This window comes from Haemaphysalis longicornis, unplaced genomic scaffold (genome assembly GCF_048455015.1).
Source record: "Haemaphysalis longicornis isolate Haplotype H1 unplaced genomic scaffold, Haemaphysalis longicornis Haplotype H1 scaffold_43, whole genome shotgun sequence".
Classification (NCBI taxonomy): Eukaryota; Metazoa; Arthropoda; class Arachnida; order Ixodida; family Ixodidae; genus Haemaphysalis; species Haemaphysalis longicornis.
The window spans coordinates 1,876,288-1,947,902 of record NW_027526371.1 but is presented as its reverse complement, the minus strand read 5'-3'; the positions used below and the strand labels follow the sequence as shown (position 1 = coordinate 1,947,902).

Sequence of the window (71,615 nt, the reverse complement as noted above, 5' to 3'; positions counted from 1 at the left end):
TTTGAAGTTTGCTACAAAATTGGTGTCGTGTTGCCGAAAGACTTTTTAATGGACTAAACTTGCATTTCGTCTTCATGGGCTCTTAAACTTTGTGTTTGCAATGAGCACTGTATACTGCCAGACTATTTTCTACTAATATGACACAGTAGTCATACCTTAAGCTTCGCCTTCTAACGCCACTGCGCGATTCTGTGTTCTCTTCTCTCACCCGCAGGCAGGAAGCACCAGCGTGGAACTGAACTTCACCAATGGTGACAAGTCTGTTGGCTGCACTTCGTTCTCATTCGACTCCAACGGCGACTCCATGCCATGAAATGCATGCATTGTGTGCACAGCCCGGCCGGGGGTTATGACTAAAATGGCGTTCTCAGGCAACAAGTTATTCTACATATAAGCATACCTGCAACGGCATTCACAGGAATGGGCAAATAAATGCTGCGCTCATCGTCTTCTCTCAATGTATCACGTCGAGTCTGTCGCAAGTTGTGGGCCAAAGGCTTCTTTCAAGTAATCGGGTACCCATTTGTTGTTGGTTCTGGAAACGTCCACGTTAAAGTCTCCCTTCCAAGTTATCGCATTGCATTTTCGGCTGTGCTTTCACCCTGGCGTAACAGTCAGAAGGGCTATATTTAGGGCTATAGTTAGAGGTGTGTATACAGGAAAGGCTAATATTGAATTTGCGACATTAACTGCTGCGAACGGCAGCAAAAGGGGTTCTGATGGCTTAATACGCACGCGAAGGGGCATTATAAGCGGCTTTAAAAGTCTATAGTAAAATTAAAGACGTTCTACTCAACGTGAAAGCTGTAGGAAGTGCAGAGAAGTCATTCACCATAATGGGCTGTAGCACCGTTATCCGCCCACTGCTACCACCCAATGCAATTCGAATTTCCCGCCTTCCCAGTGCTTGCGCACCCCCTTCCTAAAACTGCGCCAGCGGGAGTTCTGTTCGTTTTGCGCTTGCTTTTCCTCCTGCACGTGCCGTCGTTGCACTGCCACTTTTTTCGCTTACTAATAGCAGAGTCTTTCAATGCTTTAACATTGAAAGACTCTGCTAATAGTAAAAACCAACCCAACGAGCGCTCCTAACTAAATGAACGCGGGCGCTGCCGGTTAATTATCTATATTTTGCCTCAAATGTACCTGCAGTTTTCTTTGCGCTAAACAACGGGGAGTTGTTTGACAAGCACCAGCGGTTCACGAGTTTCTAACGCTCGTGACTATATAAACCGCGTGGCGTTCGACGCCTCTGTGGAACGCCTCGACGAAACGCTGTGTGGCTTAGCTTGGGTGCAGCGAGCGAGCTACTACGACAAGGCGAGCCCCTAAAGGGCTCTGCACCTAAAAAGCTCAATAACCTTTATTAAATTCCTCCGTTAGACACCATGTACCCCTGTAGCGCGCTTTACTCCAAGCTGCTTTAAACTCGGCCGCACCACTATGCACAAATGCATTACTGGAAACTTATTAAGGCTAGTGACAATTCAGGCCCAAAACCGTTTATTGAATAACTTCATAAGACTACCACGTATTCATAGAAGCGACATAAGTTCAACCCTTTAAAGTCTGCTTCTCTACTGCAATAACACTGCTGGGAAGGAATTTCTTTCCGAGGATGACATAAGTGGTCTGAAACGAAAAAAAAAGCAGAAAATCCCAAGTAGGTATTGTTCTAATGCCACCTTGGTGATGCTATCCCCCCACCGATCCCCTTAAAATTCGGCTTCACACTGCACACAAGTGCATTGCAGGAAAATATTTTTTCGGATCTCACGTAAGGAATCTGGTGCTAAAGTTGGAAGGCGCAAAGGTATTTTAATGGTTTTATAAGATCCTTATGAAACGCTATAGGTGGTATTCATTGAAAAGTTTAACTGTCAATTTCTTCGCTGGGCAACACTGGAAACGGCCACGGACATGGCCGATGCGCCACAGACATGGCGCGGATTGTGCCCCTACGCCCGCACGCCGAAGAAGAAAAAAAAAACACAGGGTCGTCTGCTCCGTTTCAACCCGATCTTCAACGGTGATGTAAACAGAGATGTTATTAATCCTGCTCACATTGGACTCGAGGCATTACTTTGCGTTCGGTGGGGTAGAGTTTGGAACGTCCAACACAAACCATGTGCTTAGCACGGACAAGTACCGCCATCCCGCGGAGCCCGACGTAACCAGTGACGGCGCACTCACGTGGTTGCCTGCATGAGTGTCTCGCCAGTGAATACAAGCTATATATCGGGGCCCTGTTAAGTCGGCTTCCTGCTACGAACGAATGCTCTGCTGGGAAGTTTATTTCTTTAGCAAGTGCTTTATTTGGGAAATAGTATGGCTGAGGGGCCTCTTATACTTGCTTCCTATATATGTCCATGGGCAGGTTTACAGTGAGCCCCTTTAAAGTCGTCTTCACGACTGTACACAAATGTAATGTGGGGTGTAAATGTTTCCAGGGACAATGTAAGTAGTCTGATGCCAAATTCCGAAGGCGGCACCAGGGACTCGTATTAAATAGCTCATATAAAGCCCGTTGGATTGCTACCGACCGCTTAAGTGAGCTTGCAAAACAAGAAAGATCCGACCAGTCCAAACAAATTATTCGCCCCACTTCGACAACGTTTTTCACGCGTTTATTTTTATTTGGCATCGCTGAAACCAAGCCTACGGCTTTTCTAAATAAAAGAACAATGCTAATGTTATGTACACTCTTTTGCCTCAAATAAGCTAGTATTCTCTTTTTGTTAAAAATTATGAACGTGTACAAAATATATGTTGCCATCTTTTGCAGCTGGAGTGGTTTTGCCAGTAAATACTTCTCGTTCAAGTATTACATCAACATTTGACCGAGCGGCTCAATGCGTGACAGCAGGTTGTTCGAAGTCGCACACGCGTTTAAATGATGTGTTGGTGAACTTTCTGGTGTGTGCTGGTGCTTTTTGTCTTGTGGAGAAATCGTGATGCTGCATGTCCTCCAGCCCGGCCGCAGCGGGAGATGTTCCCACTGTTTTGGCGTATCCGGTCGATTCTTATCACTTCATTGGAGCACGAGTTGGCAGCTCTAAAAGAAGAAGCCTTCCTTTTGCGCTGGTATACGCGCTTTACAGAGGTCAGGAGCAACATCCTGAGCCTTTCTCCAGTGCCGTAATTAGTTCAGTAAGAGTTTATGAACTCTTTCTGTAACGCTGGTGACCTCTCGGTGAACTGATTGTGCAGTAGCTTGTTGCCCATCCCATACAATTATTGTGCAGTGTGTAGAATGACCATGTTGCATTAAAACTGATTGGATAATTCTGTTTTTAGGGCAGCGCTGTTACCACTAGTCGCTGCGCCCTGATATGTGGGTTATAATAAATTCTCTTTTATTTCACAGACAAATCAAATTTTTCACGTTTAGGCAACGTTTTTAGATTAGGTCAGTTTGCAAACTGCGCCTCAAGAGGCGGCACCATTTTGTCGCCATTCCGAGAGGTGGCGCTGGCGTTGCATTGGGATCTATAGTTCATCTCACAAGCTAGCTGCAGCACTGTGGAGGCTAAATTGTTGTCCCCCTCAGGGCTCCTAACTCACCGCGAAGGAAGCGACAAAAGGCGCCGGGGCCGTGCGGTGCCACTTGCCGAGAGGGGAGAAGGGAGTGTCCTTTCAGGACCCCCTTCACGACGGATTAGGCACCCTCAGTGGGCGCACTATTGATAACAATGTAGCCTCCACAGTGCTGCAGCTAGCTTGTGAGATGAACTATAGTTTGGGGGTTTGGGGAGCGAGGCTCGCCCCGGCCATGTGTTTTCGCTGTGCTGTTGGTGCTCGCCTGTTCGTCACGTCTGTATTAACGTATTAGCCCTGTGCTGTCATCGTGCATACATATTTTAGTGGATATCTGAAGTGTCGGTACGGTTTGTTGACGTGCTGCGCGCCGGGCTGCCGTTCGGGGTATGCTTCGGAAGCGGCAAAGCCCGTGCAGCGGCATTTCTTCAAAGCGCCGAAGCGTCATGACGGATTGAAGCCGTGGGAAAGCGCGATTCCGCGGAAAAACTTCAAGGTTACGCCATAAACATACGTTTGTGACAGTCATTGTGGGCCTTCAGACGTCGTCAACTGTTACGCGTAACAGTTGACGACGTGTTCGCGAACACGTTGTGAACGGTAAACTGTAAGGGTACCGTAAGGCAGGTGGACTCTGAGGGACGGCGCGGCGCCCCGTATTTTCCCTGACATACCTGAGCATATGTCGCCACCAAAGACGTCAAAGGCATGCCGAAAACCACCCAAATGGAGGACAGTGGTTCCCACTAGGTCCTATGTTGCGTCCTGCCAAAATGATGGGCCTTTGCGCGATGAAACTGGCGTAAGTGGCGGTGGTGTAGAAAGCGCCGAAGTCAGCACGTACGTTGGGAACTGAGCTGTGGTTCGCGGTTATGCAGGAATTCAGCAAATGTCCTACAATTCAATCGTAGAATGTGAAGGCTTCGCCTACCCAGGTTATCTTCTACAAGCTCGAAGATTCTGGGTGCAATTATGCTGATTGAGAAGGATGCAGTGGTCGGGCAAAACTTGTCGGTTGAAGTTAATTCAAGAGGTTTGCTTGTCCCGCCGTGTAGCTACAGCGATAAAAATGGGAATATTCACCCTCAACCGACAAGGCAGAAGAATGTAGCAACATTTATTCGCTACATTATTGCCTTAAAGATCAACCCTTGGAACAAATGTTACCTGTTTCCAGACGTTTAATACGCAACAACTGCCGTGAAAAGGCATGCAGTGTGTGTGGCACAACATATTCACGGTGCTGTCAGATCAGACCCCTATACCCGGCGCCGTGGCAAAGGCGCCGTGCTGCTGGGCGCAAGGACTCGGGTTCGATTCCCGGCCACGGCGGCTGCTATTCTGATAGAGGCGGAAAGCGAAAACACCCGTGTGTTCGAGATTTCAGCGCATGTTAAAGATCCCCTACGTGGTCAAAATTAATCCGGAGCCCTCCACTACGGCGCGCCTCATCACCTGTGAAGCGTCGGCGCGAATTAAACCTCTTATAAATCATTGCAATCTGACTAGTCAAAACTGAGAAGTGTTGCCTATCTGTAGATTGCAAAAAGAAATGAGCAGGAAAAATCAACGCAGAAGACAGCATAAGCGATGGCTCAACGGAAATACTACCAGGCTAAACGCTTTAAAAATCGGCATATCAGGACTACAAGAAGATAAATGAAGGCTAAACGCTTTAAAAACATCGGCATATCAGGACTACAAGAAGATAAATGAAAGTTTCTGTGACCCTAACAGATCATCAGATTTACAAACTAACAAAAAAGAATAGCAATACAACAAACATTTTCATCCGCGAAAAAACGTTTATTTCTTTTAAGAAACCACATTTATACCTGTCAAATAAATAAAAAAAAACATTGGTTCATTAATTGGTTCAATTCTTTGTTAACAGCGAAGCTGTTTAAGCTGCGAAGCTGTCCGCAGTTAATATTCCAAGAATTTGCTGAGCGCGGGAACGTGAGCGCGCGCACGTGAGCGCGCACGTCAGCACTTGGTTTCCAATCGGCTCACTTGATCAGTTTTGTTGGGGTTGTAAATATGTTCTTCTGAAAACGTACCTACCGCATGCTTCCACAGCATAAATAAAAATGTCGAGGCGTCTTTTCTTGATTCCAAGTAGATGGCTGACTATCAGGGCCGTACCCAGAAATTTTTTTCGGGGGGGGGGTTATGAATTTTGGGAAGGGGGTAGTTCTGCTGAAAACAACAGTAAGTATTGTTTACGTGTTGCCTGGAAAAGATTTCGGGAGGGGTTTGAACCCCCAAACCCCCCCTCTGGGTACGGCCCTGCTGACTATTGTAGGCTATCCCGCAGTTTCAGTAGCGTAAGCCGTGTTCGGGTATGCTTTAAACCTTATTGAGCTATAAGGGATCCCGTACTGGGTAAAATCAATGGAAAAATAAATAAATGGAACGGGAAGCAGCCGAAGACAAGCGGACCTTGCCTTGCCTTTTTTGTTCCCCCTTAAATACAGCTTGTTTCTTGTTATAATGTCGATAAAAATGTAAAGCTCTTGTCACTAAAGCGTAAGAGTAGAGCGAAGTCGGGTTTCGCATGTCAAAGAAGAACATTAACGGTGCGCGGTGGTCGTTCGCCGGCGCCTTTCCAAGCAAGGAGTAGCAGACGACGCGCCGAGACCGATCTCAACACCGCAGCGCCACCGTCTGGTCGGCGACAGCACCGGCCCGCGCCGCGGTGCTTGGAAGGCCGCGCTCCGCGCTCTTTGCCAACTGACCTAATCTAAAAACGTTGCGTTTAGGATTCCCAACTACCCACCTTAACAGCCCGGTGATCACCTGTGGTAACGGCCGGCTGCGCCAGCTGGTCGACTTTTCCAAATTTATCGCTTCTAGAAACGGAAAAACGTTGTCAGCTGATCGCGGACGCCACGACTGCGCGTAAGTTCAAGAATTGTTTCCCCAGATGGCGCGAACATCGGCCAAGCGGATGCGACCCTCGAAGATTCAAAGGAAGCCACACCTTACAGTACCTTAGAAGACCCCGCGCAAGGGAGCAGCGACAGGGACAAGGTGGAGGAGCAGCACCAGACTGCGTCGTCGGGCAATAAGCTGGTGAGGACTGCCACAGAAGGAAGCAGCAACCACCCAGATGCACAGTCCACGACGGGAGGGGGCGACACAACGCTGCAAGTTATCACCAGCGAACCGCCCGCTGATGCCCAGAAAAGGGAGCAGGGGGCAGGTGACGATGGGGTGCTTCAGAATACCCCAAGCAACAGCACAGGTGTACAGCCGAAACGGCACAAAATGCCCTGGCTTCGCCCACCGCCCGGAGTCACCAAGGAAGTAGTGGTAGTAGGAGACAGCAATGTGGGACTGCTCGCGAAAGGCCTGGTGGCTGAGGTGGGGGCTCCGCAGTGCATGGAAGCGGTCTACTGCAAGGGTGCAACAGTGGCCCAGTCGCTCAAGCTCGTTGAGGAGTATGAGCGAGCAGCCAGACCAGTCCAGCGAATGTGGGTGCTACATGTCGGACTGCCCGACTTGCTGGCGGCGAAAGGCGAAGAAGTGGTGAGTCGCGTCGAGGAGTGGTGTGAGGGGAGGGGCCGCAGTGTGCTGATCTGTTCGATCCCGGAGGTGACACAACGGGGAGGCGAGACCAGAGCTAGAATAGTGATGGCGAATGCTCAGCTGAAAAAGCTCTGTAAACGTCGACGCATTCGTTTCCTGGATTTGCCAGCGAATGGCTTGGACGATCACTTCTCTTCTGACGGAGTTAGTTATGGGAGCGGAGGAATCCGAAGGGTGGTCGAACAGATGGCGGCGCCCATTGCGCGTTTTTTAGGAGTGGAGGCCCGAAGGTCAAAGGGGCGACCAGACACTCTGAGCACAGCGGACAACCTGGAAACCTCTCAGGATGGCCCGCATGCTATGGGGAACAGACGCCCCGAGTGCAACCACTGTGCGGCGCGTCAAGCGGGCAAAGCGCAGCGCAAACACCCGAATCGGAAAACCCCAATGCGGAACCCGGAGCTACGCAGACCAATCAACCGGAAAACCAAAACACAAGACCCGGGACAAAATGTGGCGCCAACAAACAACGTCTCTATGGAAGCACGGATCAAGGAGATCGTACAAGAGCAATTAAACAGGAGATGGCCAACGCTGGGCCCTGCGTGGGGACAGATGCCGACGTGGTCGATGTCGTAGTTTTAGACCCGTTCGTCGAACCCCTGATCGACAAATGGGCTACCAAATCGACCGGTACCCCCCAACAACAGCGGCGCAGCAGGGACGAACCGCCACAAGCTGCAGTGTCTGGTGAGAGTGCTGGGCGGCCACGTCCACGGGTGCGTCGCCGGCACAAAAGAAAGGAGGCCAGCCGATTCTCAGTGGGCTTCCTCAATATGAACGGAGCTAGGGGTGCACTGAAATGGGAAGAGCTGCACAGATTGATGGGTGAAGAGGAGTTCTCCCTGTACGCAGTTGCAGAAACCCACTTCCGGGATCTGGAAGAGCCGCCTGTGGAAACTGGCTGGTGTTGGGCTGGTAGCAACAGATCAGGGGGCGGACGCAAGGGCGGAGGTGTCGGGCTGCTGTGGCGCCGAGAACTACCGTGGAGGTGCAGCGAACAGAGCGAGTGCGTGGATCATCTGTGGGCTACAGGCGACTTGCTTGGAATACCTGCTGCTGTCTGTGTAGTATACCTGTCCGTGCAAAACGCCCGACTAGAGAAGAACGTGGAGCTCATTGCCTGTATGCTCAAGGACGCCCGGCGGTATGCTACAGACAAGGAGCTAGTGATAGTTGGTGACTTTAACGGCCACATAGCAGAATTGGATGGGTACACGGACAGGAATGGGCACCTCGTCCTTCGACTCGCGGACCAGCTAAACCTAGAAATTGCCAATTTGAGTGCACACTGTGAGGGCCAGTACACGTGGTGCGCGCGAGGTAGTGCAACGTCGATCGACTACGCGCTAGTGTCGCCTCGCCTTGCGGGCTTGCTGCGACGCATCACCATAGACGAGGAGGGCGTGTACAGCCTGAGCAGTGACCACAACCGCCTCCGGCTAGACTTCTCCCGCTCACACCAGGCGACCAAGAGAATCAAGGGCAAATGCTCCCCCTACCTACCTTGGAAAGCGCTGGAGGCTGTGGCGCAAGAGTTCGAGGAAAGTCAGGAGCGCCGAGAAGCTACTTCTTATGAGCAATATGTCGAAGCTCTACGGCAGGTGATGCTCAAGCACATGATTGGTCGGACATCCAAGACGAAGACACGCAAACAATGGTGGGACAAGGAGGTAGCGGAGGCGTGGCAGGCACGTCGACAGGCTAATCGGGCCCACCGTCGCATGGTGAAAACGGGGGATTCCAAGACGACTGCAGCGGCTTGGGCACTGTATCTTCAGCAGAAGCACAAGGTACAGGCTCTCGTACAAGCAAAACTGGCGGACGCCAACCTGCGTCAAATGCAGAGCATTAAGGAGGATGGAAAGTCGGCGTCCCAGAAGTTTTGGCGTTATGTCCGTTCGCTGGACAGGAATGCTGAGCCACCTTTTGCCCTTGAAGATCCCGATACAGGAGAGCCCGTCATGGACTTGAGAAAACACATCACTGACTTCCTGTCATCTCTGTACGGGTCTGCAGGAGAAACCGTCAAGCATATGCGGACGTCACAGGGACAGGCTATTCGCGACTCATGCGAACCAAAGTGGGAGTGCACTAGCCGCAGCGTTGATCGGGCATTGTCCCACCTTCGTGCACACACGGCGACGGGGCCTGATGACATCCCAGCTCGACTGCTGAAGCTACTCGGCCCAGACTCACGTGAGCAGCTTGCTGCCCTGTTCACAGGCATTATCAACGGGGCTGAGGTACCGCGGGCATGGCAACACGGCCGCGTGGCACTGATTCCAAAGCGTGGAGGCAAAGCGGAACACATCAGTGATTACCGCTCGCTCACGGTCACAAGTGTCATGTACAGGGCCTTTACGCACATATTAAAGGATTGGATCAGTGCGTGGGCGGAGGCCAAACATTGTCTCACAGAGATGCAAAGTGGTTTTCGCCGTGGTCGCCGCCTGGAGGATAACGTGTTTTCGCTGACACAGTGTGTCGAGATAGCAAGAAAAGAGGGACGGAAGCTAATTTGCTGCTTCTTGGATGTCGAGAAAGCCTACGACAATGTACCCCACATAAAGCTCTTCGACCGCCTCTCTGGCCTGGGCTTGCCAGAGACCCTGCTGTCCACGGTGAGCCGGCTATATTTGGACAATACGGTGACAGCTCAGTTTGGAGGGGTACGAACAGGACAAATTGGCGTCCACAAAGGCCTGCGACAAGGCTGCCCACTATCCCCGATACTGTACCTGCTGTTCGTGTCCGAGTTAGAAAGGAAGCTGCTGCAGTCGGACACAGGCTTTCGGCTAAATTGCAGCGTGACGGGCGTAGACAGCCGACGGCTGCCGGGGCTCGCGTTTGCGGATGACCTGGTGCTGATGGCCGAGAGCCAAGGGGACTTGCAGCGATTGCTCTCCATATGCGCTGCCGAAATCGAGGATCTGGGCCTGCGCTTCAGTGCAAGGAAAACCATCGTCGTGCAGTTTGCAGGAGCAACGGAGAATTTGACTCTGACACTGGATGGCCAAACCCTCAGCGTTGGGGCGTCGTACCGTTACCTCGGTGTGTTGTTGTGTAATGAACTGGACATTTTTCAGCAGCATGAGGCCGCCATCCGTCAGTCAGCGCTCCGAGCCCAGGCCATTCTACGCCGCCGCTGTTTGTGGGGCTGCAGCAGGTATGTGATGGTGCGCGACCTGTGGAAGCTGGTCCACGTGCCGGCCCTCACCTTTGGAAATGCAGTGGTTTGCCTCTCAGCGTGCACCCGAGAGTGGTTGGAGTGTCGCCAAAGGGAGGTCGGGCGCACGGCCGTGGGGTGCCATGGGGCGGTGGCCAAGGAAGCTATCCAGGGAGACCTTGGCTGGTCAAGCTTCGAGGCACGCGAGGCGTCAAGCAAACTGGCATACCGGGGTAGGTTGCAATTCATGAGCCGTGAGAGATGGGCCAGGCGTGTATTCGACCACCTGTCGGCCAGTTGCCTCCGCACCAAGTGGACCAAGCGCCTATACAACCTCGAAAAGAAGTATGGGTTCTTTCGCACTCCTCTACGCGTGGAGTCTGAGACAGCGTGGAAACGGCAGGCAGGCCTACAGATCAAAGAGGAAGAGGAGGCAGAATGGCGTAGAAGCAGTGCGGACAAATCGACGCTTGCCACGTACTGTGAACACAAGTCTTCCATAGGAGTGGAGCGGATCTACGACAACAGTCCTGGGAGCGCGCTGCTGTTTGAGGCCCGAGCAGGAGCACTGCGCACGCTCGTTTACAGACGTCGCTTTGACGGTGACGACCAAGTGCGGGCAGCGCTGTGCAGAGCCTGCGGTGCCACCGAGGAGACGATGGAGCACATTGTGATGCTGTGTCCGGGTGTCTCTCCACCCCCAGTAGAGGGTGCCACCCTACCACAGGCACTTGGGTTTCAACCACCACAGCCCACAGACGACGCCACCGACAGTGCCATGTGTACAAGTGCGGACGCTGTAGTAACCACGACGAAGCGCCGCCTAACGCACTGGTGGACAATGGTACGCAGCTGTCCCAGAATATAGGACTCTGTCGTGTGATCGGACTTTTGCTTGTTCGTTTTTTTTTTGTTCGCCTTTTTGTTCTTCACTTAGTGTTGTATCTGCTCCCTCTTTTCCTTTTTTTTCTTTGCTGTTTGCGTCCTGTCACTTCATTCATAGTTCTTTGTTCTGCAGTGATGTTTTTGATTTATTGTTTTCTCTTTTTACTTAGCCCATTGTTCCTTGTTCTTTAGTGCTTTTTTGTCTTCATGTTTGGTCTGGGTGACCCTATTCTGAGGCGCCCGCCCGCTTCAAAGGGAACGACCGTCAAGTATCTATCTATCTATCTATCTATTTCCCCCTTCCGCTTTCGCTTTTGGATTCGCCGAGGTCGCCCACTCGCGGCAGCCATAGGCAATTTTGCATCCATCCATTGCTACCCGAGAGGCAAACAGCTGGTGCAATCGTTCTAGGGCTGCTCACAGCAGCAGCAGCCAAGCAGCCCGTCATGGCGCTGCGAAGTGCTGCTCGTCGAAAATCTCCGGGCGCCGCGTCGTTAGCCGGGGCCCGCTGTCACCACGACGACGATCTCGTCGCGGCACACTGACCTCACCGCAAGCGCCGTCAGCTGAGCCCCGAGCGCACTGGGGCGTGAACGGGAACGGCGATGCCATCCACACCCGCTGCTCTTGCCGCCGTGGGCGAAAGCGAAGATGTTGTGGTGACCGGTGCGTCGTCGTCGCCGCTTCTCGCGGTCGCCCTAGGTTGCCGTAGGCGGCTATGAAAAGCGCCGCAGGCCCGGGGCGACCACGCTGTACATAGGACTCCTTGAAAGACCGAAAAATTGCTGCTGCTGAGCGCTAACTTATTTGCTCCTCCACGATGGTGTCCATCATCAAGAACCAGATCCTCAAGCATCTCTCCAAGTGAGTATACAGTGCTTTCTGATCGCTGGCCGACTGACAAGACGCCGCGAATGCGCCGCGTTTTATGTGCGCGTGTCATTTCCGACAGCGGAGATCAGCGACCGCTAGCTGTGTGTAGTGTCGCCCTCACCGCGGTGCGCGCAGTCACTGAGAACCGGATCCTTCGTAATCACACCCTTGAAAGGAACGTCTTCACCTTCGCTCCGCTATCTGAGTTTTTGCTTCCCTTACAGATGGGTTTACAGCGCTTATGGGTGATAGGTCGACAAACGAACAAGCGTAGCACAAATCTTGCATTTAGTTTCCTGTTTCTGTCTCTCTCTCTATGCCGTCAGCACTGAAATGACAGGAGACTGCATTATAGTACTTAAACGAAACTTGCTGGCCATACAGAATAGGGCGTACGGAAGCGGCTACCTTTTCCTCCGCCTGAGCAACAGGTCGAGGAGTTTCTTTATGGGTCGAAAGAGGCCGAGTGTATTGTTCCCACAAAAGATGAATAGTCCCTTTTGTCTCGCTTTGTAATCGATTTCGAGGCGCGCGCTTGTAGCGAGCTGCGCACATGGTGTTTCTGAATAGCCACATGTGTTGTCTGGCGATTCGCTGTAAGCCCGCCTGAGCGCAGTTTGGGCGGTTGTGCCCTGTTGCTCTAATTCTGGCGTTCTGTGAAAAAAAAAAGGGGGGGGGGGGGTGTAACCGTTGAAATTTTCAAGTTGGAAGCTCGTAACCACTCTGTGAAAACAGTATACCAATTTTGTTACCCGTGGTGACTATCGAGGAGCAATATTCAAGGAGTATGCGGTGTAGCCATGAAATACTTGAAATGTGTGTAGCAGCCGCAGGAATAGAAGGTGACTTTCAGTTCAAAGACTTTCCAGAACAGAGAAGTTCTGGAAGATTATTCTGAAGCCTGTTTTGCCCTTGCCAGGAAGGGTCAATGTTTGACGACTGGTTGTCCGTGCGATTTAAGCTAGAGAGAGAGAGAGAGATGAACGTTTATTGCACAGAAGAAAAAAAAAAATGGAGCGATGGATGATGTTTGATGCTCTGATGTTGTTGACACTTTTTGGTAGCTGCCTCTTTTTCCTGAGTAGTAAGGGATACCATAAGCTCCCTATGCGTGTACTCGCTGAATTTTTTAACCTATATTCCCCGTGGTACAGCACGGATTAAAGGTGGCATTAAAACCATGCAGCAGTCTGGTCAATTGGGCTTGTTGATATATAATTTCATCTTGGTGGAAAAAGCGCTGAAGCGAGAAGGTAAAAAGAAGCAAACAACTCTGCCTCAAGGCTTTCTGAAAAAAAAAAAATACAAATATACGGTCTCCAGAATGAATGTGATGCTTTCTTCTGCCCAATATAAAACCATAGAAGATGTTTCGAAGTAACAGAGGCACCTGCACCAAACAAATGGACAAGAAACACGAAGCACAGACATTACTTGCACAACTTGTGACTCAGATGGGAGTGCCCTTTCTCTGTTGTGATAATGGAGGGGGCACTAACTCGTGGATTGGCACCCCGCTTAATGTAAAAGGCTTTTGTCGGTTCTCGTGTTGTTTTATCCCAATGCCTTGATAAAATGGACACATCAATGGAAATGAGCTAATAGCCATGTGCGGAACAATGGTGTGATAAGTGTGAGCCTTCCTTTGACCCTATAGATCTCCGATGCTCTTGCAGTCATATATTGACATTACTCCACGTTTGGAGAGTGGTAACAGGTACACAACACGTCGTGCATCGAGCCGTACTGGTGACGAATTCACAACTTTTTTCTCCCAGAGCATTTTGTGCTAGCTGATAGTGTTCGTTCTATTTCGCCAGATACATTGCTCAATTTTTTTCGGGGCTGAGAGAACAACACTGAACAACAATACCAATTGGCAGCATTCTTTAAAACGCGATGGATGGTAGGTTTTGTTTTGCACCTTCTGTCCTTTTTCCTGTACACCCCACATTTAACTTCATCCACTTTTTTCCGGCTTCTTAACTACCTTGCGTATGACCAACCGCTGAAATTCTGTCAAAGCATCAGTGGCTTTGAGGTCAGAAGTATCAGGCTCAACAGACACCAGGAGATCATCTGTGTACCTTAAAATTTTTGTGGTTGCTCCACCTAAATTCTGTTCAGTCTGTCTACCAACCGATCTGTTTACCAAAAATAGTCTAGACAAAACAACAGTGAGCCATTACAGTCATATTACTGTCTTTATTAGGATTGTTGTGAGAGGGTTGCACTGGGCAATTTGTGGGCTGTGCGTTTAGGAGGGCCATGCAGACAAAACACAAGTTTGGTTCATTCGAAAGATTGCCTCGTTAGAATCATACTGACACCACTTTCACCGTAAACTTCACTCGAAAAAGCTATATAATTAGGAAAAAAGGCAATGGCCATGCAACCCAGTAGCTCATTTCCCGCAACAGAACTTATGATGTCGTATGTGCCGAGCTGTGCGATTGGCTCAAGCCGGCAAACACATATTAAACAGGGCTTATAAGCTTGCAAAATGAGCTATTAGCGCTTAAATGTAATGCGTATTCATTTTATAGCAGTGAGAATGGCGGGGTAAACATGAAAGTTACAAAAGTACACACTAATATACAAGTACCAGAGCGTACTGCTGTTGGTACTGCGCGCACTAGTCTTGTTATAGCTGCACAGCAGTAGGGCACTTTGGGGTTTTCTGACACGACAAAGGTGAATTGGCGTAAGCGACATTGTCTTACGTGACCCTGTTGGTCAAGCATACCCCATGTTACATAAAACTTACCATAACAAAAACAAACGAGGTTGAATATCGTCAAAACAAAAGCCACAGCAGTGTGGAGAAGTATGGTGGCGTCATCTGGGAGGACTGACAGTAAACTAGGCTCCGCAGTAAATGCGCACGCCGCCGCTCTAACACGGTCGTGCCACAGTACACAGGAGAGCCTAACGGCACATTAACGTTCTTTTGAAGACGTGCTCTTGTTACGTTATTGCAGACGACGTCACGAAGCACACGGTTTGGCGTGAGAACCAAAATTTTAACCTAAATTGATTGATTTCTCAGTAAATAAAGCATCACTTGCTGTCGGACAAGTGCTGCGGGCACTATAAACCACCAAATCTTTCGACTAAAACAAACTTGTATTTTGTCTGCATGGCCCCTTTAAGTGAGAAGTCACGGAGAGGAAAAAATTTACTCTTTTTTTTTTTAACTTTGATCGCACCTCAGTTATGAATAAGTTGTGTGTGTGCGCAAAAGTGTAGCGCTTGCTACTGTTTCATTATTTTTTGGTGTTGCTTTACGGGACTTTCAGGTTTATTAGTAGACAATTCTAGAGATGTCATGTGATTCTGTCACATGGATTCTAAAAGTGTCACGGGAGTTCTATGTGTTATCTCAATGAGCTCCGTGCTCCCCACATATGTTAGTTTACATCTACAAGGGCCACTTCTCTCACTACTTATGCAGCTTTAAAGGAGCCATGAAGACAAAATACAATTTGGGTTTATTAGAAAGACTGCTTAGTCCCGATAACAATGATACCAATGTCATCGCAATCTTGGAACCAGTCTTGGGCAGTAACTAGTTACTAGTAACGCGTTACCGGTAACTAGTTACTTTTTTCAGTAACTTGTAACTGTAACTAGTTACTTTTAAGTTAGAGGAACTTGTAACTGTAACACTGTTACTTTTTTGTGGAGTAACTGTAACGAGAAATATCGTTACAGTTACTTTATTTCTATTAAAAAGTTATCCAACAGCAACACTCATTAACGGCCGATATTCAGTTTGCGCGTTTCACTTTTTCGGCCTTTCTTCCGCAGAACCTTCGTCTAGTTCATCTATGCCAGCTCACTCCCTTCGAATGGGTAAAATACATCTGGACTAGAAATGTTTAGGCGTGCACGTGTGCGTGGTGTCTTACGCGGTCTACTAAGGGCTCGAAGTTTCTAAGTCTAAGATGTAGTATTTTCCTCAGCAGCAGGCGAACAGGAAAACAAACACCCACGAACGCCGCACAACGCACTGAAACCTTTGCACTTTCGCGGAAGCCTGGAAAACTCCGGTCAGGACGTCGCTTTCTCATTAGCGACGTGCAGCCCCGTTTGCAGGGTCATAAAACGCTGCGGGGAGTCTCTCGGCGGCCTCGCGCTCGTCCAGCCCTGTGCGCACTGTAGAGCGTTCGATTCACAAGTAGCCGTTGCTTGCGACCACTGTGCGCTTTAGAGACCTTTGGCGTATTTGGGACCGCGTGTTTAGGACCCCTGGTCTACAGGCTTTATCGAGCTGTACGAAGTACTCGAACGAGGTCGAGGAAGTAATAAATTTCTTACCCCTCCACACATACGACGACCCCAACGATGGTGGCCCCCGAGTGCCCTCACACCAGCCAGCATCTTGGCCGGCAGACATCTGACACACTGCTCTTGGACAATAAATGCTCTTGGCACATCTGACAATAAATGCTCTTGGAAAGCCTCGCGACTTCGTTTCGAAGGCTGTGGCCGAAACGAAAACACTAGCTACATCTGCTTCTGAATGTTGGGTGCAAGGAATACTTGGGCGAGCTTCGTTCGGCCTACGCCTCAAAGCAAACGAAGGGAGGGGTTCCTGTGAACGGTGACGTGATTGCTGTGGAAGGCTGGGATTGTGAGAGCAGTTTTTTCCGGTCGAGACGGCAAAATCCGCCTTTGTGAGGACAGGGGGAAGGAGGAGAGAAGGGATACAGTAAAGCGTTCATTTCAGTTTCTATTCCCTTTGGAAATACCTTGTCTCATTCCGGGGATGCGGGTAGCTGGGGGTTGGGGCGGGAGAACGACTCCGAGGGCACACGGACAAACGTCGCTTCGGCAATGGCTCAAATTGGTCTCCGTCTCCGACCACAAGTACGAAATAAAAAGTTAACGAAGCGCATTTTTTGAGTATCTTTTTTAAAAGCACCTCGACCACAGATGTACTCCCACGTCCGTTTCCCCTTTTCTACAAGGGCCTTCCGTCGATACGCCACTTTGAAAAACAACTAATTCTATGCTACAATGATGTTTGCAAATCAATTTCTTACAGCGAGAGCGGCAGCAACAAAAAAATAAAGTTTGTTATGATGGGTACCAAAACTTCCGAAATAAAAAAATGAGCGTACACAACGATTCTTGGTTTGGGCATGAGAGTGCATCATTTTAGGTTCCCCTCGTGTAGGCTTTACTACGTGTAATTTTTACTACCTGCATGCCTTCGTACGTTTCTTTTAAATAAGCCAAATCTTTTCAGTAACGGAAAAGTAACGATGTTACTTTTTTGCAGTAACTGTAACTGTAACTAGTTACTTTTGAAAAATTCGTAACTGTAACTGTAACAGAGTTACTTTTTTGGGTTAGGTAACTGTAACACTGTTACTTTTTTTCATTAACGTGCCCATGACTGCTTCGAACAAATAACGGAGACATTGAAGAAAACGTGTGAAGCAGTCGCGACCCCCTAGCCAATTTCCCGCAACTTTTCTATGACGTCACGGAACCTTGTTTGTGCGATTGGTGGTCGCCTAATTGACCTGTCGCGACGACGCATGACTGCACATCTGTAATGGGGCCTCTAGTTCCATTTGACCGCACCACTTGAATGCTAACGTGCAGTTAACGCACTGAAAATTATGTTTTATTGTTGGCCCGTATGACGTCATTCTTGCTCATAACACGTCACTGTGGCGCAAAATTTGAAAGTTTTTAAATACTTCTTGCTTTTTTTCGTTAAAAAACATATTTTGTGGCTGTAATAAAGCTGAGTGAGATACTGAATCCTAGTTCTTTCAAATTAAACGAAGTTGTATTTTCTCTTCAGAGCACCAAATTTAAAGAGTGTTACTTGATAGCACAGAACTGGGATAATTGGAGATCTATGGGAGAGGCCTTTGCCCTGCAGTGGGTGTAGATAGGCTGATGACGATGATGACTTGATAGCAGTCTTTGAGCCCTCATAGCTGCTTAGTGTACTGGAAGATTGGGCTGATTCTCCAGCTAGCTGCTATTGTCACAGTGATGGGAAGGCTAACGGACACATTTGTGTTTTTGTAGACCTACAAGCAGCTGTGTTAGTGGACACAAAGCCATCCATTCTATTCTTCAAACCACACATTCCCTACAGTGAAGGACAATGCAGAAAAAAAAATAAAGTTGTGTATGTTAGACAACCTGTCGGGCTTGCGTCGAAAATGGGGAACTTTTGCTGCAGTCCATGTATGTATTTTTTTATTGGCTCCAAAATAAAGTCCTTTTCGTAGAGCATGTGTTGCCTTGACATATGCATCCCCAAGTAAATAATAAAGCAAGGTTCTCTTTTCTATTTTTGAGGGGGGGGGTTTACGCGCGAGAGATGAACTCGGGGTCATTCTTGAGAGCCTGCCAAGATTTCTACGCACAGCAGCTAGTATTTGGTTGTCTGCAGGGGAACGCACTTTTTGTGTGAGCTGTTTGGCCCATGTCTTCAAAATTTGCAACGAAAGGCTTCCACAACATCTCGCTTGTAGCTATTTTTTTATCCTGGAAGGGTTCGCTCTTGTACAACCTTATAAAAGGGACTGCGTGTTTTCTTGAATGTATGAGTGTTTTTCTGGTGTATAGCTCCACCTTGGGCTATCCTGGGGCCACACTGCCACCCTCTTTTCTACTTTTCTATCCTGGAAGTGTTTGCTTTTGTACAGTCTTATAAAAGGTACTGCGTGTTTTCTTAAACCTATAATAGTGCTTTTCTGGTGTATGGCTCCATCCTGGTGGTGCTTTGGTGCTGCCCTAGTGCCACCCTGGTGCCACAGTGCCACCCTCTTTTCTTCTTTTTTACCCTGGAAGAGTTTGCTCTTGTACAGCCTGATAAAAGAGACGTGACGGCGTGTTTTCCTGAACGTATGAGTGTTTTACTGGCTTTGACCTGGTGCCACCCTGGTGCTACACTGCCACCCTCTCTGCCCAGGTTCACCAAGAACCTGTCGCTGGACAAGATCCAGCTGAGCACGCTCCGGGGCCACTGCGAGCTGCGTCATTTGGAGCTGGACGAGCAGGTGCTCACCGAGCTGCTCGAGCTGCCCACCTGGCTCTGCCTCACGCGCGCCGTCTGCAACTACCTCACCCTCAAGGTAAGCAGCGGCTGAGGGGGACCTAACAAAGTGGGCAGCAGCAAAGGACGATGTTGCCTGAAGTTGGGAGATGGTTTCTAGGGTTGGGAGTCTTCTGAACACCTACCCCATATTCTCGGATGTCACTTCCACTGTTCGTGATTTGTTGAAAGGTGGGGAATCTGGTAGAGATGTAGCAAATGAGCCGGTCTCGTTGTCATACAGCTGCGATGCCACTCTGTATTTGCAATGCAGTGCAAGCCAATCATTGGAGTGAGGCACAATGTAACTACCAAACCTAGAGAAGGCGTTGGCACATGATTAAAATAGGCAGGCAGCAATCGTGGTAGTCCGTGGCTAAGTTTCAAGGATGGTTTGGTCAACAAAGGTTGCGTTGTAGTTTACTGGATACAGTTTTAATAGTCATAAGCGCATCCATGATGTCTGATATGATGCACTTCACAGGCATACATGGGCCATAAGACCATAGGGACTCCAAGGAAAACATACATAGATGTGTATGCCCCTGGAATTCTAAAATATCTTAGAATTCCCATTCGGAAGTTTGTACAACTTCATCGCAAATGCGTAAATAGGGTATAAAGATTGTGTTATTCGTTATTTGATGTCAACATTACGCGAGTGCATATAAATACATATTTGCCTCAGTCATTTGTTGAATCCCCATTTTCACCAGGAGGGTACTGTTTACCCATAATTGAGAGCACACCCTTTGTCTGGGCAGCCAGATTCCCGGCTGCGGCAGCCGCTTTTCTGATGGAAGCCAAAAGCAAAAACGCACGTGTGTTGACAATTTTGGTGCATGTCAAAGATCCGCAGGTTCTCAAAATTAATCCAGAGCCCTCCGCTACGGCGCACCCTGAATTTTCGCGCGTATAACCCGCACCAAAAATGTGCAAATTTCAGTGGAAAAGTAGGGGTGCGGATAATACGCAGGGTCTTTCCTTTAGTGCAGCTTCATAGTAATGCACGGCGTGCCGTAAAGCTCCTACACTGTAACACTGACTGAGCCTTCCATGGCAGCAATTGTGCAAAACATACAGGGACAAGGAAGAAAAAAACAAAAACGGGCGCACTCTGACATTAGTGCAGTGCACAGGTCCGGGCCGGCCCAAAAGCCCGAGCCCGGTCCGGCCTGCGGGTTGGGCTCGGGCTGGGTAGCACGCATTTTCTCGGGCCCGGGCGAGGCTTGAACCAAAATTTTGTCGGGCCATGCCGGTCCGATCCGGCCTGGAAAGTTCCTGAGGCCCGGCTATCCTGGGCTGCGAATTCTAAATTGTTGGCAAGAGAAAGTTTTCTTGTTGATATTTCAGGTAAAGTGAAAACAAAAAAAGGAAGTACTAATTCACTACCGTGCCGTTAAAAGATGTGATAAAACAACGACTGCACTTAGAAAGCCTTCACATCAATAAAAGAAACGTCTGGGTCCCATCAGCTTACTGGGAGAGAGCGGGCCAGAAAACGAGGGCACTCCAGCCACAGACTACAACATAATTGTATTTTCTCTCCCCTTTTCAAACTAAAACAAACAGAACAAACTAGACCTGGATTACGCAGTGTGTGCAGAGTTTGACAAACCAATTTTCTAAGCAGAGCTCAGAACAAACGTGACCTGGATTTCGCAGCGTGTGCAGAGTTTGAAGAACCGATTTTCTAAGCAGAGCCCATGATTTTTTCGATCAAGAGTCATGACTAAAGCAAGAAAGAACAGAAGCGCAGATAAAATCATGCTGCCAATGTAACTAGAGGGAAAGGCAAAAATCAAATGGTGAAACCGGACGAATTGTCTGATTAAAAATTTCAGTAAGGAATGGAAGAACGAAAGGTGCAATATCTGTTGAATAATTGCAATAATAAAAAAATCCACTTCCTCGCGATCATTTAAGGGGCCCTATTCTCGACTGCACAAATTCCCGGGAAATCTGGGAATTTGCCGGGAGTCTTTTCTGATTGGCTTTCCATTTTGGTCACGTGCTTCCGGTTGACGAAGCGGTTGTGTGTGCCTTTGTCATTTTGGACGTTTTATGGGGTTTACGGGCATCTGTTCTAAAGTTTGCCTTTTTTCTCTTTACTGAAAGCGCATAATTCTAGGCCGGCAATGAAAAACTAGACTAAATGCGCAGGACATGACAATGCAGGCCTGTCTTTGCTATTCAACAACAATACTGCTTGTAATACACGCCCCCTCTGTGATTGGCTGAAAAGGTGTGACGTAATTTAAACAGTTGGCGGGAACGATCACGTCACACACTGGCAACTTCAGCCTGCGTAAAAGTGATGTAATGTTACGTAACAGCTTGAAAATGGCGGCTGCTTTTGCCGCAAAATGGGGAAAAAATTTCCCCCACCTTCGGCGCTGCGAAACGTCCGCGAATTTGCAGCAGGCGCAGTTTCGCGTGAAGCGCGGTTTAAAGCATGTTTTCTACGAAAGAACTAATAGTTTCGACTGCTTCCCAGTCAGCGATCATGGAGCATACAAATAACATGCAGTATTTTGCTTTTATGTTTGGCAATAAAATAAAAATTATTTGTTTGGCGTAACCGCAACATTAGAGGGCAGTAACAGTCTCTCCATGACAAGAACCCAATGCATGGTATTTGTCCACGCACCTCCTAGTAAGCTTCTGAGTCACATGATCGAACTCAAGGGAAAAATAACCAAGAAAAGTGACTATTTTGTTCATTACAGCGCTGATCAAGTCGAACTTGACGAATGAGTGAATCGGTGACATCGGTGCGCTCCAAGGTTATCAGGCGTAGCGCTTCACTGCTCTTATGTGTCATACAAGCGATGGTCGTGGCCGTCTTTTTTTTGTGATCACGCCATAAACTTGTAACTAGCAGCAGACGATAGCGTGGCGGTGGTGGCGGCCGGGAAGGTGATAACGCAACAAAGCTTGCATTGAAGGAGAGAGCTCAACTATGTTACTAAAAGCGATTGAAAGAAATAAACAGATAGGATAAAAAAGATTGTGTGATATTCTTTAGCTCAACATCCCCTTTTCGCTCGCTTTTGGATCAACGTTACTCGATCGCCTTGTGGTGTTGACGCCAATATTGACCTGCAGAAATGTGTTTCCCTTGCCAACCTCAGCCACCTTATAAATTTTTATGATACATGTCAAGGGTTTTTTTGTCTTTTATGAGCCTTTTATCTTTTATTACCTTAGTTATGATCTTTATGAGTGGAGCATCAAATTACACTGCATGTCGTCAGAGATATATGTGCATCACGTCACTGATTGCTTATGTTGTGCCTACGGGAAAAAACATGTCGAATTTCCCAGGAATTCGTGCAGTCGAGAATAGGGCCCAAGGGATCCTCGGGTGTGCCTTGATTTCGAAGACTGGCAAATGAAGTTACACGACTACCGAAAATACAGCTTCTAAGTGAGGATAAGTTCTACAAAGTTCGGTCCAAGTTTAAAGGTAATTTAAATCTAAAGTAGTCGTATTCGCTGTGTGCTTACGCTTTTTTTAGGTTAACAGCAACTTCTTCAAGTTCATGTTAATAACCTGTCGGACTAGAGATGATATTTAACAACACCCTGGCGGGCTCGGGCCGGTCTCGGGCTCATATTTTAGAAGTTTGTCGGGCTCGGGCTCAGATTTTAAAAATTCGTTGGCCGGGCTCGGGCTGAAGTTTTATAAATTTCTCGGGCCCGGTCCGGGCCTGGGCTGTGTCTCTATCGGGCCGGGCCTAGAAATTGCGGCCCGTGCACTGCTCTAAACTGAATTTTATGAGGGAATTGTGACTTTCGCCTTGCAGTCAGTGTATTCTACTTGCTAAATATACACTTTTTCTGTCTGAATAGGATGTTGTGTTGCTGGAGCAGTAGCTTTGGTGCAGCCTTTCCTGTATCAAATGTGTGGGCAATACGCAAGGATTTTTTTCTTTCTGGCGGGCTGAAAGTGGGGGCGCAGATTATATGCAGGAATGGGTTATACGCGTGAAAGCACGGTAACCTGTGCAGTTTATGCAGACTATGCACGGTAACCTGTGCATAATCATAATCAACCTGGACAGCCAGTATCTTCCTCCTGTGTTGACATTGCTTCAGTTGCCTCTTCCTATGCATTCATTGCAGATACACTGGACAAAGCTCAAGTATGTCCCGATCCACCTGGTGAGCATTCCTTTTTTTTTTCTTCTTTGTTACATTTACAAAAACTTGGTCATTTATGAGGCGGTAATTTGAGCCATGATAGGAGTAACACCTGGGGATGGGAAACAAGCATCCCATTTTAGGGAACAAATTCAAGGGGAAGACGTCATAGCTCAAACGGAGGGAATAAGTGGACTTGGGCTGGACACGTAATGTGGATGACTGACAACTGGTGGCCATCAGGCTAACATAGTGGCTATGCCTGGAGATGGGGCTTAGAAATAGAGGAATACCCTTAATTTAATTCGATGGAGGGATGAGATCGGGAAATTTGGAGGCAGAGAATAGACTATAGGGCATCACAAGACAGGAATGGCCGGAGGAATACGGGGGAGGCCTTCATCCTGCAGTGGGTGCAAGCACGTGACGATGACGACGATGATGATGGTGATGAATTTGAGCCAATCCTGCAGTTTGTGAATCTTAGTTGCATGGCTGATCATCTCTTTTAGAGGGGGAGCAAATTCTGTCGAAAGGACCTTTGACCCTAGAGGTACAAAGATTTGGCCGCTGAAAATTGTCTGCTACAATTTTAACAGCCTGGTTGAAATGCCATCCACAATGAGTGAAATACGAGTTGCAGAACCCGTACTCACTCGCTGCGACACATTCTTGTAACAGTTTTGACGCTACTCGGTTTCACTTGTAGAAAGTGTTGTGATCACAGCATCATTGGATTCTAGTTCAAACATTATTACAAACTCGCGCAGCGGTATATGTGGTGCTTTTTTACTCTCCACGTGTCCAGGGGAACTCGTACACCATTTGTCACCATGAGCACGACAGTCAGTGAAATAGGTTTAGCGAGGTGACCATAGAAAAAGGTGTGCGTGCTGGCTTCGGGCCCCTTTTTGCTTATTCCAGTGAGTTTGGTGACTCTGACACTAGCAGAGTGTCTGAATTGCAAGTCCTTTTTACCCGATATACAGCATAGTTTATAACTAGCCATCGCAGTCTATGATGAATTTTCTTATTAGAAATCCATAGTAGGGGTTCAAAAGCATGAAAAAAAAAAAAAAAGCATGTTCAAAAGCATGAAGTACGTTTGTTTGGGGGGGGCTTTTGGTTTGGTAGTTGCCTACATGATATGTTAAATGCTGCGTGCAGTGCCTGGACGAAGTGCTGGTGGAAGTGGAGACCTGCGAACAGCTCAGGCCCCCATCCAACAGCAAGCCCAGCTACAGGTGGGTAAGAAGCGGACAAGAGGGTTTTACAGCTCATTAAACTTAGGTGGAACCAGTGGCAAGGAACCATTTTGAGTGCCCGTTTCAAACACTGAAGTTTAATGAGCTGTAAAATTAGTTCCAAGCGATGCATCAAAAAACTGCTTCGATTATTGCATTCACCAGGGTTTATAGTGTCGGAAAATGTAAAGATTACAGTTTTATCCCAGCCCCTGTTTTTTGTCTATTGTTTAACCAAAAATGGCTAATTATTTCTAATTATCGTGGGAACTAATTGACCAATTGAAAAAATAATGGCATATTTGAAATAAGGGGGAACAAAGCAGCAAGACTGGCAAGTTTCACAGTTTACTTAAAAATTAAAAGAAGTTGTTTTAAGACGAGTGTCCCTCCTTAACAGATTATTCTAAATCATGCGAATGAATACCACATAAAAACACGCTTTTGTCACCAGCATTGAAAGCAATAAGCGGGATACCAAAGAAAACCATATTTATCTAAGCACTTAAAGATGCAAAAGTTGCAGTGACCTGATTTTGCACTGTCAACTTTTCTAGCTACTTTTTTTGTCCGTGTGAAACATTAAAGTTTAGAATACCCGGTGTATCATTGTTAGGAAAACTTGTGACTGCAGGGCTTGACTCCAGTATTTTATATTGCGGGGAGAATAAAATAAAATATTGAAGGCCTTTTTTTCCCTACTTTTCACGTACAATCTGGGTTGCTTGACTATGTTTCGATGGAGAGTAGTGACCCAAGTAGTGACCCCGGATCCCAACCATGAGGCAGAGATAAGTAGAAGGATAAGAATGGGGTGGAGTGCATATGGCACGCATTCTCAGATAATGAATGGCAGCCTACCATTGTCACTGAAGAAGAAAGTGTATGACAGCTGCATCTTACCGGTACTCACCTACGGGGCAGAAACTTGGATGCTCGTTAAGAGGGTTCAACTTAAATTGAGAACGACTCAGCGGGCTATGGAGCGGAAAATGATAGGTGTAACATTAAGGGACAAGAAGAGAGCAGAGTGGGTCAGGGAACAAACGCGTGTTAAGAACATATTAGTAGAAATTAAGAAGAAGAAATGGACGTGGGCAGGGCATGTAATGCGAAGGCAAGATTACCTTTGGTCATTAAGGGTAACAGAGTACATCCCTAGAGAAGGCAAGCGTTGCAGGGGGCGGCAGAGAGTTGGATGGGCGGATGAGATCAAGAAGTTTGCGGGAATAAATTGGTCGAATTTAGCACAAGACCGGGATAATTGGAGATTTTTGGGAGAGGCCTTTGCCCTGCAGCGGGCGTGGGTAGGCTGATGATGATGATGACTTCGATTGAGAGAGAGAGAGCTGTGCATCTACGGCGTTCCAATCCCAGTGCTTGAGCCTGTCATGTAAATTCATTTGCTGTTCTGTTATCGCTGTTACTGCGTGTAATGTTTTCTTGCACTGTTTCTGTTAGAATTGCACGTTACGAGTGCTTTTCACTTGTGCACTGACGCTGCAATGGACTGTCGTGCGTGCAGCTCTGGAGGCCGCTACGGCTTCTCCGACCGGGTTGTGGACGGCATGAAAGTGGTCGTCAACTCGGTGGTGGTCAACTTCCAGTCGGCATCGTTTGTTGCATCGTTCCAGGTGGGTGTTTTCCCCAAGTGGTTAGTTCGTACTTCTTGCTATACCCTTCTTATGCATTGCTCGCTCTCAGTTCAGACTAGATCAATCTGTTTCGCTGGTCTTTTTTAGGGCGAAGCCCCTTAGGGGCTGGGGCTGTTGACGTCTCCTATAGTCATTGTCGTAATAATCGTCTCGTGTAGTTGCGGTACTAAAACTCTGGGAAACTCGGTTACGCCTCGCGCTAGGACGTAATGCGTTCTAAAAGAGCACATTGGGACACTCGTTTACACCTTGCGCTAGAGAGCTTTGTGCTTCAAAGACAAGAGACTTCTACAGCAAAGCTGTATACCTGTACCCCCCAACGGTTTCATCTCCGTTGGCAAAAACGCCAAGGCGCCCAGAATACACTTATACACTGCATGCTCCGCCCCTCCCTGGTTTTCCGTTAGTGGAGATGGTCTGGGATTTTTTTTTAAGCATGTGCCTAACAAAAAGTCGTAAACCTGTGTTGTACTAATGAGTGCTGTACTGTTGTACCCCCAGTGTTTGTAAATATTCTTTGTACCAAATGTTGCTTTGAAAAGTCAGTCTGTCATCATATCTGAAGGAACTATGGAAGGGCAGCTTTGAATGAAGCTTGCGTGCATTGTGTGCAAAAGTAAAAGTACTACGTTTTGTAGTTTACAAGTCGTGGCTTTTTTTCTGGAGTTAACATTGGTGGGACCTTATTGCAGACTTCTTCAGTTTCTCAGAGTTCCTCAGTTAACAGCGTTGTAGAGAGCTGAAAATGGGGTCACAGTTCTACCTTATGTGGTGATTAAAATGGGGTAAAAACCAACGTTTATAGATACTTTTTCAGTTTCGGAACTGCGCCTTCCAAAGCGGGCGCGAGTTTACCCTAGGCGCTGAGAGGGCGCTCCGGTCGCGAGTTGCGCTGTGTCGGTGGCTGCGGCGGCGGCACCGGCGGCAGCGTCGACGGCGTGCGCGGCCGGTCCGCTGGGCTCAAAGTTGCGGTCGCGGTGTAGTTGCGTGTCTGCTCTACGAGTTTCTTCTTTTCGCTTGCGTTTGTCTTCGCCCTTGCGGGTGAAGCATGGAGGAAAGAATACTTTCCTCCATGGGGTGAAGACATGTGCTGGGCTTGGCTTTGGCCTTGACATGTGCTGGCCTTTCATGTGCTGGGCTTGGTGCAATGCCGACTTGCTTAATTCGCAGTCGGCTGTACGAGATTTTACAGCCCACTTTAGCAGTGATGCTTGTGAGGAGGTTCGGAACATGCCTCGTGCATGGGGCACGTGCCCTTTAACAAAATGTACAACTGTGAGGAGGAGGGCGGAATGTATATAGATCCGCATGCTAAAGAACTATTATTAAAACAAAACAGACTAGTGAACAAAAACAAAAATTCTTAATTCTAACAATATAACCGGAAAACATGCAATTCAAATATCAATACAAAACATCCTAATTTATCCAGGATTTTGGGTTAGCTTTAACCGGCGAAACAATTTGATTTCTTCGGAACAACAAAGGATACACGGATGTCTTTCATAAAGAAAGCATGCAGTTGCTGCGCATGCCTATCAGGATCGAAATATCATTCGTGCTGCAACGCATTTGCGCAATTGGCATGGCAAGCGAAATCGTGTGACCGCTTGACAGCTACGTGAAAATTCATTTAAAATGCTGTCGTTCTTATTGGTATTTTATCCCTCTCTAAAAATCACTGGGCGTACGTACACCTCCTTGCATAATAGGCCCGTTTCAAATAAATCACGAACTGGAATAGCGCGGCAACAACGTTGAGCAACTTCCGAGAACAGTTATTTCTTTTCGAGTACCCAGCCAGAGCTAGCTGGTCGCAACACGAGATGCCGGGGCGAAACGTACATTATGGGAGGGCCGGTTTTTGCATCAGGGCGAAGGAGTCCAACAGCGAAAAAAATCACCTGACCACCAACCCTACGTAACGTGTTACGCCACGTAGACTTTTTTTTTTTTTTCTGCTTTTTTCTTGGGGGTTCTTGTATTTCTCTGGCCATTCTTTTCTCTCTCTCGCGCGCGCACTGCGATTGCACAGCGTTGACGCGCGTTCCGGCAAGTCGACGTTCTCATGTGGTGCTGATTATTCTTCTCCGTGCCTGTTCTAGGTTCATGCGCACCGCGCTTTTCTTGCGCGCTGACATCCCGGCGCCCACATGCGGTTGCAGTTATGTTTTCCTTCCGAGCGGAGCAGGACGGCGAAAACCCCTTTTCCTAGTTAAGCGATCCGCATGTTTGCTGTGCGTGCACACATCTGGAAATTGTGTACATTCTTGGAAGCCAACTGCTACAATAAACAGAAGGCAATAAATACTTTTTGCTTCTTGTAGTGGTTCCTTCCAAGTCCACTCCTCCATAAGAGCATGTACGCGTGCTCCACTCGGCTGAGCTCAAAGTTTCGGCGTAGTTGCGCGTCTCTACAAGTTTCTTCCTTTCGTTTGCGTTTGTTTTTTACCCCTGTGCGCGAACCTTTCCCTTTCAGTGCGTTCAGTTTGCGACGCTATTGAACAGTGCCGATTTCATCGAGGATTTCGTTGGCTCCGTCAATACATTATGTGTTTTTTTATAAGCCTGGCTCACCGGAATGCCAACGTGCTCCGCACCTGGCTGTACGAGCAGACACAGAAGCAACACTCAGAAGCGTCACTTTTTAGCGCTGCCATCAGATCCATATTTCCCCGCGCGGTCAAAGAGCTAAGGAGAACGCGCAAGGCATGTGGACTTCATTTTCTCGAAAAGCACGTTGCGAAGAAGTATAGGTATCATTAACGTAAAGTCACCGAGATCGACCGGGCTTACACTGAAGGAAGGTGCAGTCTCCGTTAACTTTCCCAACTTTCCCAGCAACTTAATTTGTTGCGGAAGCAGATTCCGCGGCGATCTCCGAAAAAGACAAAGGCAGCGTGTGCGCACAAGCTAAGTGATTACAAAAGGAGAGCCCTTCCCCATGGAGCGACAAGAGGAGTTGTCCAACTGTGAGGCGCCTGTTCCCCTGCGCAGTGCACCGATTTTGCTCAGATAGTCGAGAATAGTGCGATAATACGGCTCCCAGCCAACTTTATAACGGCCGCACTCGAAAAAGAACCGAGCCAGCGTCTGCAAATTGTTTTTTACGCGGCCGGATTGAAAGCGGAGGCGTTGTTGGAGGCACGATACCATCTATGTTGTCCACAAAACGGAAAGCTGCTCCAACAGTCGTGTGAGGAAATATCATTCATGATGCAATAAATTTGCGCAATTGGCATGGCAAGATAATTTGTGTGCACGCTTGACAGCCACTGCTACGCGAACGTTCATTTAAAACACTGTCGTTCTTGATATTTAAGCCACCGCTTCAAATCCCCGGCCGTACGTACACGAATCCTTGCATAATACCGCCCCTTTCAAATTGATCTCGAACTGCAACGGCCGCAACAAAACGATGAAACATATGCGAACAGTTATTTCTGTTGCAGTACGCAGCCACAAGTGAGGACCGGTGATGCCGAGCGGAACGCTCCCCGCTAGCAGAGGACGCTCGCTTTCGTAGCGCAACTCGCAACCGCAGCGCCGCGGTGGCGTGAGTCGCGGCCGGCCGCCTTCTCTCCATGGCCGCGGCGGGGAGATACGGAACTGAAAAAGTATCCATGAACGTTGGTAAAAATGATGCAAATTTAAAAGGTGACAGCTTTGACGGTTTCAGTGTCGCTGGCAGAGTTAACGTTATTGAATTTGTGAAAGCAGTTCAACTCGACATACCGTACTTACCAAATTCTAACGCGCACTTTTTTTCCTGAAATATAGGTCGAAAAATCGCATGCGCGTTAGAATCGGATACGAAACCGAAACTGCCGAAACAGCGGAAATTTCGTCCCACCCATTGCCATCTCAAGATGGCGCCAAAGCTTTTAACAACAATTTTTTGGACGTCAAATCGTTTCACTTGCGCACTTGATAACAGCAATGGCAGCAGCGGCTTTCTCGCGTTCAAAATGAGCAGTCGTCTGAAGCGTGCGCCTCTGGAGAAGCTCGCGGGATGGATGTGCGAGGCATGGGCCACGATCCCATCGACCATGGTTGAACGTTCGTTCAGAAGTCTGGCATCGCGAATGCGCTTGACGGCACCGAGGACGAGATGTTGTGGTCAGCGGAGAGCGACGAGGGGTGAGATGAGTGAGATTACTTCAGGAAATAAATCGCCCGTTTCTCTCGCATTCGTTTTTCTTGCTCACAAAGTTCTCTTTTAGAGAGCAATGGGAGATATTGATGTCCAGCTCCTCCCTGGCGACCCAGCTAGCGGTGGTCGACCGGGCGCAGGCAGCCATGACATCATATGGGCTCCAGTGAATAAGGAACCACTCCCAATTTAGGCACTCAATAAATGTATTCTCTCTCTCTCTCACAAAGTTCTGTGCGCATTACTATCGGAGGTGGAAGTTTTTTCATTTTTTTGCCAGGAAAATCGGGTGCGCGTTAGAATCGGGGGCGCATTAGAATTGGGTTTACGGTACTCATTTTCTGTGACACACACACACACGCACGCACACACACACACACACACACACACACACACACACACACACACACACACACACACACACACACACTTTTTACACTTTTAGACCTATTAGCCAGCTAGGGAGTTTTTCAGGAGAAACGCAGTTTACAGGGTATATGACCCATACAGTGGTGCAACTTATAGACAGGGAAATGCAGTACCATTGGGCAGGTTAGGCTGACCATTCCCGAGGCAGAATTCCGACCACTGTAATTACAGTTGAGGTTGGCTCATATCCCAAGGAAGGATGGGACGAGCACTGCATGGGAGATCCAAGAATTGTCCCACGAGGAATGGAACATCATCATAATCATCATCACCATTTATTCAACCCTTAATGACCCATGTGGGGTATTACAAAGCGGGGGGGCGGTAGGGAAGGGGCTAGAGTTGCCGTAGTACATAGTGGCACAAGAAGAAATACGGTTCGATGCATATACAGTTCATTAGAAAATTCATACAACTACAACATCAATAAGAAAATATGAAAGGTGGCAGTTGCAAGTCGTGGGGATGATATGAAATTAAAGGCTAAGGTGAGACAACAATAATTCTTTGAATTTGGCCGGATTGTGTTTACGGACAACAGAGTCTGGCAGCTTGTTCCATCCTTCAATGGTACGTGGTAGGAATGACATACTATTGAATGCGTTAGGTGAACCATGAATCCTCCTTGTAGTAAGGGCAAACACTCATTGGATAGGGGTGAGGAGGACTTTCCTGCAGTGGATGAACGATTCTCCTCTTGTCCCTATCATCACCACCACCACCACCATCATCATCATCATCATCACCACCAGCCTCTCTACGCCCACTGCAGGGCAAAGGCCTCTCCCATTAATCTCCAATCACCCCGGTCCTGTGCTAACTGCAACCAATTTATCCCCGCAAACTTCTTGATCTCATTTGCCCATCTAACTTTCTGCCGCCCCCTGCAATGCTTGCCTTCTCTAGGGATCCACTCTGTTGCCCTTAGTGACCAACGGTTATCTTGCCTTCGCATTACATGCCCTGCCCACGTGCATATCGTCTTCTTAATTTCACCATAACCTGTCGTAATTCTGTAATGCAGCTGTCGCGGGTGGTGCTGGACAGCCGCACGCCTCGTTGGGACCCCGGCGACTTGCGTCTGTGCCGCATCAAGGGCCCCGACCAGCTGCTGCTCTTCCGGCAGCTGCAGTGGCAGATGATGCGGCTGGAGGCGCACGCCCGCGGGGCGCACGCGGGGGCCCCCCTGCGCCTCATCACCAACGGCGCCCGGTGCCGCATCGTGCTCAAGAAGCGCCTCGCCGGTACTCCACTCTTCCTCCTCTTTGTCTTTCCCTTGATATCTTTAGCCACACTTGGGAGTATTTCCGGGGTCATTTGTTGTGGAAGAATCGACATTTGGGCAAGTTGTTGTTGGTCAAGGGGGGACACACCTCTTAAAACAGCTTCCTTTAATTGTTAAGTAAACGCTGTGAAATTTGTCAGCCTTGCTGCTTTTTTCCCACTGATTTCAAATATGGCATTGTTTTTTGAGTAAGTCAGTTAGTTACCAAGATAACTAGAAATAATTAGTCATTTTTGGAGGAACAATAGACAAAACAGTGTTAGCCCTAAAACTGTAATCAGTCAACATTTTGTTGGTAGTCATCATAGTGGTTCCTTGAGATGTGTCAGCGAACACTTTGTAAACCTGTCATTCTGTCTCTCCTGCTTGCCGTTTACACTTATTGTTCAAAAGGGGGCAATTGTCCTGACCTGAGGGGGAGGAGGGAGAGAGAGAGATTTCGCGGGAGGTTTCAGGTCATCGGTACTTCGGGTCCGATGGCCTATGGCACCATAACGGAAGAGTTAAACAGCTCTGCCGTTAAAAAATAGTGGAGACACGCCGAGTTCAAAACATGGCGTCTTCTGCTTGTGTCGGCTCGGATCCGAACGTGACACAGAGCAGGAAACTCCGACAACGTTTTCGCTCCCTAATCCCCTTCCTTCTCTCTTCTTGGCAGATTGCAGCCTGGTGGCCAGTCGCCTGGTGCTAGTCTTGGATGAGCTGCTCTGGGCCCTCACTGACGCCCAGCTGGTGGCCGCACTACACCTGGGCCACTCCCTGGCTGCACTGGTGCGCAAGGCGGCCGCCCAGGGGCGCCGACACCGGGCAGCCAGTGCAACCCTGCCCACGCCGGACTACTTCTCCTCCCCGAGTGGACCCCCTCCCTCCTCGCAGCGAGGAGGCGGTGGAGGGGGAGGGGGCAGTGGGGCACCCAAGAGCCCCCTGGTGGAGTTCTTCCGGCAGCACGACGTGCTGGAGACCTCGTACCACCTGTTCTGCACCCGCATCGACCTGCACCTCTGCGACGACATGGACCCCAAGGGTGAGTTGGTGCGGGAGGAGGGTGGGAGAATGGGGAGGGGAGGGAAGCAGACAGGGTTGTTCTTGCTTATTTCTGCTTTAAAGCGAAGCTTTATTTGCGTCTCTCGCGGTTTTTTGAGCGGATGCTGGTGCTGTTGTCCTCCTGGCTGACTGTGCCTCCTCGCCCGCTGCTCCACTGGCAAGAAGGGGCACTCTAGGTTTCTCACAAATTCACCAGATGGCTCACACTCCCACCGTCGATGCATTTTAAGAACATGTGAACGCATACCAGCGAAATAGTTCAAAATTGTTCGTGCAGCGTCCAGGGCATCCAGGCCAGAAGGAAGCGTCACACAAAACAGGAACATCTTCACTAACACTGAAACGTGGTTCACACTGCAGATGTATGGTGGGTGTGCTAGCTTGAAGGCATGAGTCAAGGCAACAGTGCGTGGTGGCAATGAAAGGCGACGGGCATCATAAGAATTACACTTTGAAGCGACGAGGGGAACAAAAATGCCACACGCCTTTTTGTCTCAGCCCAGTTTTGCCACGACACCCATGCAGTCATTTCAAATGGCGCTCACTTGAACTTCATTGCGCAGGTCAGAACATTGACATTAACGACGGTGTAAACTTATTGAAAGCTTCGCTTTACATCAGTTACCACACTTGCGTCGTCATAGGCCAATACTTTTTATATAATTTCATCGATAGTGCCAACTGGCATGTCATTAAGTATCTGTTTGCATTTTCACACCTCAAAATGCTTCAAAAGTTGTCTAAGCTTTTGAGTGCGAGTACTGCTACTCAGTTCAAACCCGTATGAAATATCGTATTATTCACACTGATATTTGAAAATTTTGAATGTTTGGACACCCCTGCTTTAGAATGGCCTTCCGTAGTGCCTTGGACTCACTTACCTACCTCTTTTCTAACTTTTTGATGACAGAGTGGTACTGCGGTACTGCTTCGCCGGTTCTGGTGAATGGCTCGAATAAGAGAGTGGGTACTTATGGAGGTGATGAGATGTAATAACAGACAGAAAGCCCAATGAAGAAATGGGCCAGGAAAACCTGAAGGAAAAAAAAATGGGTTCAGATGATGCAGCAGTTCAGAATACAAGGGTGAGGCCTTTGTCCTGTTGTGGACGTCAGTGGGCTAGTGGGGATAACAATGACTATGCCGACAATGACAGCACTTGTTGCACCGTCTGTAATACTCTTACTGTCCTTTTCTTTTCTTGAACTTCATGAGTCATTGTGCCGTCCATTGAACTGCTGTTTGAAATGAAGTGACGTCATTTTACAAGTTTAAGGGGGGACGCGGCTTTCAACTTCGGAAAAATGACCAAAACATCGTTTTTTTGAAACCCACATATTCGGCTTCTATGTTTCCTATTCTGTGCGTCTGCTGAAAAGCGTCGCAAAGTGGCATAAAAAAAATACTTTTGTCAGGCGCGGTGACAAACTATCAGCGCAAAAGGGCGAAAAAACGGCAATTTTCGGAGCGCTCTATCTCCGCAACGGTGCCACCGGGCGCGGCCATTTTGATATGGTTAGGTCGGCCGAGCGATCGTCTTTCCGGGTCCGCTCGTCTCTTGTATCTTCGTTCATTCACAAACGCACAAACGGCAGAAAAGAAACGACGCACAAACGAAGCTAGAAATAGATGCTGAAGCGCTATTGGTCTTCCGGTCGGGGCGCAGAACAACGACCCTCCTGATTGGATGTCGCGGGCGCAACGCAAGATGGCGGCCGCCTGAGCTGCGTAGCGAGCGGATTGAGTTCATTTTCGCCGCTTCGCTCGGCCGAGTTTCTGTTCAATCTGTGGTATTCAACACGCACGTTATCGCGATGGGAATGCCAGAGATAACGAGCCAGATTACGGGAAGTTGTGTGGCTCGAAAGGCGGAGGTCATCGAACGCTTCGTGGTGCGCGTGACTCTACCGTCGCCAGACCTTGGAGGGTGACGCGGTGTGCGCGCTTGTGATAGCGGTTCGTGAAGTGAACTTTTAGTCGGATTTGCGATGTTTACACGCTTAGTTATTGCTGTGTCTTGACTGTGGGTTCGCTAGCCTTGAGAAAGAAACGGTCGACGCGTCAAACGCTGCGGCGCGCACGGCATAGCCGACGAGCATTGGAGCATCACATGACTGGGCAACCGGTTACGATTGAACGCCAGTAGTTGTAATTAATGCCTGCGACGTTAGATTTAATCTTAAAAGCGACCTGACCAGCCATATCAGGTATAATCAAAGTTCGATATGTCGCGGTAAGCGTGCGCTGCGATGCGCGCGAGCCATATCGCCTTTCTTGCGCAACGTTTCCCGTGCACTTGTAATTTTCATGCAAACAGGTTTGAGTTAGTAATATAGGAATAAAAATATGCTCTCTGCGTTAAAAATGTACGTTACTGTGGCAGCATTTAGCAGTGATTTTTTTAGGGAAATTATTGATACCATTGCTTAGGGCATACTGGCTGTGCTGCGAGAAATATTGGATGCCTTGAATGTCAAAAGTAGTAAAAAAATATGCTCTTGCATTGAAGTTGGGAGTTATGCAGAATACTCTACCAAGCTTCAAAGTAGCTCATTTTCATCCTTGTGGTATGCGAACTTTTGGCAATGAACACCTGCACGTATGAGTACTAAGTTGCTGTGCCAGGCAAGATAAAACATAAAAAAAGCCAAAAATGTTCAAATTTAAGTAAAAAAAATGCTTAACTTGTTGCCATGGTGACAACACTGCAAAAGGAGGTTGTCCAGTGCGATACAGCCAACCAGCTTACCTACTTTGCATTGAAAGCCCATTGAAACCCATCTTCCCCTCCGTTTGGTTTGCAAAGGGGGTATGTACTCTTCACGGAGGAGCTGAAAATGATGTTTTCTGGAAAGAGAAAGGCTGTAAAAGGCACTCCAATTTCAAGGCAAGGCCTTCCAGAAGCCCCATGTTCAAAAGGACATGAAAGGCTGCAACCGTGGCGACTTTTGATAAGTGAAACCTATGTTGCAACTTCGGAAGCCGTTTTCTCAAAACAGTTTTTTTTGCCACCTATGTCGCTTGTACCAGGGATTTCTTCATGACCACTGGGTCTATTTCCATTCCATTTCTTGCATTACATTCCTTGATGAACAGTTCAGGTCGTGACACTTTTGGTTTTCCAGATTTGTTTTTTGTGACTTTTTTTATTCAAATAGTCGTTCACAGTCGACATGCCTGTTGCACATTAACCTCTAAAAAAATGAAAACTAAAAAATATTGTTTTGTAAAAAAAAAATTCTAAAACTGTCACGACCTCGCCCATTCATTTGGGAATGCAAAGCACTTCGAACAAGTTTTCTATCGTGTTTTATAAGTCGCTCAAGCTCGGTACAAGCGGAACAGAAAGAAAATTTAATAAATAAAAAAGTTATCAAAATATTATCTTGAAATTTTTATGGTGTTATTACAGAAGCATTTCCAGTTGCTATGCCAATTTTCATCAAAATCCACTCAGAAATAAAAAAGTTGATTTTGAAAGCCACGTCCCCCCTTAAAAGGTAATTTATCAACTGTGTTTCATACCGTACTGATGGTCCTCTGGGAGTTAGGCCTAATTATCTGGTGCAACTGAGTTCCGTATCGTACTAAGAGTGTTCTGTAGGGGTTAGGCCTAGCTATCTGGTGCAGCTGTGTTCCATACCGTATTGAGGGTGTTCTCTAGGAGTTAGGCCTATCTATCTGCTGCACCTGTGTTCCATACCGTACTGAGGGTTCTCTAGGAGTTCGGCCTAACTATCTGGTGCACCTGAGTTCCATATCATACTAAGGGTGTTCTCTAGGAGTTAGGCCTAGCTATCTGGCGCAGCTGTGTTCCATACCGTACTGAGGGTGTTCTCTAGGAGCTAGGCCTAACTATCTGGTGCACCTGTGTCTGTGCAGAGACTCGGTCAAGCTGGGGCCCACTGCAAGGGGGTGCTGCCCTGCAGGTTCTACTAGAAAAACTGCTCATTGACTACTATCCCTTCCATGGTGCTGGTGAGTGCATCATTGTTCATTCTTGCCTGGTATTTTAATGCGTCGTGCTGCAATGAAAAAAAAAAAGTGATATGTTAAGTGTAGAGGACTTGATAAACCATTTCTGGGCCGTTGATATTTCGTGATCAATTGTGGCTGATAAATGTTTGGGAGGGCAGCCTTACTTGATTGAGTGTGAAATGCTTGTAACGAATATCGCAAGGGCTGTGAAAATCCGTACTACAGTCGAACACGGATATATCGAACTCCAAGGGGATCGCGAAATAGTTCGATATATGAAAAATTCGATATAAAATATATGGGCTCTGAGACCTCATTTGTGGCGGACGACCATTTACCGATCTGCGCATTCAAGAATGACAACTAAGTCCGCACTAACGATGCAACAGGATGCTTTACTTGCATGAAAAGAAATCGCTCATCTTGGCCTGCTTCTTCTTCCTGTATATGGAATTAAATGCGCTGGTCTCGATCTGCTCAAGGATATCCAGGTGCGACAGCCCAGTTCCTCTATGTCGCCGCAACTACGTCGAATGAAGCTGAACGCAGCCGCCAGTACACCGGTGGAGTACGATCGTGTATCCGCATCCTCGTCCGGACGATCTTCGCCACTCGAGCTATCAGCCTGGGTTCCTGCAACCGCAGCTACGATATCCTCGTCACCGGCGCTCGGAACAGCCAAAACATTCCTGTCAGCGTTCACGAAGTTGCCGGCAGACACTCCGGCTGGAACAGCAGCTGGGAAAAGGGATCACAGCTCGCGAAACGTGTCGTCCATGCCCTCTTCGTCGTCGCCGCCGTCTTCGCAAGCTTCCGAAAATTCAGACGTCACGAAGCCTGCCTTCCGGAAGCAGTTGGCCACGCTCTGCTTTACGCTGTTCCAGGCACCAGTCATCATGTGTTTGGCCCCCAGCTGGTCAACTTTAAGCTCGGTGCCCATGCGGAGGTTCATCAAAAGCCTATCGAGGAGTCGCCTCCTGTACCCAACTTTGAACGACTTTGTCGAGTGGTCGAGCGGCTGCAGCCTGGCTGTTGTGTTCGGAGGCAGAAACTTGAGCTCGATGTTGTCGAGCCCGCAGGTGGTTTGGTTGGCCGAGCAGTTATCCATGAGGAAGCAAGCGTGACGCTCCGAGGCCCCGTCTTCTGTCCCTGTCGGGTTTTGGCGAAGGCACTAAGCGACCGCGGAAATCGGGGGTGCAGCGACCGCCGAAGAGCACCTTCCAGCTCGCGCGGCGTTCGATATACCCAATGTCGGAAAAAATACCGTTCGATATAAACGTACGAATTCCTATACTTTTACACAGAATTTTCAAGGGGATAATTCATGAGTTCGATATAGACAATAATTCGATATACCCGTGTTCGATATATCCATGTTCGACTGTAGAACCAAAACGTGCAAAAACCAATAATGCCATGTGCTAGACCTACCTTAGAAGCACTTATTACTTACCACTGCTGAAACGTGCATCACTTACAAACATCGTTCGAGCCGTAAGTGGCTGGGGAAATTCGGTTGCAACATGATTTGCCTGTTGGATGCAAGCACTCTCTGTGTCCCCTTGCTAGTGTTGCATTTCTTGTACTGTTTTTGTTTTGTGTTGGAAGTGTCGAGTGGAGTCATTGACGTCAGTGTTGTAGTCAGTGTCTCTATTGAAATCAATTACGTAGCCCAGGTGAACGGGCATGCAGTAAGCACTCTGGCAACAGATACTAAGTGCCCTGTGAAGAGAGGCTCCACTGATCGGATGACTGCTGGTGCTCCCATCTAATACTATCTTCCTGGGCACTTCTCGCTTGGTGCCCTTGTGCTGGTTTAGAATCGTGCACATGATTTGCAGTGAAAGAAGAATACTTTGTCACATGCCTCTGAGAAATAAAGAAAAAATGGGAAGAGGCCCAAGTTTAGACTGTACAATCTAAGAAAAGGTTGTGACTTTTCCTTTATGGTTACCTAACACACATGTTAACAGTTGCTTCCACCTGCCTGGCACATCATTGTTTAGCTAACCATAACCACTGTTTACTTAAATTCAGTAAAGTGTTTATGTAATTTGTTTTTGTTGTGAGGATTCAGGTTAAGCCTAGGGGCATGTGGTTTTGAAATACAGCAGATGTTTCAGTCCCAGTAGTGACCCTCTGAACCCTCCTTCTCTGCGACCCCCCTCTGTAGCGAGCTCGCGCAGCCAGTGGCTCAAGTACAGCGAGCCCTCGTGCGGCCGCCAGGCGTGGGTGCAGCAGATGCTGTCCCACTGGTCGGAGAGGAAGCCCTCGTCGGGCTCCACCCCGGGCAGCAGCAGCTCGCCCACCTCCACGGCGCCTCCGAGGGACTGGCGCACCCTCATGTCCAGCTGCCTGCTCGTGCGCCTCGAGGAGTTCTCCATGCAGCAGGTGAGGAGGAGGAGGAGGAGGAGAGGGAGGGAGAGGGAAGGGAAGGGGATTGAAACAAAAACTGCTACATCAGGCCAGGGTACATCTTGCACGCTATCGGGAAGGTTTAATGTGGAGCTTCGAAAAAGTGATGTGCACACAGGGCTGCCTGTATGGACTTGGGCCTGATTTGAGAGTACCGTAAAGTTCCGAGCGAACGCCCACCCCCGAAACATTGTCCACCCCCCTTTAGGAGTGAAATTTTCAATTTACTAAAACACCCCAAAGATCGCCCACACCTAAAGTCAATAGCTTTAGCACCAATGAGGGAACAAAATAAATGCGAATCATCTATTCATGTGTTGATGCGGTCACTTATTTGTCCTTTCCGCACTTGAGCCAAAAGTTTGCCCGTCTGGTATTTTTTTATTCGATATCCCCGCAGCTTTGGTTCGGGGTGCGACCACTTTTTTCTAGTTTTTCACACCTGATCCAAAAGATCGCTCATCCCGTATCTTTCACTTAATATCTCTGTACTTTGGGTGGGCGTTCTTTTGGAACTTACGGTAAGCAACTCTGGTCGTTGTGCACCCAGGGTTCCTCTTAGTGTTAGTTGATGAGGAAGGAAGTAACGCTAGGCACTTTGGTCTCGTGTGTAAAGCTTGCAAAAGTACGAACTCCCGCCACAACCCCAGAAGTTTTTGAACTCTTTTCTCAGCGTCTGCTTCAGTGTGACTCCTCCTTGGCAGTGTAGTGCTCTAGATGGGAATTAAATGATATGGAACTTGTGGGTTGAGGACTTATTGCTAATGTTTGTAGTAAGTGCATTAACAGTTCTGCAGTGTGTGATTAACTACTGTGAGGATGATTACTACCTGCCACACGTTTTCTCGACTGGGGCATCCTTTTTGGACTACCAAATTTCTGTACTGTTCAGAGACGTGAAGATTGTAAAAAGAAAATGGCGAGATTTTGCATCGTTCCATGTACTTTTTGAACGTTAGGGAATGTTCGTACCATGGTAAAATGTTTCGCATATTTCCTTTTTTCTTTCCCAGTCAAACGTTTGATTTCACACTGTAAAACTGGAAGTAAAAATGTATGTGTTTAAAAATGCATCTGTTTAGCTTGTCTTTTTTGTATTGTGTAATGTTATTAGCCTTGGAGTTCTTGCAGGAAAAGTAAATCAGCTAATAGCTGTGGGAAATGAGCTTTTTGTCTTATCTTAGAGGAATTTTTAAGGGGTTAGTGGAAGAATGTTCTTCTTTGGGGATGCCCTACCTTGACAGACATTCTTTAAGAGAAACTGTCGGACATACTGCTGTGCCACTTTCGTACACTTGCGAGAGCCTTATTCACACCCTGTTTCTCTCTCTTTCACCATCTCTGGAAAAAAACGCAGGTGTGCATGACAGGCCGCAGCGAGCGCCGTCCCTTCCTGGCGTCGGAGGGGGCCACGGTGCTCCTTCCGGGGGAGGCCCTGCACCTGGAGCTGACCCACTACTACGCGCGTGCCTCGCCCGCCACCTCACCGGTCACCAGCAACGGCCATGCCCCGGTGGGCAGCCCCGGCTCGGGCAAGAGCAGCCTGGCCTCCTCCTCCTGGGTGGGGGGCTCGTCGGTGCCGGAGTCCCACCTGTTCGCGTACCTGGGGCCCACCGCCCTGCGGCTGGACCTGCCCACCGTGCTCTGGGCGCACGCCTTCCTGCACAGCGTCCACAAGTGCACGGTAGGGAAGCCTTGTCCTGCTCCTCGTTATCAGCGTGACCATCTTCCGTTTCTTCCCTTTCCTCCTCATCATCTTCCACAACATCCTCATTTCACCATCTTTTTCCTCCTAATCCTCATTATTGCCATCCTCTTCTTCCTTCTCATCATCGCCATCCTCATCTTTCTCCTGTTCCCCGTTCTCCCTATCATTTCCTTCTTCCTCTTTCTCGTCATCATCACCATCCTCTTCCACCTCATTATGTTCCTCTTCCTCCTCCACATCATTGTCAACATACTCCTCTTCCTCCCCTTCATCGTCACTTTCCTCCTCGTTATCTTCCTCTTCCTCCTGCTCCTCATCATCGTCTTCATTGTCTTCCTTCTCTTCACCATCCTTCTGTCATCGTGTTCCTCTTCTTTCTTCTCCTTTGGCTCACCATCCTGGTCCTCCTCTTCCTTCTCCTCCTCACGGTCTTTTTCCATATGACTTGAATAAATCTTACGCGCGATGGAGTTTTAATATTTGAGTGTAATTAATGTCAATAGCTAGTAATGATGACCACATTTTCCGTTATTGTTGTAATTTGCTTACTATATCGATAATAATTTTGAGTTTCTGACTTAGCTTCATAGGGTTACTGGTGCTTTGGGTGAATATCATTAAGTATTAGTACCTATTGAGTATGATGAACTCTCATTGGCTACTTGTCACATGTATTAATGTTTTGTTCATAATTTCTGACTGTGTGGGACAATCGAAGTAAGATAGAGAAGACTGCCCTGGAAAAATACGCTGCGGGAGAGCTACTATAAAGTATCAAATGTGTGAGAGAGCTATTTGTTTAAAAAGTAAAATCAACAGACTTGTAAATAAAACAAAAGGAAGAAGAGTTTTGCAAAATGGTGAGTGGTATCCTCCACGTGTCCAGCAGTGCCTTGTGACCACATGCGTAACCATTCCCAGTGTTTGCTTGTCTTTAGTTTTACATTCCATTTTAGCATAATGCTAAAATTAATAACAGAGCAAAGCACAAAGCTGTAATAAGCCATTGCCATGAACACCCCAGTTGGTGTGTATTGAAGAATGAGGGTGAGGGAGAAATTGACCAATGTAGAATGTTTCTGGGTTGCATGGCAAAATGAGAGAATGTGCGTGTTCAGCATGGAATGGAAAAATGCGCTTGAAGGGCATGGAATATATAAATCAAGTGGGAAGAAATAGGACAGTAAAAAAAGAAAAGTTGCTGTGAAGTTCAAGAGCCATGTTTTTACGAGACACAATTTCCCACCAGGCCCACCTGTCGTGCGCCAACGAAGTGTCGCCTCTGGCTGTGCGGGTGGAAATGATCCTGCCTAAGGTAAGACATTCACCACATTGCTACTGGATGCTTGGAGGCAGAATTTGGCCAGTTCCAAAACACTATTGTGCAAGTGTAGCTTAAAAGTGTAGTTCTTCAACCAAGCTTAAAGATGACTTGACATAGGCCTCAGAAATAGGCTTAAAAGCACACTTTCTATCTTCAGGAATGTGTCTATTGGTATTGGCGCTGCATTTCGTGTGCCATATCAGCCTGGAAAAAGCTAGCTTGAAAAATGTTAAGATGCGCTCTTTGTGCCTGCTCCCCAAGCTTAACATGGCCAACCGGATTGGAACGGGGCTCTCGCCTCTTGCAGTCACTCAAGTCCACATAGTCCTCATTACTTCTTACGGTGGAGAAAGAGCAACCAGCTTTCGTCCTAGCGCCTGTCTGTCACTGTGGCAAGAGTTTGTCAATATACACCAATCGTGAAACTCTGGTTCAGAATGCGGGTTGTGTGAGCAACTTTGCTTCAATGTAGCTGAGGGGCAAGTAAGGTCCCTGAAATTACTAAGGTAGCGCCAACTGCTCTCTCCTTCTCCGCTGCCCTCCTCTTTTTTCTCTCCCCTCACCCGCGGCGCCGCGGTCCCTTTAACACTGCGGCGGGGCCGCCATGTTTGTTGGCTTCCTCAGAGCAGACGCCCTCGCAACGCTTCGGGCCGCTCGCTGCAGTTTTTCGTGCAGTTTGCTCTTGCTTTCGCGCCGCAATCGCTCTTTGGTTGCATTAATAGTATTTCTAGAGCCCCGTATTACCAACACGCCCTAAGTGAGGCTGTTTTGTTGTATATTTTTGTGTAGAAGGGGATATTTTTTTTGACGATGTAAATAAAACTCACTTTGACTATTTGCGGGATGGATGCCGCTGGCGCATACGGACAGCGCGGTGTTTTGTTTACGTGTGTGGCAGACTCAGGATAGTTCGTGAACGCGAAAGGATCGAACGTGGGCGTTTCAAATTGCTTTGTTACAGTAATTCCATTCTTGCATTTGCGTGATTAAGTTGTGGTCGTGCAAGCGCTGCACAGAGGGCTTGCGCATGGTTCGCGGTGACCTTGGTTCGCGGCAGTTCGAGCGCTGCGCTGGCTTTTTTGCGTTCGCGTTTTTTGCGTTAGTTTAGGCAGTGCTCAGTATGCGTCCCGCATTAGCTACTGACATTCATGCCACTTTTATTCCGTGCACTTTCCGGTGCTTTGACGTTGTTGCAAAATATATGTCACCTTCGTGTCGTTATAGGCTGCTGTCAAGGTCAAAGTTCTCGCGTCTCCTCGTTGGCCTCGCCCAAGACGGCTGTACTTTTGGCAGTGCGTCCGTGGCATAGCAATGTTCGTGCGATTGGCGTTCACAATTACTTCGAGTAAGGCCCTGTCGGGCATATCTGGAACAGGCTCGCACAAAGAACGCGCAGTTAAAGAATGCGCTCAGCTTACAATTAGCTGTAGTGCCCAGTTCTATAATAACTACCGTATTCCAAGGCCAGAAGCGCGCTAACAAGCGCAATTGTGAATCCTTTTTATGCTGTACAGCTAACATTGATTCATGTGTGGTCTTTGATAAGTTACAGCTTGCTACAGCCGAGCTGGCCGCGACTGCACTGACCTTATTCGAGCAGCCGAAGGCACAACAACTCGGCATCGCGAAGCTACATAAAGTGACGCTGACGCAACACTTGTTTGAAACGAGCAGCTGACTCTTCGGTTGTTATCGGATATACGCTGGCGGCTTCGATAAGGCCTGCTCCGAGGCAGCTGAGCCTAAAATGGCGAATTTAAATGGACAGTGGCGGCGAAGAGAAGAAAATAACAAACAATGCGGGGACGAGGTACTACGTCACTGGCCGTTCGCCAATGGCGCGCGGCGTTCGCCGGCGAAAAAGAAAATGGCAAAAAACGAAGGCGGAAAGGAGCGCGGGCGAGGGCGAAAGGCGGCGAGATCTAAAGATGGCGCTACCTTAGTAATTTCAGGGACCTTAGGGGCAAGTGTATTGGTGCAGCACCTAGCAGACAAAAACTGAACTTTGCTAAACACAACGTAATAAATACAGCTTGCTTTTTAAATTAGGAACCACTAAATTACATTCCCCTCTATAATGCCATTGGCCTTGAGGGTATTGCTAATAAATAAATAAATACCGTATTTACACGATTGTAAGACGACCCTTTTTTTCAAATTTGACAATCCAATGTTGGGGGGTCGTCTTAGAATCGAAATCGAACCATGTACCGCTTGCAACGACAAGAGAGACAAGAAATCAGGGGTGCTTTGAGGTGTGAACGGCTTTGCACGCTCATTTCCATGGTTACGGTAACCATTTCATACATTCTGGCGTCAATAAAAATGATGCACCTTTTGTAAGTTGGACCTAGAGCGACTAAACTCCCACTATCGCGTTCGGAAGTGTACTAGGCAACGTGATATGATAGTGGCTACGTTTGCACCGTGCATTGAATAAAGGGATTCGCTAATACTCATTTTGTTTATTAGAGACCCCGACGATAAAGCCGGTCGTGTTAGAGACGAACAAAATGCTTCGTGAAAGCGAGTAACGCGCTCACGGAAATTGCGAGCGGCTGCTTCCGTCAGCTGCCATGTTGTTTTAATCACGATCGCGCGTGGCTGCTGCCGGTTGCTTCGATTGTCATCTCGAATAGTTTCCCGCTCAACCCAAAGCGCATAGTTTTCCGCGTGCTTATACAAAAGCTTTTCTTTTTTTAGCATCTACTGCGCGCATTACGAGTGCCTTTATGACGAGCGCACGGCTCTTGAGGGAGCACCGATAATCGATAGAAGAGCTGCCGTAGGGGGGTATTGGTAGTTGACGGAAGAGCTTCTCTTTGTGATACAATTTTCTAAGCGGGCGCGTCATTTCGTCAGGAAGCCGCGAACTTACGCCAAGCGGGCGTGTGAGGAGAGCCTCCCTGGCTACTGTGTGCGGGTGGGTCCTCTCCGCATGGGCGGCCGTACCACGCGATGCCGTGGTGCGGTCGTTCGCGGAGTGTGGACTCACACTTGACGACGACGTGCTGTGGGACTGCAGCAGCAATGACGGCAGCAGCACCAGCGAGGACGACTCCAGCGACGATGAGTAATCCTCCGCAACCGCGTGAATAAATTTCCCTTGTGTAAAATGCGCACGTTTTTTTTTTTTTTTTTTTTTTTGAGATGCGATTTTGGGGGGGTCGTCTTACATTCGAGTCGTCTTACAATCGTGTAAATACGGTAAATAATGTTTACTTGTGTTTCCGCAGTTTCTCTTTTATGACTTACAGCAGCAGCCACTAGTGTTTGAGTATTACCTCAACTTTTTGCCAACAGATGACGGACAACAGACAGCTTGCTTGCACCCGGTTAAAACCCCAGTTGAGGGGGCCAATAGCGAATCTCTTTTTGGTACATAAAGCCTATGGGGAGTTTCGCCACTAGTCTAGATTGAGTAACTCTGATTGTGGCTACATGCTCGCACTGCGTAACAGAGGGTGGGTGTGCTGTTGCCATGGCAACCGAATGCAGGTTGGGATCCCGCAGTTTGAGCGTGAGCGCCCCCTGTGGCCAGAGGAGGGCCCGGAGGAGTGCCAGGAGCTGCGGCTGGGCTGCTCGCGGGCGGTGGCCACCAACTGGCGGCCGGCCGACCGGGGGGCCTGCCTGGAGGCCCTGGGAAGGGGGCCCCTCTTCTTCGAGACCACCAGCTTTCCCTGGCGCCCTTCAGGAGGGGGAGGAGGAGGTGGCAGTGTCAGAGACCCCCCGCCCGTCCACGCCTGCTTCCTCCAGGAACAGACGTCCGGCTCTGGTGGGTGGTGCTTGCCTCTTCCCTTTGATGTGGGCATATGCTGTCTTCTTGGAGTTAACACTGCGCATTTGGGGTCCTCTTCATTACTGACCTTCGTTTCAAAATGTATTGAAAATAATACTCCTCACAGCTCTGCGTGGTTCCAAGATGACTGGGCAGACCTAAGGGTAAGGGTCGGGACAACACCATCCAGAATGCATACACAGAAAAAGGGTATGCTCCAGGGTGGAGCTCTGAGCTGCATGCTATTCATTGCTAAAACTTGTGGTGTATTCAGCTAGTAGAAGGCTGCTTTATTCACCTAGCAAGCTAGAACACGAGAACCAAAGTCACAGTCCACAAGAAAGGGGTGTGCCCAGGGTGGAGTTCTGAGCTGCATGCTATTTCCTGCTAAAATGTGTGGTGCATGCAGCTATAAAAAGGCAGCTCTAGCCAGCTAGCAAACTAGATTACGAGAACCAAAGTTGAGTTGCAATCCAATTTGTGGCTTCACGAACTGGAACTGAAAGTGAGTGGGTGTGGCCTGCCTCCCCCGTCCCTTCCCCCTCGACAGAAGGAGGGGGCGTCCACCATGGCTGCGGAGTGGGGGAGGCGGCCCAGCTGTGGTCGGTGCAGCTGGACCCCTGCTGGGCGGAATTTGTGGACCGGCCGGGGTCGTCGCGGCCGCGGGCCTTCGTGGAGCCCCTGCCCCTGACCCTGTGGCTGGGAGCCCCCACCCAGGGGGGCTCCTCGCGGGTGCCCCTGCTGCTGTATGTGCCGGCGCCCCTGCGGCTGCAGCTGGGGCGGCGCGAGTGCGCCTTCCTGTTGCGCCTCGCCCGCTCGGCCGCCATCGTGCAGGAGCAGACCGCCGTCGACCGGCAGGTGAGACGCACCCCCACCCAGTTAGAGGTGCCGAAAGACGAATTACAGTCGAATTTAGCTACAACGAAATATACGGGACGTGCGAAAAGTTTTGTTGAAGCGGAAATTCGTTGAGGCGAAGCCTGCCCCAAGACACCACGGAAGAGCAAGAAAAATAGCCCTGTATATTATCCGCAACATTGACCGTGTAAAGCTATCTTTAAAAAAGTTGTTTTCAGATAACAAGCGTACTTGTGGTTATCTGTTTTTTTTTCCTACACATAAATAGCACCTTATTGGGGGAGGGGAAGAAATGCAGTTGCATATCTGCCGACGCATATACAACACATATCTGCCGAGCTGAAGTCCCCTTCTCGCTTGAAGCAGGAGCAGCGCCTGTTACCTTATCCTTTGACTGGGCACGGCGGCATCCGGCCTTTGGGAGACAAGCCATGCGCGCTCGAATTTATCGCGAGCACGCGCTTGCGATTACGGCCGACGCGGGTTCAAGATTGAACAGCCGGTCAGCCACACCGTAATCACCAGCAAGGAATGGCGTCCATCTGTGCGTTTGTTTTTGTGGGTGCACGCCGCTTGTTTTCTGTGAAACTAAGTGCCTTGAACGTTTAAAACACTACAGATGCCTGGCGCTATGCTTATTTTATCGGGAAATAAATGTTCGAACCCAGATCCACCGAGCGAAAATTCCGCAGAAGCGAAAACAGGCCAGACGAATGGTTCGTTGTTGCGGGAACTTTTTTGCATTGACTTCTAAGGCTAGCTGACGGGGGATTTCGCTGTAGCGGGATTCGACTGTACAAGTTTGGCTCATTAAAAATTGCTTGGCCGCAATAACAACGATACCGATTTTATTGCAAACTTCAAACCAATAGCCGAGATATTAAGAAAAAGAGATGAAGCAGTGGCGACTACGCAGCCACTTTCCGGTGATCTTTCCGTGACGTCACAGAATCTCGTTTGTGTGATTGGCAGCCACCGACCTAAGCCACCACCGAAAAACATAACCGGCAAAGGGAACTGTGGTTTTGTTTGGTTGTACCACTTGAATGCTAACATGCAGTTAACATGCAGTTTAGTTCTGGCTGATACGGCGTCTCTGCTGCCCACATATGTCGCTCTAGCGTGAAATTTGAAAGATACCGGATTTGCACGATTCTAACGCGCACCCTTTTATTTGCTAAACTTAGCCTTCAGATCTGTGTGCGCGTTACAATCGGGCTCAAAGCTGAGATCGGCTTCACAGCGGCCAGCAACATCGCCATGGAGACAAGTTTATCCCAAAATCCAATTCTAAATCTGCGGGCAGAATCAGCTTGAAGTAATTTTTCCCAAATTTTCCTACCATAAACTTAAATGCGCGTTACTATCGGGGGCGCGTTAGAACCGTGAAAATGCGGTAGTTAATACTTCTGTTTTCTCAGCTAGAGAAACGTCTCACAGCTGCAATGGAGCTGAGTGAGTTACCAGAGGCTAGTTCTTTCAAATTGAACAGAGTTGTATATTTTGTCTTTACGGCGACTTTAAGAAAGTGTTAAAGCAAAGAACATCGTCACCACAGGTCTGAGGGTAGATATGGGAAGCTGCTGCCAGCTTCAGGAAACGAACATTGGGCTGTACAGGGCTTATACATAGCGCACCCTTGCTGGCCCTCAGCCGCAATTGCAACTGCTGAGGTAGATGGCGTTTCTGAAAGAACCTGTTGATGGCAAGGCAGTGGGTGACAAACTTTGCTGCCTACACTGCGCAAGTTGGGAGACCACCGTAATAGCATCCGCTTTGTATAAACAAACACATAATGTTGGCTTTTTTTTTTTTTCTTATATAAGTTTTGGCTTTGATCATTGCTAACTTTATGAAAGGCTAAGCTGTAAAAATTCCACTTATTGCGGACTGTGGTTACAATGAATGAATATGGCGTGACGGTCAAATGTGTTATAAGTCGGCTCAACTGTATTAGAGAAGTACTTATTAATCTTTATGTGCAGTTCTGTGCAGCGTCTCTTTGTGTAGACGTGAAGTGGGCATCTGGAATTGGAAGCTTACGAGATGAAAGATTCTGGACAAGTTCTTCGCTTTTTTCTTGATGATCTCTCATTTAATTCAGTATAGAGCTGCCTCCTACCATGTTGATTCTTTACAGACTTCAAAAGAATAGACACATCTAGAGACTTGTGTTACCTTTTGGGATCATGAAAGTGTTTAAATCTTCTCAACATTTAGTTGCTGCTTGTTAATTTGTGAACTTCTTGTGTCGGGTTGTAACAGGTTTTGGGAAAAAACCAGGAGACCAGTAAAGTGGTGGTAACCAAATACTATTGCAGATGCAAAATCTAGCAGTGAAACTATTTTTGTTATTTGGGGTCCAAATCTAATCAGTTAGGAACATTTATGTAGTTAACTATCGTAATAGTGAAACTGAAATTGGTTTAATAATATCTTCTATACTTTTTCAGTTACAAGACTGACCTTTACAAAGCCCCAAATTAGTCAACTAATTAGGCAGGAACTCAACAAGATTCTTATGTCAGTGTTATCAGGAAGGTCCATTCTGTGCCAAGAAGCTATTAGATTATTGCCTTATTTCCTTTAGGTACCCAGAAAAAAGAACGAAGTTTCACTTTCGTTGCGACATAATACATTTCGGGTTTTAAGGAAGGTGAAACTTTTCTTGCTTTTTTTTTGCACCTAAAGGATATAATGCAATAATCTAATTGCTTCTCGGCACAGAATAAACCTTCCTGATCACACTGACATAAAAATCTTGTTGAGCTCTTGCCTAATTAGTTAATTATGCTTAATGCAAGCTTAAGGTAATTAGCCTTGTAACTCAAGAAGTACCGAAGATATCTGGGAACTGATTTCAGTTTCGTTGTTAGGATGGTTAGTTACATAAATACACCTAGTTTGATTAGATTTGGTCCATAAATAAAAAAAGTCGTTTTACTTAATTAAGAGGGTAATAAATACAATTCTGTTCAGTCCGAAAGAACTTGCCTTTGGTAACTTACTCAGCTTAACTTCAGCCACAAGAGATGTCTTTTTTTACCGAAAAAGCGCAAGAAATATTGAAAAACTGAAATTTTGTGCTTAACTCTTTCGTTCCACGCCTATTCAAATCGATCACCGGGTGATTGATGATTTAGTTTCGACATGTTGTAGTCGTTTTTCGTACACCTAATGTGGCCAGTGGTTAGTCTATGCACTGAACTTTTAGAATCAGTTTAAATTTTCCCGCTCCGGCGACATTGAGATTTTTGACGGCGTTTTTTTGTGAGCTGAGGTACGTGTGTTTTTGAGGAAAGGGGCATGGCTGCTGCACTTGACAAAAAAGAATGCCACTCATGGTTAAGCTGCATTACCATAATTTTTTAATCAAAAGGCTCCTGGCAAGTCAAGTACCAATCCAACAGCGTTGAGAGGTGATAATTACTTGAAAATGACATCAGCTATTCACTAGTGATCTTTGGTTCGGAGAAAGGGTCGCTTTAATCTGCCAAAGCTTATTTTTGATGGTCCCCCACATGTCTAGCAAGTGTGCCTGGCATTTTCAGCCAGTTTCGAACAGTTTCGGTTTTATTTTTATGTTGCGAAATTCATATTTGGCGCTACTACGCAGTTACCCAACTACAAGCTCATTTGCCATGGCGCCTCCGTTGCCCTCTACTGTTCCTCGAAACAAGCATGCTGCTCGTGATTTCATTTTACCCACGCCTTACTTCTGCGACAACAGCTTCCACTGAAAGTCAAAAGATAACACCGAGTCGGCGGATATCAGTTCAGACAAGGACAACGCTTCCAATCGGCCTTGAACACCGCCAGCTGCTCACCGGCCAGTTTCGTTTGTGTCTGAGAGTATTTCCGGAAGCTTAGCATCGCTTCTTAGTAGAGCTGTTTATTCTGACATAGTCTCCAACAGCTTTGTAATTGTTTCTTTTCGAAATGGTTAGGTGGCGCTGAAATGTAGTAGGCTCGTAGTGCTGAACTCGCTTCATAGCACGACGGCGGCTTGGTGACAGCTTGCTGGGCACGATTCTAGCGCGTTGTACCTTATTCCTGCAAGCAGGGCTACCATTGCGAGTCAGAACATGATAATAAACCGCAAATTAAAGTTCTGACTGATAAGTGATGATCAGAACGTTGACAAGCTTTGACCACAGTTTGGTTTTCAACTCCAAGCGGATTTTTCCGCATTGCTTGCTTGCCTTCAATATTGTGCTGGTCATAATCACTGACAAGGTATTTTACATCATGTGGAGGCTAATTGGGGACTTTAATGATGTCAAACCACCAGATTTCTTCCAGAGACCCATCCAAAATAGCAAAATTTGAAATAGAGGCTGGGCTTCATCGCAAGGCACGAGCACCACACGTGCTAACATTTTCTTTGATATCTTGCAAATTGTATCGCGCAACTCAAATTTTTTTGCTAGGACGGTTTTGTGTTTTTGAAATGTTTACCTAGAAAATATATATTCTTAATTTTTTCTACTACTTGTGGTTTATTATGCACAACTTCCTATTTTTTATTTTCTTTGACGCCTGGACAAAAATTTCGATTTGATAATTTTTTCGCAATCATTATTTACGAAAACATTATTAAAACTGGTGTCGTTGGGAAGCGCGGGGAATCATCTGCATTTTATGTCACCGCAATGTGTGCCGAACCAATATGTATAGCACAGAAAAAATGTTTTGTTACACCTCTCAAAATTGGTCATTTTCCCATGGTAACGAAAGAGTTTTAAGTGACATTTTTGTGCGCAGGAGTGACATAATATGTGCGAGCACTAAGAACACGGTTATCAGTGTGTTGGCTGCCTGTTAGCATCCCAGTGATATGATCAAACGAAACTAGAGGCCCCACTGCAACTGCCCAGTCATGTTCCTTGCAGTGGTTTAGATTGGTGGCCACCACCAGTCGCACAAACAAGATACCGTGATGTCATAAAGACTTTGTGAGAAAGCAGCTGGGGGGTCACCACTGCTTCACAAGCCATCCTCAGTGTCACGGTTATTTGTGTGAAGTTTGCGATAAAATTTGTGTCGTCGTTATTGGCATAAAGCAGCCTTTTAATGAAACAAACTTGTATTTTGTCATCACGGCCTCTTTTGTGGGCTGGCTTTCCTTAGGCGAGCATTGAGCCCACCCTTGGGCTAACACTCTCGTCGCCCTCGCAGGCAATCATGGGCCCCAGCGGGCAGGTTCTGCCCTCGGTCAGCGTGACGGCCATGTGGCCCCACGTGGAGGTGACCCTGCTGCTGCCACCGTCGTCGGCCACCGCGGCTGGGGTGCCGGGGGGTGGCTCCCCGAGCGACGCATCAGAGCGCCCCTCGTCGTCCACCACCACCAGCGAGGCCGACGAGGTGCCGTTGCGCGGGGGCATGGCGGCCGATGACTCGCCGGACCAGCCCCTGCTGCAGCCCCCCCTGCCACCGCTGGTGCCACACGGCGCCGGGGAAGCCACCAGGGGGCAGGGCAACCAGCCCTGGGCTCTCCGCAAGGGCCTGGCCTCCTTTGTGGCCGGCATCGATGCTGTGCTGGCCAAGGGTGAGAACTTGTCTCTGGGCCGACATCTATGGGATCAGAACCTTGGCTCGAAATGTGCCATGGTGGGAGCAGCTCTTGATTTGCTTGGACAACCTGGGAAGCCTAATTACCGTGTTTATTAGATTATAAGGCAGTCACGATTATAAGGCGAGGGTGCAGTTTGGAGAGTTAAAAAAGAAAAAAAAAAAGTATATTTCTGAGCTTCGATATAAGGCGGGGTATGAAAAAAAAAAAACCTTGCCTTATATTCGAATAAATACGGTAATCCATGCTGAAATCTCCTGTTTGCAGGTGTTTTTACATTTTTATTGTGCGTTAACTTTGTATTTTTTTTTTACTGCTTTCGTCAAAGGAGTGCTCACACCAAATTTTTGTTCTCTTTTTTTGGGGTTTATTGCTGCTCAATGGCCTGGCGAACCTGTAACAGCCCTATAAATAAATACTTGATTGTGGGATAATTGATTACACAGAATGGCCTAAAAATCATCTGTTCCGGATTCCGTTTCTTTGAGCAAGGAGGGCACATATGCAGAACCATGCCATGGCCTCACTGTTTTTTTTTCGACTTCATAACATTGTGGAGGCCGGTATTCACTGGGAGATATCACGCTAGTGTTTCTGCGCGTCCCCATGCTGTTCCATTGGTGCGATGAATTAAATAAATTGAATTACTATGTTCATCTTGCCACGGGCCGTTCATACTTCAGCCAGGCTATTCTGTTGAGCAAGGGAAGTGAACTAGGTAATAATATTAACCCCAAAAATTGGTGTCAGCCCCTTGAAACTTTGTGTTCATTACCAGGATGTCTTAATAACCTCGGGCACTGAGCTGTGAGGGGATAAGGTGTAAGTGCGACCTGATTGTGTGTTTTGAGACAAACTATAAAGGGAGCACTGTTAAAAACATAAAAAAAGAGAGAAGGAAGACGAAAGCTCAGTTGGGTTTCTTCTCAACCTGCTGCACCCTGGTGGGCTGCATCAGTAGGGTTTTTCAGTTCAAGATTTCACCGCTGTACTGTCATACCGACATTATTGTAGCTTCTCGCTGGCATGTGAAGTGTTGCTGTAGTTTCCTTTACAAGTTTGACAAAAAGAATCTTCTGCTCTAATGGTTACCGAATATAAACTGCACTTTCTGCGCTAACATTCTTTTAGGCAGAAAAGAGTGGATAGAATGAAATGCCAAGACAGTTATTTCAAATGTGTGTAATACCATTCTGCATTTGTCTTTGTGAGTGTCTCACTGCATCAGCCGAACATACAATTAAGCCATCTTTCGAGCTATACTGCTGTAGTGACTGCAATGTGGATTGTTACCGGTTATTGTGATCTATCCGCCCTCCTGTTTGAGACTTGCCTAATACCTCCCCAACTCAGTGTTTTACAGCGGAGGCAAGGGCACTGCTACATTCTGCTTTAGAGGCAGTCTTATTCCGAACAATTATGTGCAGGACATGTTGGTGGTAAAAAATAATTAGTGCCAAAACTTTCGTTCCAAACAAACAAAAACCAAACAAAGAATGACACTGTCAGGGTTCAAAAACAGCATCGAAAAGAGGACAGATAAAATCAGAACAAAAACAAAGGGTAAAGAAACATTCAATCTTGCACTGTTGCAATCCAAACACAACAAAAACAAAGCGTACAACTTGCGAATTCAGCTTGTTTAAACACACAGATCTTATCAATTTAGCTTGCCGAACTGGTTCAGGAAGTGATTTGGTGGAACTGGAATGAAATAAAGCCACCGGAACCCCCCCCCTTTTTTTTCATTTGTTGGACATCCTCATTTGAAAACCTTCCCCCCCACACGCGCGCAGGCGCCACGGACGGTGAGCTGGAGTCCGTGGCAGACGACGACAGCGTCTCGCTGCGAAGTGACCTGTCCTCGGACTCGGACCAGCTGCTGCTCGCCACCGGAGTGCTCGACGAGGTCTTGAACCGATCCGGCGCTGCCGAGGTTGGCCAGGATGCCGCCGAGCTGCTCGCGATGGACCAGGCGTCCTCCGGGGGAGTCCAGGGGGTCAGCGCGGAGTGGCGCCACTGCGTGGGCGGGGGCGGGAGCGGCCGCCCGTGCGTGTGCGTGCGCCTGCACGACCTGCAGCTGGTGGGCTGGGCCGGTGCCGACGGAGCGGCCCTCCTGCTCCAGAGCCAGCACCTGGCGCTGGAAGAGCGGCACACGGCGGCAGCGGCAATGGCAGCAGGTGCGTTAAGGGAGCTGGTTGCGCAGGCAGTTGGCTGTTTTTTGATGCGAAATGGAGTGAAAAAGCCAGCTCGGCAGGCGCAGGCTGCAGTGGCCGCACAGGAAGCCATGGAACAGCTTTTAATCCACGTGCCCTTGAAGCGTTCCACAGCGCGAGGTGTTCCATAGCGTGAGCCTAAACTTGGCAGTAGCGAAGGGTGGCCGCCCTCGCCAGTACACTGTAGATGAAAGAAGGGAGCGGAAGTACGCAAGCAAATGTGCAAACACACAGGTGGTGAGATTCACCGTTGTCGTCAACTCTTCCATTGCATGGTGGCAAGATAGAGATGCAGTGCAACACATACGAGACAGATCAGAGCCGTTTGAAAAATAAGGCAGAAGGAAGCATGTCGTAATGCGAAGTGTCTCAAGCAGCAAGCAGACAAAGCCTATTGACAACACAAGGCAGTTCTGTTCAGTTCAGGTGGTTCAGGTTCAGGAGTTTCGTTGGACATCATGATGCGTTCGTATATGCACTCATACAGACCACTTATGGAGTTTTTTTTTTTTTTTTTTTTTTGCTAGCATTGTCGGGTAGACGTTGAGTAGGTGATGCATCAGCAGCTTGTTGCAGCACATGAATCAATGAGAGCAGGCTCTTGTGTGGAAAGCTGACAGCAGTATGTCTGCTTTCTGCTCACACCTTCCAACACAGTGCTTAATCCTTGTTTATTTGCAATCGTGCTGTTGCAACACCCTGGCATGCTGGCTGGGTGACTATAGATTAAGCATTAAAAAATTGCTTGGTTGACTATTGGTTGATAATCGACTCTTGTAGAGTCAGTGATTGTTGAAACGGCCCTGTCTTGATGCCAGGAGGTGGAGGAGGCTCGTCCTCCGTTGGTGACGCCAGAGGCGGAGGGGTGGAGGAGGAGTGCTGCCTGCTGAGTGTGCGCTGGGAGAGCCCCGTCCCCACCTGCCCCACTCCGCTGGTGGAGAGCGGGGGCGCCCCCAGTGGGCGGCTGCGTGCCCTGGTGCGGGGCCTGTGCGTGCGGCTGAGTGCCGAGGCCCTGGCGGGGCTGGCCCAGCTGGCACAGGTGGAGCCACCTCCACCCCGGGCGCTGCCTGTGCGCCTGCTGCTGCACGGCCTGAGCGTCACCCTCCTGGTGAGTCTATCCATGCGTGCCGGAACCGTACCGGCCAATCAGGTTATTGTCTGGAACCTTACTGGGGTCGCAACATTATGTGGTGAAACCTTTAAAGGAGCCATAAAGAGAAAATACAACTTAGTTTAATTTGAAAGAACTAGGATTCAGTATCTCACTCAGCTCCATTACAGCCACAAAAGATGGTTTTTTAACGAAAAAAAAACAAGACGTATTTGAAAACTTTTAAATTTTGCGCCTCAGTGACGTGTTATGAGCAAGAATGACGTCATACGGGCCAACAATCAAACATAATAGCATTCAAGTGATGCGGTCAAATGGAACTAGAGGCCCCATTACAGACGTCCAGTCATGTGTCGTCGCGACAGGTCAGTTAGGCGGCCGCCAATCGCACAAACAAGGTTCCGTGACGTCATAGAAAAGTTGCGGGTAGGGGGTCGCGACTGCTTCAAACATTTTGTGTAATATCTCCGTTATTTGTTCGCAGATTGCGGTGATATTGGTATCATTGTTATCGGGACTAAGCAGTCTTTCTAATAAACCCAACTTGTATTTTGTCTTCGTGGCTCCTTTAATAAGGATGGACAATGCTCTTAAAACAGCTTCCTTTAATTGTGAAGTAAACTCTGTGGAATTTGTCAGCCTTGCTGCTTTTTTCGCCTTAATTTCAAATATGGCATTTTTTTTTGAGCAAGTCAATTAGTTACCAAGATAATGAGAGATAATTAGTCATTTTTGGAGGAACGACAGACAAAACAGTGTTGCTCATAAAACTGTAACCTTTATATTTTCCAATACTATGAAGCCTGGTGAGTGCAATAAGAATCCTTTTTTCTTTTATGCACCACTTGGAGCTAATTTTACAGCTGGTTAACCTTTGGTGTTTGAAATGGGCACTCAAAATGGCTTCTTGCCACTGGTGCAACCGAAGGTTAATTAGCTTTGTTATTAAGATGAGCTTAAATAATGAGCTTAGTTATTCAGATAGCGAACGTACCAGTGGTTGTCAAACCACCATTTCTTTCTTTCTTTTTGCTAAGGCTAAGGATCGCATTACTAAAGGAAAGAAATGTGACCAGAAAAATCACATTGCTCATCTGCTGAGCTGACTGGGTGCAGATACAGTCGTGGTAGAGTGTCTTTGCGCAAGTAAGGACTGTATTTCCCCAACATGGCTTCCACTGCTGTGGCACAAGTGAAAAAGGAATAAAGCCCCGCTACGTGACCGCGGGTGGGAACATGTGTGAGATTGATTGGTTCATGTGGCCAATCAATGGCTCATATTAATTATTTTGAATGGGGTCTTCGCTGCTTATTTTTATTGTTACAGTTCCTTTAGGTACATATGTACATATATTTGCTGTGTTGCTGCCATTTATTTATGAATCTGCCTCACTTCTACGCCTGTACTATCGACCATCACCTGCTGTGGAATTTCTGTAGTTGCCCCCCCTTATGTAATACCCCGCAAGGGGCCCTTAAGGGTATAATAAATTATGATGATGATGATGATGGTTGTGCCTGCTCAGTGATCCAGATGCGGGTTTTTTCTGTGTTCGCTGGTGCTCGGGAAGCAGCAGTCAAGGCACAATCGACTGGTTGCAGCTGAATGATTTGACGTGTAGAAATTTTCCACCGCCCAGTTGGTGGCTAAAGCATGTGCATGCGCGCAGGATGAACCCACGTCATCGGGGTCAACGGGTGAACAGAATGGTGGGCTCCTGCTCAAGGTGCCCCAGTGCCTGGTGGACCGGACACCCTCAGGAGCGGTCTACGTCCTCCCCACTGGCTGCAGTGAGCACACGTTTCTTCAATCGCTTGCCCGTGCTGTCAGAAATTTGTGAGGGGCGGTGTGCAAGGAGTGTTTTTGAAAAAGGAAAATAGAAATCTTACTGGAGCAAATGTGCTTAGACAAACCAATACCGGAGTCCTTCAATGCCTTTCTGGTCATGAAACTTCGCCGTCACGCTATGGGAGAGCTTCGTACGCTGCCGCGCTGCGGCGCTGGTGTTGATCGGAAGGCAGCCGGGGGCGTGGTCAGAGCGCGTTTGGCAGGGAACGGACCACGGAGTAAGATAAAACAGACGCTCGCCGCCTTATCAGCAGTGCGCTGCTGCTTTACGTGTCGTGAGCTGCTCAAATGGACTTATCATTTTGTGAGTGGCGAAAAAATTTGGTGCGAACGGGCATGCTGCTACTGCGTTTCTGCCTGCCGGTCTGGCAACAGAGCAGCGGCGGCCGCTCGATGCCCTCCGATCTGCAGTTGCACCCCTCGCGGTAGCCTTTGTCCCCGTACAAAACTTGGCCGGGAGTTTCATGACCAGAGAAGCATTGAAGGACTCTGCCAATACTGATTACTTGGGTAATATCTCTACGAAAAAAGTCTTCAGAAATTCAGAGAATTGCCTAGTAATGTGTAGAATTCGTTTACATTGCGAGTTCTTTGCAGCCAGATTTGGCTAGTCATAGCCAAGTGAGTTCGGGTTATTTATTTGCTTTAAGTTTTCTTTTGTGTCTTTTCACCCATGGTGTAAATTTGTACCATTACAGCAATTAAGTGCCTTTAATTCGCAGATTATGTATATTTCCGTAGATGCGAGGTGTAGTGCAGGGTTGGTCTGTTCTCATTGTCTTTTATTCACGTTTCCAATATTCTTTTCGGGGCTTTTCTAGTTTAGTCTCCATATTTTGGAGATGTACAAGATGCATATTTCTGATTTCTTCAGTTCATTTTTGTAAACTTTTAATTTTTTCTACACGTCTGATTTTTTGGTTTTTAAGAATTCAGTTCAACCAATGATCTCCATGTATGCTATTATAACAATTAAAGGTGTTACCTCCGCCAAATCTGCACTTTTGTAAAAAAGGCAGGGCATTGCAAGGTCTTGGCTGCAAAAGTGCTCGGCGAAAAATACTACGCATTAACATCATCCTCTCACTGCTTTCTGGGGATTTTTGGTGTGCTTGTTTCACTGTGTGATAACGAGAGGTGCCTCATTTTCGAATACTGTATTTACTCGAATGTTATGCGCACTAAATTTAAATGCACGCATGTTGTTTTCATGGCTCGAAAAAGAGAAAGTGCGAAGCTTTTGTTCACAGTACAATCCGTTCATGGGTGCAACAGCTTCGTTTATTATTGCACGAAGACAGCTCTCATCACCTTGGGGTTCCAACGTACCGTATGGCAAACCAAGTATAGGGGCCACCCTTTTAAAACTCTGTGAGCACTGAAAAATATATAAAGAATGTTCAGTGAGAGGCAGTCATGCAACAGGAATTCACTGCATGTCACTACGTACATTAACTGCTCTTGCTTCTTTGTTGAGGCAAGGTGTGGAAAACGTGGTATTGCTATCTAAAAAGGGGTGATTGTTATCTGTTACGATTTCTTTCAGTTTTTTATTCGCACAAGAAGCACTGGTAAGGCCCACGGAGCCCTCTGCCTGCATAGTCTTTTTCACCTGATAACATGTCTGCACCCACCACCCACATGAAATGCATAATTGACTCTTGAGCACATTCTTTGTTTGTTTATATGTTTTTGTTTTTCTGCTTGCGTGGGTGCGTAGCTGCGTTACGTGACCTTTTTTTTGTGTGTGTGTGTGGAAATATAAGCGTCGATTATGACTTTGGTGTTGACACAGTCCATGCAATTTTTTCCTCAGACAAACCGGTGAATATGGTTACCCTGCTATGCCAATAATAAGCAAGTACTAGTGTTGTTTAGGCTGGTATTCGATTTTAATGAGCATATGCTTTTGGGACTTATTTGGGCTGGAGTTGAGGGTTTCCAAAGTTTCGTTTACAATACACTAGTGCTCTGCATCATATATTTCGGTGTACTACATTTGCAAAACATGGCGCGGAATATCAATTATTTAATAATGGGAAGTTTTGGGGGATGCATTTCTTTTTGCCCTGAGGAATTATCCTCAAGTCAGGTACTTGTGGTTATTACTTTTTTTCATTTTACTGTTGTAAGCCTGTACCGTAACAGCACTAATGAAAAGTTAATTAACACACCTTGTTAATTACCGAATTAAAAATGTTCAATAGCTGATATTGGCTGCCTGACTGTATAGACCATCATCGACGTACAGCGTGAAGAGTGGGTTTAATAGTCGCTACAGCAACACATTGTACTTCATAGCATGAAATACCTTCTGCATGCTCTATGCGTGGTGTCTCGTGTAATTTGGACCCAGGAATAAAATTAAAAGATTTTAAATTTTTAGTGGTGAGGGAAAGAATGATCATTTTCACCCTTGTTTTACATTCTGGGTAGACAACAAAATACTAGTCAATATAATTTAAATTTATCAGGTGTATGTAGTCAAAACCTTCATTTATAAAGTTGTGGAGTGTAATTGAAACGTTGTTTTAATTGTAATTCAGGTGGTATAGAGAATTTTCACTGATTGAAGTAAGTGCGGCAAATTTGAGTTACAAACTGCTGGAGCATATCTTTTAAGTAACAATTGTTCAGCGCGCTCTCGCCCTGAACATCATGCCGCATCAGTGAGTGCAGCTGCCATTGCTGTCAGCGGGTGAGTGTGGCTGCAATTTTGCTCACTACCTAAATTGTCCGCTATTTTATTTGAACACCGCAGATTTTCACACCCATTTGAGGACTTTCTCGCAAAAACGTAGGTAGCTGGCATATTTCTGGACACTCTGCAACCTTTTATTTCAAATTGGTTATATTGGTGAAGAAACTAATTCGTTGAAATAATTAATTACCTCAAGAAGTTGGGTGAAGCAGGCCATGCAGTGTGGATGAGGGGCAACAGGTGGATTATTTGTTTAATAAATAGTTTGCCAGGGGAAGGTAACAAAACAAGGCAAGACCAAGGTGGTGGTGGTGATTTATTAAGAAAGCAGGGAAGAGAAAAGAACTGGGGATATTGTCGAACTGATCAGGGAGTTCACCCTCTTACAACCCAGTCCAGGGAAGAGAAGTGGGAGTTTCAAAGGATAGGAAGAGAGAAAGAGAGGAAAGAAGGAGGCTTACAATAGAAGACGTGACAGGAAATAAATCTTAGAGAGAGGCCTTTGTCCTGCAGTGGACATAAAGAGAACAATAATGTTGATGATGGTGACTACCATTGAAACAGTGATCGTAGCCGTGTAGTGATCACACTCCAACGCGTGCTTGTGACATGCCGTCTCCACAGAGTCCCTGGCCGAGGCTGTGCAGCAGCTGCTGTGGCGGAGTGAGGAGCGTCCGGCGCCCCTGTCGGGGCTGACGGGGCCGGCGGCGGCCGACCAGCCTGACCTGAGTGGCCTGGTGGAGGAGAACGAGCGGCTGCGCCAGCGACTCTCGCAGCTGCACGCTCTGCAGAGGGACAACCGCATGCTCCGAGAACAGGTACCGCACCACCGCCAAATGGGGGGGAAAAGAGCAGGGACTTCCTCTCTCTGTTTGTAATGAGCAGCGTGTTATGTGGCCCAGGGAGAAAACACCTGCGGTTCAGGTCTTTGCTAATGTTTTGCAGTGTTTTGCCTTCCAACCCAGGCTGGCGCATAGCCATGCACATTGTAACGTGGGAAAAGTGGAAGTAGGTTTTAACCCCCCTTCCTCCACAAGTACTCTGGTGTTTCCATTACTGCCCATGGCTTCACACTTGCGCCAACATGACTGTGGGCAACAATTCACCATCCGTAATCGTAAAATCACTTTTACCAACTGTGTGTGCCTGGTGACAGGTTGCATGTTATGACGCCATGAAAAAAAAAAGGAATGAACATAGACAAGCACGATAGTGTGCAGAACTCTGCAGGCAACACTAACAAAAAGGGTCAGCAGAGAGTATGCAATGCAGGTACAACATTTTCATTTTATTGCACGTCTTGAATTTCAAATGTCAAGCAATAATGAATTTCTCGCCATGAACAGAATTGTTATAGTGCGTTGTTACTATTCTACAGTGGAGTTGCATAGCTCTGGTTGCATGGATACTGTTACATTCAAGAAGGCGTCCCCGAACCTGGCTTAGTTGCTTCCGTCATTTGTGGTAGTATGGTGGTTGAGTGGCCAGCAAAAGTTGCGGCCTTGGTGAAGACGGCAAGAAGCCAAAGGCATACTTAACTGGTTTACCGCATGGCGAGAGATGAGCCGAAGCAATGCAGGAACAGTACTTCGCAGGGCAAGCTTACAACCTGACTCGATAGAGCGACAGCATGGATTTGCTGCTGCAAAACGAACTAAACTATCCACCAAGAGGGTGGGTTTTATACACAGAAGCAGTAACGGCTGCGGTTTCTGTGCACACGGCCCGAAAATAGTACACACACACACAACGTTCTTTCCAGAGTTTGTGAGAACCGACAGTAGCGGCGCTCATTGAGTCTGAGAAAGGGAGAGAGGAGATCTCGGCGAGCAGAATCCACTTTGCCGGTGCACGTCTCAACACGAAGAAGTTTGTTTCGTGTTTTGTAGCTGTAACGGCTTGAGTCACCGCCAACGGGCCCCATGCGGCAAACACGTGTAGTGACGTGTTCGAGGAGGGTAGGCTCTGCCGCAAAGCACAAGAGCACTGCACAAAGCTTGCAGCACACGTGAACAGAGTAGCCGCTCGCTGAATCGTAACAATACAAATTACTCTCTACCCATTGCGGTGGCTCAATGGCGATGGCGTTGTGCTGCTGAGCCTAAGGACACAGGCTTGATCCCGGCCATGGTAGCTGCTTTTTCTGATGGAGGCAAAAAGCGAAAACAGCCGTCTGCTGAGGTTTTGGCGCTCGTTAAAGATCCCCAGGCAGTTCAAATTAACCTGGAGCCCTGCACTATGGCGCGCCTCAGAGCCCATGTGTGGCTTTGGGTGCATTATGCCTAACAATCAATCAATCAATCAATCAATCAATCAATCAATCAATCAATCAATCAATCAATCAATCAATCAATCAATCAATCAATCAATCAATCAATCAATCAATCAATCAATCAATCAATCAATCAATCAATCAATCAATCAATCAATCAATCAATCAATCAATCAATCAATCAATCAATCAATCAATCAATCAATCAATCAATCAATCAATCAATCAATCAATCAATCAATCAATCAATCAATCAATCAATCAATCAATCAATCAATCAATCAATCAATCAATCAATCAATCAATCAATCAATCAATCAATCAATCAATCAATCAATCAATCAATCAATCAATCAATCAATCAATCAATCAATCAATCAATCAATCAATCAATCAATCAATCAATCAATCAATCAATCAATCAATCAATCAATCAATCAATCAATCAATCAATCAATCAATCAATCAATCAATCAATCAATCAATCAATCAATCAATCAATCAATCAATCAATCAATCAATCAATCAATCAATCAATCAATCAATCAATCAATCAATCAATCAATCAATCAATCAATCAATCAATCAATCAATCAATCAATCAATCAATCAATCAATCAATCAATCAATCAATCAATCAATCAATCAATCAATCAATCAATCAATCAATCAATCAATCAATCAATCAATCAATCAATCAATCAATCAATCAATCAATCAATCAATCAATCAATCAATCAATCAATCAATCAATCAATCAATCAATCAATCAATCAATCAATCAATCAATCAATCAATCAATCAATCAATCAATCAATCAATCAATCAATCAATCAATCAATCAATCAATCAATCAATCAATCAATCAATCAATCAATCAATCAATCAATCAATCAATCAATCAATCAATCAATCAATCAATCAATCAATCAATCAATCAATCAATCAATCAATCAATCAATCAATCAATCAATCAATCAATCAATCAATCAATCAATCAATCAATCAATCAATCAATCAATCAATCAATCAATCAATCAATCAATCAATCAATCAATCAATCAATCAATCAATCAATCAATCAATCAATCAATCAATCAATCAATCAATCAATCAATCAATCAATCAATCAATCAATCAATCAATCAATCAATCAATCAATCAATCAATCAATCAATCAATCAATCAATCAATCAATCAATCAATCAATCAATCAATCAATCAATCAATCAATCAATCAATCAATCAATCAATCAATCAATCAATCAATCAATCAATCAATCAATCAATCAATCAATCAATCAATCAATCAATCAATCAATCAATCAATCAATCAATCAATCAATCAATCAATCAATCAATCAATCAATCAATCAATCAATCAATCAATCAATCAATCAATCAATCAATCAATCAATCAATCAATCAATCAATCAATCAATCAATCAATCAATCAATCAATCAATCAATCAATCAATCAATCAATCAATCAATCAATCAATCAATCAATCAATCAATCAATCAATCAATCAATCAATCAATCAATCAATCAATCAATCAATCAATCAATCAATCAATCAATCAATCAATCAATCAATCAATCAATCAATCAATCAATCAATCAATCAATCAATCAATCAATCAATCAATCAAATTACTTTTGCCTTTGAAATATTATTGCTGTGCTTGGTGGTGTTTGAGCTAACAGGTGCTTTGTTGCACAAACATTACATGTACCAATCCAGTAGTCATCACGATTGAGGTGCTGGGAAAAAAACCTCTTTTCTCACACAAGCACTCTAGTAATGCAGATGTGTAAAGCACAAAAAGATAGTCCACGGGCGAAAGAGGACGAGAGAGACAAGCGTTGTGGCGTTCCTCTTTTGTCCTTCGTCTAAAGTTTTGCATTTTACACATTTGCAAGGGAATACGAACTCGCCCAAAGGTCTACTGTTCTCACTTTGATGCACCGAACGAATGAATCAAAAGTAAATGATTCCATGCGCTTAAGCTTCTTTGCCCTTCCGTCCTAGGTGGACATGAAGAAGACTGCACCACCTTCCCTTGCCTCATATTTTCATTGGAAAAAAAAAGAGTCGTATTGGCGAAAATCATCTTCATCCGAGCAGAGCGTTCCTTCCTACATGAACGATATCATTGTGTTCGGAAAGACTAAGGAAGAGCGCATAAAGTCCTGCAGCGCATGTTGATGTCGAGGGTGAAGTAAACGAAAAATGCATCTTCAATATCAAGGGTCTGTGTTTTCTGTTCTTTTCTGTTGCCCGCACAGGTCTCTGAGCTGGAGAACAGCAGCGCGGGTGAGCGCCGTCAGCTGGAGGAGCAGCGTGCAGAGCTGAACCGCCTGGAGGGAGAGAAGCACTCGCTGCTGGCCACCCTCCAGCTGCTCCAGGAAGAGCTCAGCCGCCTGGAGAGGGCCTCGGCCTCCTCCGGATGCGACCCTTTCTGCGGGGCCAGCAACTCCTAGGCGAGGGAGGAAGAAGAAGAAGCCACACCTCCTCCTACGAGACAGCCACAGTGGCAGCAGTAGCTCCCCTTCCTTGGCACGGCCGCCAGAGTGCGTGGGCGACATCGTCCGGGCATCTGGCTGGCCTCCCTCATCGAACAGCAGTGTCACACAACGAATCTCACTTCGGTGCGCACTTCCTTCGATTGGCCTGCCCACAGCAGCTCCCCTTCTCCCTGACGTCATAGAGATTTCAGGACGTGTGTTCATTTGTGCGACCAGTAACAAAATGCAGGCTCTGGGCAGCGGTTTCTTTTCCCCACGTCTTGTCATCAGCCCTCGCTTTCACTGGGAGCAGTTGCGGCATTGGTCGATTGTCTGGCTGGCCTCTCACGCGAGCAGTGGTGTTGCTCATCAAATCTCCACTTTGGTGTGCCCTTTCTTCGATCAGCCTGCCCTGACAGCCTTGAGATTGCAAAAGAACACGTTTTCGTGAGCGTTATCTTTCACGAGATTTAGGCTGCGAACCAGCCGGTCACATCTGCGACAACTGCGGTCATCTCCGAGTGGTGTGTCGGTAACCTCTTTATCGTTGGGCTTTGACAAAGCCTGTGTGATGGCAAATTCTACTCACACACTCACCTGAAGTGGACAACGTCGACAGAGCTGTTTCTTTCTCGGCGCGCAGCGACATTTGGCGAAAGTTGCAAGCACTTCGAGATCAGCCTGCCATCGTGCTACCTGCAGTTACCGAAGCCTGTGCGCGTGACAAATTCTGGGCAAAATTCTTCTCACGCTTCCTTCTCGCCAAGAGTGCGCAACATCGATGGTGGAATTAACCATGAGTCTTGGGGTTTTCACCAACCTGCTGCGTAGGGAGAGTGTTCACCTTGCTGTTGGACCCTGTCTTATTGACTTGTCAAGCAGCTCCTCTTCAAAGCTCACTTCCAATGTTTCACAAGGTGGAACGTGTGAATCGGCTTACAATACATGCTTGCTACATCAACCTAAATTCCCTCGCAGCTGTCACTCAGCTTCAGCGTATCTGTGAAAGGCACATAAGCCATATCTGTGCCACAAACAGTAGCATCACAGAGGTATCTGTGGGCGGAAGTTTAGGAAAAGAGTGACTGTTCATGTGCCCTGCTCCAAATGCTGCACTGTCCCTGCTATCGTTTCAAAGGACATCGACAAGATTCCTCTGCAAGGTGTTCTCTTGCCAAATTGATGCTGTCCTATAGAAAAGCAGGGTTGTGATGGCGGTTAGGTGACAACTTGTGATGACTGCGACTTTTTTAATGTCTTGATGGTGAGCAATTGGTACTATTCTCAGACAAAGGCTTCGGGGGTTTACCAGCGCTGAGATTTGCTCTGGTAAATTGCTGCCCGCTTATTTAGCAGAGACTGGAGAGGCGTTGGCATACCAATGCCGCCATCGACTGCCTCTCTCACACCTTCGAAGACCGTCAAAAGTTAGTGGCCAAACGACTTCAGCTGAATGGACAAGGTTTTTGGTGACCGCCCCCTTTTTGCAGGAGGCTCTTTTTCGCCAGATGACTGTTGCGGAGAACAGTCTCGCCTCGCAATACCCCGGGAGAAAATTGATGCAACCATCCGTGAGGTGGGCGTGAAGTCCTTGCCTTTCACTGGCTTGTGGTCGTCCTTTGCTCTTCCTTGACCTCACTGGGCAGCCCCGACAGCGAGTGTTGTCATCTGAAACTGGACGTCCTGGTGAGGCAGTGATAGAATGTGATTTCTAGTGGGCCGGCGTCGTCACTCCGGATTCCTAGGCATTTTTGCCAGGCAAAGCAGCTGCTGTTCTGCAAAGCAGTCTCTGAGACCACTGGAACCAGGAGCAACACTTACTGGCAGCAGTGTGCCGTGAGCTGAAGCCAAAGAAGGTGGTAGTTTGCTTCTCGATGTGCCTCTGTGTGCTTTAGCTAGTCTTTTGCAGGAAGCCTGCGCAAACTCAGCCGTTGCGTTGCAAGAGGCTTGTAATAACGAGAGCTGAAAAAAATTGTATGCTTGCAGCGTCGGGGTGCACGGTGTTAAAAAAAAAAAGTGAATGGTGGGCGGTGTATTGCTGCTGTACCTTTGAAATCAAGTGTAGGTATAGAACGCCTTCAAAGCTAGCCCGACTTCACAGCTTTGAACAAACTACAGGAAATCCAAAACCATAAAGGTGCAATTCTGTTGGTCACCCTTCGTGGAAAGTATTGTGACTCCACTCCACTATGGACTGTGACCTGTAACATTGGCCTGTAGTACATAGAGGGCGCTCAATATGCCAGTAAGCAACCTTGCCTGGCCGAGATGAATAGTGGGCTAGGAATCTGGCTAGGAATCTTACTCCAACGTTCGTTGCTGTATTGCCTCTTGCCAGCTTGGAAATGACGCAGCAAAAAAGGTGCACGTGTTTGCACTGGCCACTACAGTGACGAAGAATGTGCAGAGAATATCTCATACGGAAACGATACGGAGATCGGTCCCGTATGGGAAACCGTATTGTCTCTTGTACGGAAAAGATTGTAGAAAACTTTAGCCATGTCACTAGTGGCCACGGTGTGCCTCTAAATCTTGCTGCATCGTCACTCCATTTGAATTGCTGATGGTCTAAACGTGAACTGCAGTGCTACAAAAGGAAGGAGTTTTTTATTCACCTATGCAGAGCAAGGTTTCTGACGAGGAACAGCTTTGGGGTAATCGCTACACGCTTTACGCTTGTTGTTACATGTTGCCGCCAAGCAGCTGCGCTGGTGCCCCTTGAAAAATAATGGGAGTCTATTTTCTTACATATTTTTCTTTTACGTCTGGCCGCTCCAGAGGTGTAGTGTTTTGCGGCAGCTTTTTGCCAAGGGGGTCTAGTTGTGTCAGCAACATTTTCCCGTTTTCCGAGAGAAGTTGCCCGAAGGCTACCCTGCCCTACTTGTCAGAAAATCCAATGACAGATCCTCTAAGGCAGCAGCAGAGCTATTTTAAAAAGCCATGCTTTAAGCCAGGAAATTTCAGAAAGGAAAATGGTGTCGCTGGCAATAAAGCAACAACAAAATGAGGCTAGTTCAGGGTTTGTGGATTGTAGAGCGCCTCGGGTTAAGTTTGGGGCAGGCATGTAAACAGTGCGTGCAAGACTGTTACGGTGCTGAATATCCATCAAACGAATTCCACAACAGCGTTTTGACCCCCCCCCCTTATATCTCTGCATGTCTTTGTGCATTGCTTCAATTCAAAGTGGACCTCCGTATGCAATCCCAACGAACAGCATTTGCAGCTTGGAGTACAGATGGGCGACACAGTATAGCTATCTATGGCAGACTATCTTGCTAGTCTCGTTAGTCTCAAAATTTAGTGACGAAGGCTTTCCTAGCACAGCCTCCACGATAATACTGCCAGCTGCATTAAGACTTCAAGGCTATAAGTGAAGAGGGCACGATAATAGTCTCTTGCCGTACATCTATGCACTGTTAATATATGCTGCCACCTTGGGAATCACCGGGAATCCCTGGCCACAATAATTTTCTACCCTGCTCTGCTTCAGAAACACCTTGACCTTGTGTTCTCGGAATGCAGGAGTGGCAGAGGTAAATGCGTTGAGGCGTATTATTACATGCGCGTATAATGCTGGGAGGGATTTCGGAGACGTTTTCGAGCAGTGCCGCCGAATCTTGAAACTCTCCCGCTCGTGGTATTTGTATTCAGTGATTTGAAAAGTTATGCCCTGTAATGAAGGTTGTCAAATCGCATAAACGTCGTAAGGGCTGTGTTTGTCCAAGGCACTGGCTGTGGCTGAGTCAGAAGTCTGCAGAAGTAACGCGTTGCTAATGCGGCAGCTTTTTCAAGCTAAACATAAGCAAAAGTTTTGTTGCCATGCTTAGGCTTTTCCGGTGGCTTGAAGAAAATCAAGATTACTTGTCGTATTGACCTTGACTGGATGGCAATAGAAAACTGAAGACCGAGTTCAAAAGTCCTTTTCTTCCACTATTATCTGCGACTTGTAATACAGACGTGGCGGAAACTTTGCACGAGTTTCAAAAAGACCTTGCAACCCTTTGCAAGAGAGCCTTTTCTGAATGGCTATGGCTCTGCAGTGGTTACGGCTACGGCTATGGCTGAATGGCTTGGCTATGTTGCATTCAATGGGTTATATTGCTGCAGAATGTAGCATGTGTTCTTTTTGGTTCCTTGTGGAGTTATACTTGTGATGATATTGAGTTGGAATTGATTTTTGCAGTTAATAATGCCTGAGCAATGGTGTAGCAAGTGTATTATACTACCTTCGCAGCTCACTTGGCATTTTCTTACTGTCACGGTGGATTCTATTGGCACACTTGCGAATGCCAAGGCAGCCGTGTCGTGTCGTTTTTTGTGTGCGTGTGCAATGACAGATTGTTATTTAAATTTCCCGCCTTGTCATCATGTGGGGTGGGAACGTAGGTAGGTCGTGTTCTCATTAGAGTGGCCTTAGCTCAAAACCCACGCGGAGAATAGAGCGCCGCGTTTGTTGTTGGAAGGTTGTACATTTTTCCTTTTTTTTTCCCAGCAGTGCGTGCGTATTGTAGGTTGCAAACCTTTCGTTCCACGCTGTGACCGAACAAAAATACCATGATGCCTCTCTCTCTCTCGCTCCTTGCTGTCAGTGTGCGCTTTTCGGCAAGTTGACGCCTCTCGCGTACCACTGTGTGTAATTGTTACCTGAAGATATAAATGTGTCTTTGCAAACACAGTGTACCAATTTCGTGTCACTAGTTAATGATGTCAGCACGTGGCATTATAACCAGATTGCTGTGTAATGTAACATATGGAAAGTTGTCATAGTTTGTTTTAGTAGCCCTTTGATGCCAAATCTACTCCAGATCTGTTTGTGTGGTCACTTTGAAATAGTGGAGGAAATAATTTTTGTTCAGAGATGTCGTTCCGGCATCGCTCAAATTATTTTCTGTGATCCTGTAGCTATTTCTTTCCTGTAACATTGCAGGTAGTTCTTGCGAAAAGCTGCTCTTCGAGCTGTGTAAAAAAAAAGTTGTTTTGCACTGTTGAGGGTATGCTGTATGGTGACGTGACATAACCTGCGAATAACAAACCGTAATAATCTTTCTGGCATGAAATACCGGTTGTGTGGCAGCAGTTTTTGTCACAGATCAATAATGTTCGAGATGACTACAGATCGTGTTTCACTGCAATGTGTGTGTGCGTGTGTATCTTTTTTCTCTCGTTTTTGCCATGGATTCCTTCACTCCCTGTTACTTTCCAGAGGCCCAGTCGATGTGTAATGTTGGTACAGAACTTTGACAACCATTTTTGGTTCATTTCCTTCACAGAACACAGATTGCATGCGCGTTAAGCAAGCAACAAAAAGTATACTCGGTAACCTTAAGCGATTTAATTTCTGAAACGTGTTTTTTCACGGGTTCTCTGAAGGAAATGAAGTAGATGTGGTCATTATCGCGTGTACATTATATTGCCCCTGTTTAGCGGGAAAAAGAAATGTATTATTTTGAGGCCCGGGGCATCGGGCCTTGTTTTTCAAGCTGTGGCATTGTATATATTATTATGCGACGCTAAATTTGTGATGTTCTGATGCTGGTGGCAACGATGCAAGTTTCGGGCGTAATGACTACTATTGCTTGAAGTGAGCTACACTCGACAGCAGAGGAAAAAAAAAAAGAACTGGTGATTTTTGTGTACATTTCAGTGAGGCATTTGCCGTTGCAATAAAGCTGGAAGAGAAAGATGTGCAGCCCTACGATCGAATGTGTGCGCAATTTTTCTGAAAGATTGCTGCGTTAGAATCATACTGACACCACTTTTAATGCACAGTTCGCTCATATAAGCTACATAATTAGGAAAAAAGGGAATGGCCATGCGACCCACTACCTCATTTCCCGCGCTAGAACCTATGATGTCATATGTCCAGCTGTGCGATTTGTTGAGGCTGGAAAAAGCAAACGCAAATTAGGCAGGGCCTATACGCTTGCCGAACGAGCTTTTTGCGCTTAACTGTAATACATATTCATTTTACAGTAGTAAGAATGGTGTGGTAAACAATGAAAGTTGCAAAAATATACGCAAACCTAGAAGTACTGATGCGCACTGCAGTTGGTACTGGGCACATTATGGCTGTTTTAGCTGCACAGCAGTTCGCCGCTTCGGAGTTGTCTGACACGGCAGTGACCGATTGGCGTAAGCGTCGTTGTCTTACGTGACCCTGTTTGTCGAGCATACCCCATGCTTCCCGAAACAATTACTTTTTATCTGAACAAAAACAAGCCAGGTGCAAATGCGGTCAAAAACAAAG

At 47.1% G+C, this 71,615-nt stretch overlaps 2 protein-coding genes across 2 annotated transcripts in view; both read left to right on the top strand.

The window, feature by feature from the left end:
* Positions 1-627, top strand: part of LOC144137657 (uncharacterized) — a 21,449-nt gene extending 20,822 nt beyond the window's left edge. Inside the window, exon 4 of the mRNA XM_077669590.1 lies at positions 215-627. Within this exon, the coding sequence (XP_077525716.1) occupies positions 215-313 (99 nt within the window). The 3' untranslated portion in view covers positions 314-627. The remainder of the gene's footprint in view (positions 1-214) is intronic.
* A 10,958-nt stretch (positions 628-11,585) lies between these two features.
* LOC144137637 (bridge-like lipid transfer protein family member 3A) lies at positions 11,586-71,066 on the top strand. The gene is made up of 19 exons (XM_077669580.1): positions 11,586-12,043; positions 18,999-19,161; positions 23,250-23,288; positions 24,435-24,511; positions 26,037-26,145; positions 31,773-31,992; positions 32,692-33,057; positions 36,960-37,055; positions 39,229-39,446; positions 40,828-41,154; positions 42,428-42,493; positions 46,001-46,277; positions 46,831-47,138; positions 52,317-52,686; positions 54,507-54,890; positions 55,745-56,034; positions 57,708-57,828; positions 61,212-61,405; positions 65,150-71,066. Exons 1-19 carry the CDS (start codon positions 12,000-12,002, stop codon positions 65,342-65,344), a joined length of 3,864 nt encoding a protein of 1,287 aa, XP_077525706.1. The 5' UTR covers positions 11,586-11,999; the 3' UTR covers positions 65,345-71,066.
* The last annotated feature ends 549 nt before the right edge of the window (positions 71,067-71,615 follow it).

What these genes read in the sequence shown, in the direction of transcription:
- LOC144137637 (XM_077669580.1), top strand. Translation starts at nt 12,000, where the DNA reads ATGGTGTCCATCATCAAGAACCAGATCCTCAAGCATCTCTCCAA. An exon ending in CGTCCTCCCCACTGGCTGCA is followed by an intron (nt 57,829 to 61,211) that starts GTGAGCACACGT and finishes CCGTCTCCACAG; the next exon opens with AGTCCCTGGCCGAGGCTGTG. An exon ending in ACCGCATGCTCCGAGAACAG is followed by an intron (nt 61,406 to 65,149) that starts GTACCGCACCAC and finishes TTGCCCGCACAG; the next exon opens with GTCTCTGAGCTGGAGAACAG.